At 38.6% G+C, this 72,089-nt stretch overlaps 3 protein-coding genes across 7 annotated transcripts in view; all 3 read right to left on the bottom strand.

The window, feature by feature from the left end:
• The window catches only part of eng (endoglin), a 41,220-nt gene extending 8,492 nt beyond the window's left edge, over window positions 1-32,728 (bottom strand). For 2 of the 4 annotated variants that reach the window (XM_044173269.1, XM_044173272.1), the window contains exons 1-10: window positions 32,587-32,728; window positions 31,349-31,549; window positions 17,352-17,494; window positions 10,436-10,549; window positions 5,343-5,520; window positions 1,839-2,016; window positions 1,637-1,739; window positions 1,296-1,491; window positions 699-847; window positions 122-352 (exon numbers count right to left, since the gene is read on the bottom strand). In XM_044173269.1, coding sequence (XP_044029204.1) covers window positions 122-352; window positions 699-847; window positions 1,296-1,491; window positions 1,637-1,739; window positions 1,839-2,016; window positions 5,343-5,520; window positions 10,436-10,549; window positions 17,352-17,494; window positions 31,349-31,406 — 1,350 coding nt within the window. In that variant the 5' untranslated portion in view covers window positions 31,407-31,549; window positions 32,587-32,728. Of the gene's footprint in view, window positions 1-121; window positions 353-698; window positions 848-1,295; window positions 1,492-1,636; window positions 1,740-1,838; window positions 2,017-5,342; window positions 5,521-10,435; window positions 10,550-17,351; window positions 17,495-31,348; window positions 31,550-31,869; window positions 31,888-32,586 lie in introns of those variants that run through there. The other 2 variants (XM_044173270.1, XM_044173271.1) reach the window with 2 other exon arrangements.
• Window positions 32,729-38,556: 5,828 nt separating this feature from the next.
• On the bottom strand, window positions 38,557-44,605 carry ak1 (adenylate kinase 1). 2 transcript variants are annotated; one of them, XM_044174043.1, is made up of 7 exons: window positions 44,465-44,605; window positions 41,216-41,253; window positions 40,475-40,510; window positions 40,199-40,362; window positions 39,708-39,824; window positions 39,437-39,628; window positions 38,557-39,325 (listed from the first exon to the last, which is right to left on the bottom strand). In XM_044174043.1, exons 2-7 carry the CDS (start codon window positions 41,220-41,222, stop codon window positions 39,260-39,262), a joined length of 582 nt encoding a protein of 193 aa, XP_044029978.1. In that variant the 5' UTR covers window positions 41,223-41,253; window positions 44,465-44,605; the 3' UTR covers window positions 38,557-39,259. The 2 variants fall into 2 exon arrangements, with proteins under 2 accessions (XP_044029978.1, XP_044029976.1); XM_044174041.1 differs by lacking the exons at window positions 41,216-41,253; window positions 44,465-44,605 and adding an exon at window positions 40,646-40,770.
• A 768-nt stretch (window positions 44,606-45,373) lies between these two features.
• On the bottom strand, window positions 45,374-71,374 carry gpsm1b (G protein signaling modulator 1b). The gene is made up of 14 exons (XM_044174040.1): window positions 71,093-71,374; window positions 61,480-61,701; window positions 59,746-59,881; window positions 59,288-59,430; window positions 57,042-57,165; window positions 56,588-56,703; window positions 56,155-56,310; window positions 55,959-56,067; window positions 55,711-55,825; window positions 54,349-54,419; window positions 54,067-54,237; window positions 47,872-48,034; window positions 47,533-47,738; window positions 45,374-47,386 (listed from the first exon to the last, which is right to left on the bottom strand). The coding sequence occupies exons 1-14, from the start codon at window positions 71,152-71,154 to the stop codon at window positions 47,186-47,188; spliced, it is 1,995 nt and encodes a 664-aa protein (XP_044029975.1). The 5' UTR covers window positions 71,155-71,374; the 3' UTR covers window positions 45,374-47,185.
• Window positions 71,375-72,089: the final 715 nt, after the last annotated feature.

Raw genomic sequence — 72,089 nt, 5'->3', positions numbered from 1 at the left:
AGAACGATTGAGCTGTCAAACATATTTAAATTACTTTGCACATTTTAATGTAAGATTTTATTTATGAATAAAAGCACTTTCATTTGACATGGTTTATTTCAAATAACTGATAAACTCCTACCTCACTGTAGCAAAGTTTGACGGCACATTCCAGGTCCCATGTGGTGGATGTCACCTCTTGGACCTGATCTAAGGAAAAGCTGAGTCGGGTGCTGTTGGGACAAGAATTTAAGGAGCAGGCCTCTGGCATGAAGGGCAGCTCTTTCACTACAGGGCATGAGCCTTTGGTGCGCACAAAGCAGCTGATCACCTTGATGGTCAAGACAATGTCCCCAAAAGTGTGCCCTGAAATCTACAGCAAACAGAGAAAAGGTCAAATAAACTTCAACAGAATGGGAAAAGCACAAGAATCTGTCAAATGGGCATCAGCTGAGTATGGCAAGGTATTACATATGCAATGAGTATAAAGCTGTGAGTCTTAATAGTTGTGTTTCAAAAGGAAATACAGTGTCGTACATAAGTGCAATAAAGTGATTTTGGAATGTTCGGGACAGAGACCAATATTATATATTAGCTGCTGGTAAACAACAAACCTTTTTACTGCCATTCTACATAATCCACTGTATATTTAGCTATTTATGAACAGGACTTAAGTAAGGAGACGTGAAGTACAGGTAAGAGGGTGAATGATGTCTTACCTCTGCATAAATTCTCTTGTTACTCTGCACCTTGGTGTTAGGGTCCAGGGGAGAACGGTAGTCTGGGGAGGTGTATAGCTGCATAAACAGAGGCATCTGATGTGGGGCATTAGTTGTGGGATTGACCGCTTCTGGTACTGTTTCTGTAACTGAGAGAGAAATGGCTAAAATTAAAAAAGATCAACAAAAGATGAACCGTATCCACCCATTTCATCACTGTTAATGTACTTTCTTGAATTTCTACTGGACTTAATACAGATAGTTGTCCTTTCCTGTGCACACTATGCTAAAGCTTTTAGGATTTAACAAAAATTATTATATTGAAAACTTAAAAAAACTCAAAAGGGTCATTCAAATTGCATCATACAACATTGTGTATGTTAAATAATATAGTGAATGTGATAATGATAATGATGATGGTGAATATTACTTTTACTATTATTAAAGCAGTCATTTTCCTCCTAATTTCTCATCTCACTGCTGACATTGTGTAACATGAGTTATGTGTGGGCTTTGGCTTTTTGCAGTGCTCCATCTACTCTCTTTGTAGAAAATGCCTGACAGTTGAAAACAAATTTTTACCTTTTATAGTCTTACCTTCAGGGTTGTCTTTTTTTCCAAGAACCAGTAACACCAAAGAGTCCTCTGGTCTGAGTTCAGTATAGCTGGTGAAAGTACTGGCTTTAAAATGATCTAAAGCCTTCCTTTGCACATCTTCCGCATAGTCACTGTTCAGTGTAAACAAAGGGGTGACTCTGTGTGTGATGGTGGGCAGCAGGATGTCATTGTTAGACTGCAGAAAGACAAGACGAGTTCAAATAAATCAGTAATGACTTAGAGACATTTTTGAAGGTATGGGAAAGCTGATTATGTGTAAGAAATTATTTAACACTGTCTATGTGCTATAACTACTGGAGTGTGTATGTGTGTAAGCTTACACCAAAGTGGGTGTGTTGTGGGTTGACAAAGGTCCATGTGGTCCCCTGAGGGCCTCTCAGGAACACACTGATCTTCTTAGTGTCCACACGAAGTGATACATTGCTGCAACATGAAAAATTCCAAAATTACAAGAGAAATTTTGCCAACAAAGATAACAAAACAATACATACGATGCTATGTCTTGTGAATCTCAAGGTTTACCGAATGCTGGCATTCTCTGGGATGTTTATGATATGAAGCTCAGCTTCATCACCGGGGTTCTGTTGCTGTGGGAAGCAAGATTTGAACGAAGCCAAGGGTGCTGCTTCAATCTTCATAAAATGCTTCTCTGATGCATCTTCATTTTTAAGTATGCAGTCATGAGAGTCAGGTTTGGTTCCTGTAAAACCAGAAATATTACTTTTCCATCATTGTTCATTCATTGTTTGCAAAACAGAAATGACATTCCAGTGGAAATTATAAGTAATAAAATTATTTCAGCATGCATAATCCCATATAATAAAGAACTCAACAGCTCCAAAAAATGGACTGCCAGCACTTCTGTTGAAATACTTAATTATGGCTGTGGGTTAGTGGATGCAATAAGCAATAAGCAATTACAATTAAAACCTATTTTTTATATTTATTTAATAGGGTAGTTTTACTGAGACTGATGCTCTGAGAGACTATTTCCATTCAGTGTGGCTGGTAGCAGAACACTGAACACAGTTTACAATGTTTTTCGTGGTAGCCAGCACTGGGGAGCCATAGCCCAGTCTGCAACAGAAGACCAGACTGCTGGGGCGCATTAGCACCTTGCCTTCCCCGCTATGGAAGATCCACTATGCTCAGCTTTTGACCAAGTAATGGTGACGGATGATTTACAGGTGCACCCTGGTACAGTGCTAAAATTGCTGTGCACTATGCTGGAAATGGGGGTTTTCCCACAGCACCTCATATAGTCTCATCAGTATATGAGTGTTTGGAACATACTGAGCACATGGATGTGAAGACAGTAGAAAAGAAGTGGATTATGCTACAGGAGTTTTTTGAGATTTTTTTTTCACTAGAATTTTTTACCATTAGAGTACATTGAGAGTTGAATTCCTCCTTGCACAGAGACAATTACCAGCTTTTAACAACATCCTTCAAGCCTACAGGGGCTAAGTATTTGCTACTAGAATGATTTTGAGTGCAGTATCACTTCAAGCCACTTTTAGTTTCTATGTCCTGACTCCTGACTGGCTTGTAGCTGGGCAACTAGAATTTAAAATCTTCCTTAACGTTGCTTAACACACCTCTTTTGCACTATCAATGGCATGACCTGAATTTCAAGAGACATTGAGACATTCAAGAAATCTGAAGGACATGTACATATTTTCTTCTCAGTCAGCCTTCAACTTGGCAACACACTGTTGTGTAGTCATTGCACAGACTTTTCAAACGCCTACGACAAGGCCTATGCAAGTTCACCTAACACCCCATTACAGACTGAGGGATACAAGAAAATAGTGATGTAATTTGTTCCACTACTTGTGTAATTTTAATGCCCTTGTGGACTATGAATCAGTAAAAACACTAGCTGGAACTGGTGGCTGAAAACACAGCATTCACAATTTAATCAACACATTTAAAATGGGAAAAGAGTACTATCCCAGACGGGAATGTTAACCAGTCCCTACTGTAACACCCTATAGTTGATAGACCTGGAGAAGGACAGACAATCATAAAGAGAGAGATTAAAACTTAATTCATCCAAAATACTGTAAAAGACACTAGATATAAAAGCAGCTGCCACTATTCCAGCATCACCACAGTTTACTTCCATGTCAGAGAACTGCTTTGGCTCAGACCGCCTTAAGGAGGCTTTGTTAGGAAATAATTGTGCTTGCCCTGAGCATCCCACTGCTACTTCTGCTGGCAATAGCAGCCAGTAATATTCTTAATGTCCAGCCTTTGCTCAGCCTTGAAAGCTCATAGTGCTTCTGTGCCTTCATCTTCATCGGTGGCCATTTGTCCACAGCTTCCCTTTCCAAATGTTTTGTCATATGCAATGACGTCCTGTCAACACTGAGAATGTTGAGCTTAGCCACCAGCACTTTACTCTACCCAAGCTAAAGATTTGCACTGACTACTGACTAATGACAAACTTGTCAATATACAGGTTTCAAACGTGCAGCATTATAAGAGGTTTACTGAGCTTTAAAATCAGTTGTAGTGCTGCTTATTTTGGTATATACAGTACAAAACATTTTTTTTGGTTGCAAACTCAAAGCTCCGCATGCTTGGTGCTCCATATATGTTAATGGTAAAATAAATACAACTTTTTCGAGGTAGTTTTGTTTAAGTCTACGCAGATCTACTGGTTATTAAATTCTGTTTTGCTGCTGTTATTGCTCATGCTGTTGTTTAGCTCACTGTTGTATATGATAAAATATTAGTAGGTACACAGAGCATTCCCCTGGAAATCCGTAAGACTTAGAATGAACATATAAAATGCAAATTTAACTTGTCAGTCTCGTAGAAATACATGGTCAGGAGGCATTTTCTAAACAATACAACAAGGCTGGAATGACAGCCCCACACACATGTTAGAGTGATAGTTTTAAGATTTATCAAATTATTTTTTAATAGAGCAGAAGAGCTCTCTTCAAGTGTTTTGAAGGGTTGCTTCCACTTGGAAAAGATAGATAGGATTTTTAGAATTGTATTCAGTATCTTAAGTATACAGAATTCTGACACAGTTGTATAGTAGCCTGTATATTCCCTCATTGGTTTAAGATGCCTTTTGTAGGAGAATGGCCCACACACAAAAGATTCCAAATATTAAAACGGCATGGGTTCTGGTTCTGTATGTAACGCAGCTTTGGGGGAAGATGTTATTGTCACTCTCTCAGTTAACTCTGTACATAGTCATCATCTGATCTGGTTTGAAAACAAAAAATGTTCAAAGCAACATATTTAATTTCTTTTTATTTGGTTGAAAAATCTGTCCATGTTGCACTCAAGTGTAGTTTTGAGGTCCTCTGGCTTGTTTTCCTACAAACTGACATGGGCACATTGGAAATTAATGTGTTGATGACATAGTAATGTCAGTAATAGTTACATAGTAATGAGTAAAAGACTTTCTTTCTATTACAATTAAAATGTAAAAATCAAAAAAGCAGGGTAGAAAATGCAGGCATTGCTTTTTTAATGCAACATGGTCTTCATCACAGCATAGTGTTTTCTCAGTGATTTCATCAGAAAGGCTTTTTATACACACTTAAGATAAGAGGAGGTTAGTAGGCAGAGAGAGAGCTCTGGAAACAACACTGCATCTATCCTTGATTATCGTACTGCAGACTCGCTGCTGAGTTATGTAAGTTGGAGCTGTATGTTGTGCCGACTGTAATTACTTTGCTCTCTCGAGCACCAAAAATATTGTTTTAGACCAAACAAAGATGCAGATTGCATATTCCAGATAAAAACAGACAGTGTCAAGGTTGATAAATCTGAAACACTTTTAAGCAGGCAGAAAGTCCTTTACGGTATTGCGGCAATTTGATGGAATCCTATAATGCTGTCTCACATGCATCCTCATTTCATATGTTGCCATATTACCAGCCCTTGTAATTGACTGTCTCCAAACTGGCAAATACAGCCCACAGGTTAATTAGTAGGAGAAACCCTGTTAGTGTTAAAATTATGTTAAAATATCAGCCAGGTTACACAAATAATTCTCACCTTTTGTTCCTGTCGATGTGATTTTTTTCAGTTTTCGGATTGTAGTGAATGAAGTCACACCCCCAAATTTCTGTCTTGCCCACTTGACCAGCTCCTCATCTTGAGTGGGGAAGTCTTGCTTGTGGACATTGTTGGGATGTTCATTCCCATGTAAGACAATTGTGGAATCATTGTTGATCTAGAAATAGAGGCCAAGTCATGCCAATTAGTTTCATTAAATACTATTTTTAGAAAGAACACAGTCCTAAACGGCATGAGTCTGTTTGTTACCCATTGCTACAATAACAGAACTGATTGAGTCATGTTTATATTTATTTATATTTACCTTCTGTCTGCTCACATTTTACCATATCATCCCTCTCATTCTCCTCTATTACTTTTTCTTACCCTCCACCCAACTTTCCCTCTATTCTCTGAGCAGGGTCCTGTTAAAAAGAAATGTTTATTATGGTTAAGTGTCCACAAGCCTAGTTGCACAACCCTGTTGGAGCCATGGTCTTTCCTTTGCTTCCTGAGTGGGGCCAGGAAATGGGAACTTTTTTAGCTTTGTGCGTCACCACAGTCGGCTGGAATCTGGCTCCATACAAGGTATAAATATATACATCCATCCCATCGACTAGACACGGCTGTTTCCCCGTCTGGGCCAATGGGAAATAATGGAGTTTACATTAAGCTTTGCATGAATAAGAAAGCAGGGGAAAGCGTTGGGAATAGAAGAGTGGAGATTGTCTGCAGTAGACAGTCAGACATATGTAAAAATGCATAACAATTCAAGAAAGAAAACATGTCTTTCAGTTTTATTTTGGGCTTAACCCTCAATGGATTTTTTTCTGTCTGATTCTTTTTGTCCTTCTCTTCTTCAGCGGTCCAAAGACTGAAATAAAAAATAAAGTGCTGTATAAGTACTGCACCCCTTCTTTTTGTAAACATTTATGCCCACTGACACTTGAGAACAGTTCATTTTGCTGAAGGAAATCTTTTCTTCCAAGTGAAATTTTGACCTCAAGTTGAGCTGCATACAGTATGATGGGCCACCGTATTGTATTTCATGTTTCAATGTGCTTTTCATGCTTTGTTTTAATTATTTCATTAATTTATTTTTTAGCTTTAAAATGCACAACACATGGACAATGTGATACATACTTACTGGATTCTGACTCAACAATTATTCAGCTTCTTTATTCTCATCAGTGTTTTCATCATTCATCATAAAGGACCAGTGTGTAGGATTTAGTGGCTTCTAGCAATGAGGTTGCTGATTGCAACCAACTGAATACCCCTTGCCTCACTCTCCCCTTCCAAGCGTGTAGGAGAACCTACGGTGGCTGCGAAACTCACAAAAAATGCGAACCAGTGTTTGGTTTGTCTGTTCTGGACATAGACTGTATAAAAGAAGTGGACGAAGCCTCCAGGTCTGAAAAGTGAAGCCAATGTGGAAGTGCCTTAAACCTGCATTCTTTCTAATGGCCAACAGGGGGCAACTCCAAAAAGAAGTCAGATTGTATGAGAAAATGACCCTACTTCTCACTTGATTTATTACCTCAGTAAACATTTTCCTAATGCGTTTATGGTCTAGTTTAGTCTTAGTTAAGTCTTCTTCAATACAGCATGATTACATGATTGTAAATTATGGTCACATTTAGAGTAAAATAGATGATAAAGCAGGGTATGCTTTAGGGCATGGCTACTTTGTTATTGACAAGTCACTACCACGGCAACCTGTCAATCAGGATAGAGGCGTAGCAATGCGTATCCCTCCCCAGCTCTACCCTCTCTTCCAAATATGGTCACTTCTGGTTCCAAAAAACCAAGATAGCGACAGCCAAAATGCCAAAATTCAAAACGGTAGTCCACAAACCAATGGGTGACATCACGGTGCATGCGTCCACTTCTTTTATGCAGTCTATGGTTCCGGACTACTGTAGAAACATGGCACTCCCTCTGTAGATATAAAGGGCTCATTCTAAGGTAATGAAAACACAACAATTCTTATTTTCAGGTGTTTATACACTAATGAAAACATTCTTATGAATATTATATTCCATTTCTGCAATATTCTGCCAATAGATCCCCTAAATCTTACACACTGATCCTTTAACCACATAGTGCAACTACCATACAGATGGATATTTGGACTAGGCAACAAATGTTTTACATAGCATTTCAGCAAAATTAGAAAATGAAAATTAATGAAATGAAAATTTTGAAAATACAAGAGGGGTGGTGTGCCGAGTTATTTTCTGTAAATCATCCTATTAATGTTTATCAAGTATGAGTATGCTTGTTTAAATAATAAAAATCCCTCTCGTGACCTGTCTAGCATGTGTGACTATGTGTGTGTGTGTGTGTGTGTGTGTGTGTGTGTGTCCTTGCGTCACAAAGCGAGACGAATAAAAATGTTAAAAGTAAGCCTGGGGGAGTCATTGGTCTTTCTACATGAATATTTAATTGAAGCGAGATCAAAAATAGCGTAAAGGGAAACTGCAAAAATAACAAAGGGAAAACGAGTCACGAAAGAAACAGGCAGACAGGGAAGGCCTGAAAAGACGGACGGGAAGCAAGAGGGAAATAACAATAGCATAATTTTAATGATTACAGTGGAATTTAACTCAGATTAGTCTCTGTGAAATCTGTTTGATATTTTGCAGACTCACCCAAAGATGCTTGGAGAGAAAAGTGCATCTACAGGATAGGATTCTTTCCCCTCAGTCTGCCTTGGGATGGATGTATGAGTTTTAGATGCTGGTGATCTATTTAATAGTTACTGCATAATGTGTGAGATGTAGTCAAAAACCTGCTTTCGCAACTAACAAACTGTTAAATGATAAACTGAAAAAGTTATGAAGACTCACAAGAACCACAAAAATTTTGCTGTCCCTGTGTGTTTTTTTTTAACAACCCTGTGTACTCAGGTCAGCTTTTGGAGGCCAACAAGAGCTGTGATTGTGACACTGTGCCAAGCTGTCAGGCTGGTGACGTGCTTTGTCAGACGCAGAACAGATGCTGTTTTTCTTACATTGCAATCTGCAGTAAAACACTATTATCCCCCAGTGATACTGCTCATCCCACGAAAACATCCCGTAGTCACAGGCAATGTTGTCCAGGCTCTTGACAGGACATGATACAGGATGTGGTATCACACTGCTGTCAGCATATCACTAACTGATGACATTCCTGTAAACATTTCATCATAGTGATTGGTCAGCTGTGATTTTTACTTTATAGGTGTTAGCCTGCTCTATATCTGCTAATAATTTACAATACTGCTGACCATTTTTCAAGCATATCGTAGTTTTTAAAACATTTTGCCTTTCTTTTAGTTTCAATTCATGCCAGTATGAAAGTACATTGACATATAGGTTATGAACATAGTAAACATCAATTCCTCTTTACTTGTTTGCCAATATTAAATTATTTTTGTGTGTTAAAGCGGTTAAAAAGAGAAGGTTCTGAAAAGTCTTCCAAGTGATGCATTCATGTGCGGGAGAAAGGCTCTGACATGTGAGAGTCAGCTGCCAAACAGCTTTGCACATATGAACTATTTAATCATAACCTCAAACATGGAAAACAAACAACTAGCTATAACTTAATGATAGAGACTGTGAATTTAGGAGCTTCTTATGTTTTAAAGTGTTCCTAAGACAAAAATCCAAGATTGCACAATGAGAAGTTTGTGGAGAGAAATAAAGCAGATAAAATGTTCACTGCGATTCTTCCTTTCAAGGAAGTTTCAAATCTCAATTCAATCATCATGCTGAAAAGAACACATTAATCAGTGTACAAACGTAAACTTCAACAAAGGAAACTGACACTGAAAACCAAAATCTGCAATATGGAGTATATAGACACAATGTAAAAAAAGAGGACAAATGCTGAAACTGCTTCACTGACCGATATGCTTTGGAAAATGTTCAGCAATAATGTAACCTAATGTATAGATGTAGTTGGGTACTTTAACACCTGGAGATGCTTCATGGTTTAAATATTGGTTTAATCAAAGTTATTATAATTTTCCATGAGGATAAGGTTCCGTATCTACAGAAACTGTTGTTCCATGTCTCAACCACAACTGAAACTAATCAATGTTTTTCATTAAAGAAAGCGGTGTTTCATCAGTAACATATTTAGAATGAATCCAGTTTGAGGCAATGTCATTTATTTGGACACCTCAGTCCTTTTTAATATAATTTCCTGTTTGCAACAGGCTATTTAGTTTGGTGATAAAAGACTGCAATATATTCTAAGAAAACTTTTCTGTTAAAACCAAAATTTAAGGACTCAGTGGTTTGTTTCAGTAACATTTTTGTGTTTGATTCACCTTTTAGGTTCATCACCAATGGCAATTTAAATACCAAAATAGTTTGACTCGCTACTATAACCAAAGTCTGTCAACCGCTGCACTTGGTCCACAAAAAAACATTATTATTCCTCCATTTAATTAGACACTCTAGCAGCTGTGGCCTCCCTACATTTAATCAACAGATATAATCTGAGGACAGTGTATAAAAGTCAGAATCTCCAATTTCATTGGAACATTAATTCTACAGCCGATGCCATCAGCCCCTCTCGTTGCTGGCCACTCTAAAACTTCTCTCACTGATTTTATAGTGTGGATAATAAAAACATAAAAACACAAACTGCCTCGTACAGAGCAGCCACTGGGGGAATAGCTATGGAAAACCAACATGGTTCACTGTCTCTCTTAACAGGCCCAGAGAGCAGCACAGCTGTGGCAGTTTGACTGTATGTTAAACAGCTGGCACTAGACAGCAGTTAAGTACATCTGGAGAAATTTGAAAATTATACAATACTGAAAAAATAACCACTTACACTGGTGTCCCCACAATCTGTTAGTGTTCCATGATTAGTTAGTACTTGTTAAACAATCTATTGTATCAATAGCAAGCTGAGTAATGGAATCATATACAGCCAGAGTAACACATGAGAGAAATTTAGTGGTACGTCGCATGATCAGCATTTTATATTCCCTTCACAAGTGCTCTGCATACATCAACCCATCCTGCACCCAGAAAAATGCTAGGTGTGAGCACAGCCTGAATGTTGACATAGGAAAACAAAGCGACATTACTCACATAAACATTAACGTCTGCGTTGAGTTTGCATAGACAGTAGGCCGTTTCTGACGATGTGAGGATAAGGTTCATTGGCTTGGCGTTGGTCATCTCGAGAGAGAAAATCTTGGAATCCTGAGAGGAAACAAAAGCAAAACATTTGTTACTTGAAAACAGAAATTGGCATATTCCAATTCAGTTACTTATAAAATAATCCCAATGTACTATATTTCCTTTAACTTTAAACTGTACATTTAAATATTTACAGTGTCAGTTTTTTAGCTTCAAATTCAGTACTGCTTAAGCATGTTAATGAGTTAACAACCTCCAATTATGTGTGAAAGCAAAAGAGTTTGGAGTTTATGATTGTGTTGCAGGCAGATAAAATTTGGCAGTGGTGTGAATTTCCAGGTGGAACACTGGGACTGATTGGGAACTAGGGCCAGAACCAAGAAATGGCATAAATATTCACTCACACTATGAAGCCATTCATATGGGTACTACTTTGCTGCCTATAATGAGTTTGGTAAGTGTACCATGCTGAGTTTGTGCTATACAAACAAAGCAGTACAATCAAAAAACAAAAAAGCTTTATGAAATGTTTCAAGTACTTCAAGCAATGCCTCTTGCTCCTATTACATAAATGTTAACTGGGTTATCATACAGCCCAGTGTAGGGATACATTTATCTGTGCAGTCTTGTCAACTGGAAGCACATGACAGGTTCCATTAAAATGTAATATTTTGCTGAGATTCATTCACTTTACTGCCTAAGATTAAAAATATAAAACATTATAACTATGTGATTTAAGCATGTTAGAGTTAACAAAATGAACAGTAATTATGACCTTTTTGCAAAGAATCAAATTCTGCCAATATGCTGACTTCAAGCCAGCATTTGTTTTCTGTGTAAAAGGGGATTTAGCTATTCCCCAAGTTGCAAACCTCCCCATCTGGCACGGAGTGTCATTAACACATTTTGCTCGCAGCACCAAGTTTAAAAATAGTTCCAACTGGAGTTTAATTCTACACAAGTTTGATTCCACCTATCACTGGGGAATATGACAATTATCCTTGTTTTTGCAACTATGAAATGTCAGCACATGCATCTCTCCAAAAAAAGCAGTGGCAGTCATTTGAGGAAGGCTTGTAGACAGACAGGAAGCTGTCTTTGCTGTATTCCTTCGTATTGACACAGACATTAATGACGTGATGCAGCTTGGTTCTATTCTTACATCTATATGCAGGTAGTCATTTACTGTATATAAAACATCATTAACATAATTTAACACATAATGTAATACCTCATTAACCATATTTTCAGCTGAGGGTAACACAATGGTGATGTGATTCACTAATCACCACCACAGTCACTCGATGAATCAGCCTTAATTACCATGCTCCACATGTGTGTAGCGTAAAGCTGGTACCACTGAGTTTTGTGGATATAAGTGTGAGTAAACCTTTTCACTGTCGAATAATAAGTCTGAGTTTAGAGACTGACTTAATTCCAATAAATCCTAGTTCTAATTACTTTTACTTCCATATTAGCCCCAAGATAATTGGGTTTAGAAAAGTGAAAGAGTCATGAAATTAGTTCAATTTTATGACTCAATGCATTAGAAATGGACAACAGCTTTAAAAAAGCTTGGAAATATCTCTCCAGTGTGAGGCTTTTGTGGGAATTTAACATTCATAAATACAAATTTCTGCTTTCATCCATCTGTGATGGCTTTTTACACCAAATAGCCTACTTTATTCTGTTATATAATGTTTATTTGAAGGTAGATAGTTTACAGAGCTGGGCCTGATGGGGAGACAATGAGCATGCTGGGGAAACTGTGTGAATCTCTAATATTAAATTAATTTACTTGCTACCTGATGTTGCCAGAGCATGATCCAAGAGAATTGTGATGAGCTCAGGCCTGAGCTATGGAAATTTTCAGACCCGTACAGAACAAATTAGGTCTAAGGAGACCATCAACAAATTGCCTAGGAGCAAAACTCAGATGCACTGGAAAGAGAGGCTCGCACACCGAGTGCAATGGACAGAGGGATCTGTCATCACACACACACACACACACACACACACACAGACACACACCACATCATCAATGTCCTGTACAGAGTGGGTTTTGCATAATGGTTGCTGCACCTCATAAATGTGTTCAGTCCCTAAAAATTGGGCAAATGGGGCACTGCAATCCCAGGTCAAAACATAGTGACATTTGTTACTGAATGGATCAGGAGTCAGGATCATCTGTGAAAAAGACTGTTGCCTTGCTTTTTGTTATTGTTTTTTTTTATATTTTAACATTTTGATAAGACAGTTGCTTTCCATCTTCAGTGTAGAATTTATTTATTATAGAAAGAATATAGCTTGATTGCCTTGAAGACAGAAGGCACATAAGAGGGACTGAGTTTTTATAACATTAGTCTCCACTTATCACAGACAGAGTCAGAGACTTTGAATTGTAGTAACACACTGTCTTCCCAGAAATACCACTTTGTTTTTACCTGAATCATGTTACACATACATACAGTAAATGAATGAATGGCATTTCCTACGGAGTTCACTGGGCTTCATGCAGAGATTACTCAGTGGTTTTTCTCTTAAATACTCCTTCCTAATGAGCTTTGACAGCATTGTCTCTCTGTCTAGTTTCCCTCCCTTCATCCTTTTGTGACTTTCATTCTTTCATTTTGAACTCTGAATCTTGACTGTTGCTGACCCTGATCACTCACCTTTAGTACTTTTGTTCCTGTGCTTTCAAGATACAATTGTTTTCCTTTTCAGACTTTTCTTTTTTTCTCGAGAGCATTTTTTGAAGGTCCTTTGCTGATGCAGTTTCCAGTTATTCTTTTGACTCTCTCCCTTAACTTGAATTGGCTCCGTTGGTCTAGTCTCGGCCTTGTGCCAAGACCCTGACTACCCAAGCCAGTGTGTGACATCAATGGGCCCTGTACAAGCAGCTCCTCCCTATGAATTCGGTGCAGCCCCTTGATGCTCCCTTTATAATTCTCTGTGCGGTCAAACTGTGAGAGTCAACTGTCTCTGGCAGGTTGTAAATCAGTATGAAAAACAAAAGGGATGGGGAAGAAGGTGATAAGAATTTAAAGGACAAAAAAAGGGGAGGCAAGAGCAAACCTCCCAACTGACTGGACAGTTTGGCAAGACATGAAGAGGTTCCCCTTGCTCTGTGTTTACAAGAAAAATATGTTCTAAACAGACAGTCAAGCACAGATAAGGGGTCTGTGTTTGGAGATCTTATGTCCACTTTCTTCTTTAATTTGATAAAACATCCACTCATGGTCCCATGAGAGAACAGGATATGCTAACTCTGTACAACGTCCATTGCATCACACAGATCCTGAGCCAAATTCCCTTTGTGAACTGCAATGAAATGTGTCAGTTCTTATTCTCCCACACAACATAATGTGTCTGGTTTTCCTCTTCAGGCCTAATAAGATGACTGAGAAAAGCATCTCCTTCTTAATATACTTTAAATCTGTTTTGTCATCAAACAGCCTTTTCTTCTCATTTCCAGTCCATTAAATATGCTGTAAAACTGCAGTCCATTAAAAAAGACTAAAGACTTGGCAAAAGAGTTCAGCAACATTTATGCCAGTAACCCAGTCTTTGAGGCAAAGACAATCATCTGCTTGCACAATGTTAGCACTCTTACAAAACTAGGCTAAGAAAAGAAACCCACCTCTTACAGGCCTGGGCGTCTGTGAGGCTAACCAACTTTATTGCTAAGACACTTATGTTATTGTGTATTTGTGTAATATCAAAACTAAACTTCAATATCCTCAAATGTCAAATTCAAAATAATTAATTCTGAAAGAAAATCACTTGTACTGTATAAATCAGCTTATCTTACTGGTGAAGGTTTCCCTTAAGAGACAAATTATGACAGGATTCTCTATAGCTTTCCAAAAAAAACAACTGAAGGATTTATAAAGGTGATGGATTCAGGCAGGAATTGTATTGCACCATCCTGTGATGGTGCCTTAGATCAACTGCACATAGCACATCTGCTTCCCTCCTCATAATCACTACCAAATGTGAAAGAATGACCAACAGAGCGAAAAATAAAAAGAGCCAATAAATAAACAGCAGTTGCTTAACACAAGTTATGTGAAAGTACTACATAAAGAACTCAGTGAGAACAAACAGAAGAAGCAAACAAACAGAGCACACTGATAAAGAAATGACTAATGTGAGCTGACCGACAATGTTGGACAGTGAAAAATGGAGTCAGGCACAGCAATAACAACATACAGATTAAAAGTTTTCTGGAGTTACTTTCTGTGTGTTATTCCCTAAAGCTAAAGTGTTAAGTGTTACAGTCAAAATGACCCAATACGCTATCTGCAGTTATGGTGTGTGGTGTGTTTGTTTAGCTGAAAAAGGAATTCTTTAAACACACAGCCAAACTTACAGCACTTGGTTGTCATAGGAGCCTGTTTAGTGTAAAAGAAAAAAAAACTGTGGCATGTTGGGAAACCTATCTTTCTGTTACGTCTGGCATCTGTTAAGGGTTAGATAGTTATTTGGCTGATAAAAGTTGGACATGGAGTGTGTGTGTTTATATTTCATAGTGTGGGAAGAATTTTTTTGGGGCTTATTTATTTAAAAGTTAGGGTTAGAGTTTGTACAAGAAAAATATCAACCAAAACAAAGTTAAAAGAGCACAGACTGCACTTCTATAACATTGTCAGACTCACGATGGACAGTGGACATAAAGATTAAAATCAAAATCGATGCAGCAGAACCAGAGATATTATCTTTTTTATTCCACACATTCTTCTTCCTTGTCAAAACCTGACGCTTACAATACCCACAATGCAACTTAACCCGCTGACAGTTCAGGTGTGTTATTCCAGTGCTAATTGTGGTCATTTGAATGGGTCCCAGGGAAATTTGTGTTTTTTGATAAAATTTTAGTGTTAAACGCGTGTTTGGGAATGGCTATCATTAGGATTTTAGCGATACTACTACTCTTATCTATACTCTTATCGGTGCCTTTTGATTACTAAATAATTGCTTTTTAAAAAATATATTCTTTTAAAAAATAATAAATTCATAAAAGGATTAGAATTTAATATTTTAAATATAACTAAATGTTGTTTATAGAGCAGCAACAGCAAAGTCACTATATAGACTCAATAATATTTCACTGAAAATGTCAATAAAATAAATCATATTCCTGACGTAAAAATAATGAGTGAAGTTTAGAAAGAATGAAGAACACAGACATCAGTCAGATCATCAGTCCTTCCTTGCTTTTTACTCGAGAAGGTTTATTGCACTTACTTACAGTAAGAGCGTAGTTGTCGTCAACTCGAGAAATCTCCACTGTCTCTCTGCTGTTCTGACTGTGCTCCGTGTGTGTGTGTATGTGTGTGTATAGGAGCTCCCGATACACAGAGCAGGTGAGAGGCTGCAGCCTGATAATAAATTACACCAAGTGTTTTTGATACAGAGGTTTCTTTAGTTTATTTATATGATTTCATCACGTATTTGTTGTTCACAATGTAGCAATGTCAGGGAAAAAATAGGGTGCATCCCCTGGAGGCGTCGATAGTGAGTTTACTGCGTACTTTCGGATTTTAATGTGTCAGAGACAAAGGAGAAATACCTAGCAACATCACTGCATGCACTTGACGATTTGACAGTGGGACAGCCCTAAGCCCTCGGACGTATCGGGAACCTGCCCATGAGTCCATGAGTGTGGAGATTGGGATTGAGCCCTTGTCACAGTAGGAAAAGCACAGGTTTAACTAATAACATTAACAATGGCTTTGTTCTATTCCAGTGTCGCAGTAAACCATGGCATTGTGACAGTGAGCCAGCATGCACAATACCAGGACCCTGAAACCAAAGCAGATAAATGGAATTGAGCCTCTATTAATTTTATTATTTACACCTACTGTGACATGTCAAAATGTCTCTTGTGAAAATGGCCTTTTCTGTTCTGCCTCTCCCTGTTATGCTGATAATCTGATTATTCTTTTAATCTATTTTAAAGAAATGATAAACTTTTTGGAAACGCACTACTTTGCTTTACCATAGTGTAAAGACAGGAGGGAGGGGCTAACAGCTAGCCTAGCGCCTAGCTCTGTCCAAAAGGAAAAAATACACCTATTAATGCCTCTAAAGCTGACTAATTAACATGTTGTATGTCCTACATTTAAACAGAAATGTAAGGCAGCAATTAGCAGTTTTAGTGGGAGTTGCTGACACTACTTATATTGCTTATATATTCTTCTTCTAAGACTTTGGTAACTTTGTCACCTTGTCTTTATTATAGTTGACCACATTCTACAACTGGGCTCAGGCAATGATTTTAATGGTGTGACATAGTGCAAGCAATCTGACTGTGTAAAAAAAAAAAGAAATTGAATTCAAACTGATTCCCTGATGTTTAACAATGAGAGACATATTCTATTATCTGAAAGGTGTAAAATGCATACATGGTGAGCATGTGTGCAATGCATGGACTTGCACACGGCATCTTAGGTGTGACTGGACTTGACATATTGCACTGTCCACTGAAAAGGATGATTAATTAGCAGATGATAACATACCCATGACAGGCATGGTATTGGATTTAAATGACAAGTAAGCTGATTTGTTAGCTTGACAGATAGCTATAGTGTTGATTGTGCAGCATATTTCACTTTCTACATTCTGTTGCAGTGGAGCTGTCTGGTCTACTCAGAAGGTTTAATTTGCCTGCTGAATTTTACTGCTACTATACATGTTAAGTAAGTAGTAAGTAAAGAATATTTTCTTCCATTATAACATTGCATTTGTACTAGCATATTATCTTACATTGTACTCCCTGTCAAGCAGATATTTCACTTGTTTACATTTACATAATTAGCACTAGTTGCTCAGCATCTCATTTGTATAACCTTGACATGCTCACCGAGCCGCTGAAGTTCAGGTTAAGGATGTGGACCTCTGCCTTGTCCTCTCTGATGAAGCTGGTCCAACAGCCAATTAGCATCCCACTCACAGAGACCCATGGGTTGTCCTCAGCCTCCATTGGATTACATGTCTGACTTGAGGCTGAAAGAAATCAAGTGCAAATGGTTAAGCAGTGTCAGCAGCTTATAATCAAGTTACACTAAATAATCTCTTGCCTCCAACATTAATACGCAAAGTCCTGCATTATCTAGTCTTGTGTGTCAAATGCCAGGTAGTGCGAGACTACAGCTCTATCCACAACAGTTCTGTCATATTTGGACATCAACAGCACATGACTGAAGACCTATTTGTGTGAAAGCCAAAAAGCCATTATTTAATAGATAGATGAACCCAGCAATGTTACAGATTCCTTGTCTGAAAGAGGCTAAATTTGTTATTAGTCATTCTGAAAGCTTTCCCCTGGTCTCAGAGTATGGATGTTAAATGTGTAGGTAGGACTACATTGTTTAAAAACGAATCTGGCGGTTCACGTTTATCAGACATGTCAGGATACTGGGCTGCAGTCATCCATCAAGCCTGCTCACTCTGCTCTCTGCTGTGAGCCTGCTGTTTAACCTAGGGATCCGTGTCTCTGGAGGCTGAATTAATCGAGCCGAGGCTATGCGGTCATGGATGAGGTTGGATAAAAGTGCCTGGTGTTTGACCTGGGCTATGTGTGTGTGTTCTATTGTGTTAGATTTGAGTAAGTATGCGCATGCACATGCTCACTCTAACCTGTCTGAAGTTAGCATGGACAAAATATTATCCAGTGAACTTCCTCCTTCCTCAAGAAGAACAGTGGAGAATACAGTGTAGAGGATCAGATGTCTCTTCCAGCTCAATCAGGGATCTCTTTCCTAGCTGATCTCCCACCTCTTGCTGATTAGAGATAAAAGACTGGGGCATTATGGGAGTCTTGTGGCATTGCAGTCTTGGTGGCAACCACCATGGCTGACATAGTCTCTAATATGGATTTCCTCCTCAGGACAAAGCCTTAAAGCCACCCATCTTCAATATGGAGTGGGTTCTCATGGGATCAGTTTAAACTACTCTGTCCTGTGCCTAACCATTAGATAAGCATATCTACAGTAAGATGAATATAAGCAATATAGCCTACGCCTAAGCATCCACTATGCATGCCTCAATCACTCCCAAAACAGCTGGTGCTGAAGCGAGCAAGTGTGATATCATAACAGAAACAACTACTTTAGTAAGCAAATGCTGCATGACATACCGCTCCACTTACTTTTATGATGTATTTGGTCTGTTTACCCAGCAGGCCACAATCCCTCAGAGAGGAGATGTGGTGTAAAACAAGTGAGTTGAGAAAGAAAGAGGGATAGAGAGGAAAGGGTTAATAGGAAATTGCAACGTTGGAAGGTCAACAGGATGAGCCTTAGTTAGAAAGCGGCATTAATCAAAGACCTTGGTTGAGGCAATGTCATCACTATTGGTGGAGGAGAATGGACAGAGATAGATATAAATTGGGACAGAAAGTGATGAATGCATTGAAAAACAGCCAAAAAAGAGGGATCTAGAACATGTTACGTACTCAGCTCTTTCTCGTTTTGTGTTGTCCCCACAATGAGATTGGGTTGGTATTATGGACTCTTATTCATTTGTTCACTTCATTTATTTGTTCATAACATCTCTGACCCACAATATCACTGATGGAAAAAGAGCCACTGATGAGATATTAATTTAATTTGATCACAGGTATGTCATTTTTAGAATAAGCTTGTCACACCCAATATCTCAGATGCTGCGATTAATTATTTAGAAATTATACATCTTTTGTTTTTGTCCCATGAAAATCTTTTCCCCTTTTCCGCTGCCCTTTAGTTGTATTTTAAGGTCAAGTCAAGGACACATTTGGTACTAATTAGGGGATTGAGGGGGATTGTATCATTCGTGGAACAACCTTTTGTGTGTTTCTTAGTCTGCTCAGCTTTGGACTGCAGCTTTTCTTGCAAATCAAGATGGAGAGCCATCCATGCCCCTTTGCCATCTCTTTTTCCCTCCCCTCACCCTCGAGGTCAAGGCTGGTTTCCTGTTATTCTGGCCCTCTGCGTTAATGTCTGTTGCTCACTATCCACATCCATAAAGTTATTTCTCTCTTTTTCTGCTGTGACAGAGTCAACAGCCCATGACTGTCGCCTGAGAGGTCTTGGTATAAATCATACTGACTGCGTAAGACTGTGTATATATGTGTGTGTGGGTACATGCATGTGTCACTGGTCTCCTTTTTACGAGTCACCATAGGATATGAAGAACATTAATTTTGCCCTCTTGACCCCGGAAATGCCAATGGTCTCGCTAAGCGGTTTGCTGGTAAATGAGGTATAGAAGAACCATTCCATTCCCTGTCCTCTTTATCTACTTATATCAGTCCCCTCCATTTCCCATTCCATGAGAAGACATGTTTATGGATGCTGGTGATTTCCATTTAGATATTAGGTATGAGGGGGAGATGTGAATAGAACACATTAGGGATGACAGAAAATGGGCTCAATTCATGAAAAGTGCATATAATCAGATTTGATCTTAAAGTTTTCTTTAATTCTTTTCAGTAGTTACACATGTTATATTAAATGGGTATCAATGACTTTGTATACCTGAATAGACTACTGCTAATTACCATATTAACAACACTATAAGGCAAAATTACCAGACTTAATAAGCACATTTATTTAACTGGAAACATATTAAACATAGTATAGCAAACTGATCAAATGCTTATAAGACCAACGAGTTTGCAGCCAAAATCGATAATGGCCAATTTGCTGTTAAAGCAGTGAAGCAGCCTTTGGATAAAGCACATTTCTGTGGACTGTGCCAATATCTGGGAGTGATGAACAACTTTTATAGTATGATGCACTTTAAACTGCCCTGAGCAGTTCTATTGGTTGTCTGCAGCACCCTGGAGCCACAAATAACAAGGAGAACAAAAGCTCCCATCTGGTAACTTCACATGTCCAGGGTCTATCTGCCCTTTCTTTCCTAACCTCCAGAGCATTCCAGAAAAAGATAGGAGTCTAGTTCACCAAATCACAGACATCCGTTTTCCGCATGTGTTCAATTGTGCATAGTACCATTAAGACAGCACCACTACTGTGACCATTTTAGGGCATCTCAGGATCAGCTTGACACTAACTACATTCTGTTTACATCAGTCTAGAGGCCAACTTTCAGCTTTAGCTGTAAATAGGCCCGTTCAGCTTAACTTTGCGCTTGATGCAAATATGTTATCATGCTAACATTAGCATCTTAGCAAAGAGTTTTATGGATGTGGAACAAAGCCTCACAAAGTAGAGCTTAGACTGATAAAGTAGAGTCCAGTCTAGAGCTGAGCCTGACAACTTGAGCGTAAGATGTATGTGTGTTGAACATTTTATTATTGTTGTATTTATTATAGTCATCCCCATAGTTTGCTGGACATAGTTATCTAAAAGATTTATAGACTACAGCTACCCTGACCAACAACATCCCAGTAAAGGACTGTCCGTGTGTATCCAAGTGTTATCTTTATTGTTTCCAGATTTAAATTAAAACACTCAGGATTAATTCAGGATGCCAAACCTGAACCTCACAAATTAAGTTTCACTGTCCATAACTATACAGAGTGCACCATAGCTTAAATGAGGCCAGTAGCTGTGTTTGGGCGTTACTGAGACTTTGAAGTGATTTATCATTATTAGGGATTAAAGTAGGCCTACACAGTGCTGACATCCTGTATTTCTCCTTCTTCTGTTGGTTTTTGTCAGAATTGTTTGAACACAAAAGCATTTAGTCCCTGACAGTACGTATCGTGGCATGCTAATGGAGCACATGCACCACCCTACCAGTACGCAAAACTTCTCTAAAAGACTTTAACAATGATGAACACAGATGACTCACTGACTGTCCAATCAAAATTTGCTACCAATGTTAAGTAGCATTTATTAATGCAAAAAGGAACATGTATATTTCAAAGTTGGGTGGACCAAAAGACATTATGTTGTTACGAATGCTCTAGGAAAAAGGTTCCATAATGTGGGCGCCCATAGAGGCATTAGCAAGGCCAAAAAGGCATTGTAGGGTATGTGAGAAGTGCACTCACAGCTCCATCCCACAAGCATTACATTATGCTAAAAGCCCATAATCCAACTTTAGGGTAGCATTCACTACATTGTTACACACTGTGTTAACATTATGGTGATAAGAAAAAATGAATCTGTTTCAACCCATCCTATGGAGCAAAGTGGAATGAGTTTTCTCTTTGTGTGAGTGAAGAGAAAGTGTAGAGCTGCAAGTAGAAAACCTGGAGTGGCTAGGAGTGGAGTGATGACAGAACGCCTTAAGCGAGTAGATGAAATTGTTGTCGATCCACTCATTTACATGAGTTCACCATACAAGCAACTTATATATGAAAAGATAAGACAAAAATAATTGAGTCACGTCATATGTGTGAAAATGGCACACTGTGGCTCCTGACTGTCTATAACTGTAAAAAAGCAGAAGTACCTACATGCAAAAGCACAGTTCATTTTTCATTTACTGTATATCTGACTCACTAGATTATCACTTCTTCTTTCTTGTTTTGAACATATTCTGAACTGTCTCATTGGTCAACAGAAATAAAAATGACCTTAACTAAATTTAAAAATGACAGAACTCTGGTAATATGGGGTAATAATCAAAAGGACAACTAGAAACCTGCCAACAAGAACTCAGTTCTTGGAAACATTGGTTCAATAAGACTCTTAGAAAAATCTAGTACTAAGTACTAAGAAATTAGATTTGATGGATTCAGATAAATGTTTTCTCAAACTAACAGATTTTTGCTGAGGTTATGTTTTCCATATTTACAGTGTTTTTCTTCTATACAGCATATGTGCAAATTTTGGATTTGGTGTAAATGGTGGACGAGGTTTGTTGTTAGTGCTACTGCCAGTGGTGTTTATGTTAGCTACCTACTTCTGCCAGTAAATTAAAGATCTCAAGCTGCCTTCCTTTCTGTAACACTGTTGCCTCACTGAGCATCCGTGCTGTGCCGACGTTGCAGAGTACTGACAGGCAGTAGCGAGCTCTTGAATTTTAAATTTCTATCACACCTTAACTAAATGTTGATTTAGATTCAAGGGATTGAGTACCTGCGGCCCAATAACCAGCTGCCTTTTCACTCACCTCAGGCAAGCAAGCAAGCAGGCTTGATTTCATGCCATGTCTTTCATGCCTTCCCTCATTCTAAGTCACTGTGGAAAAGAGCATCAGCTACTTGCCTAGAGTTTAGATGCAAAATGAAGAACTTAGAACTTGAAGCTACAGTGTATGGCTGCATTTAAAAGAAAGAGGGGGAAAACACAGAAGGGGAAACCCTGACAGCAGACAACGTCAAGACCAACTGTCTCCCTTGGTCCCTCGGGGTAGAGTAAACTGTTTGTGTCCAGGGTCGGGCGACGGAGTCATGATGGGGAAGGGGGAGGGAGGGGTCAGCGGCCCTATCAGAGTTAGTCGGAGAGGGAAAGGGGAGCTTCAAGGCTGGCTCAAGCTTCTTTCTCGACTCCACATACACACACACACATACACACACCTATTGTCCCGGAGTTTCCGCAACTGCAGATTGAGGCCTGACCATCCACAGGAAGGTAAACAAGCTCTTATCAGTGCTCTGCAGGGGCTTGCACTGTCCCCTGGCCTCTAACCCCTGCATACTACACATTACACACTCCATACACAACACACAAGCCCCCTGACCATCTCACCTCCCACTCCTGAAGTCCTGAAATTTTATCAAAAAAAATTGCTGATTAGTCTTGTCAGTTTAATGGCTTAAGACTTTTCATGTGTGTGCCTGTGTGCCAAGTCCTGCGTCCAGTGTTTGCTGGAGAGGAACTGAGGATGTGATAGCGGGTCTGGAGACAGCCTGTCTTCACACTAGCTCTGTTTACACCTCTGGGAGCCATTCGTCTGTCGTCTCATCGTTGTCAGAAGCCAGCGGAACAACAAGTCCAACAGTGGCGTATGGAAGGTCTATGGCTCACTTCTTCCGTTGTTCACTCACTCTGCTGCTAGTAATTAGCCATTCCATATTCTTTGATGCAAATAAATTTGATCACATGGATTGTGGTCCTTTGTAAGCAAGCAGCAGTTGCAAGCATGAAAAATGTACCATCATTTTTACGTTGATGCTCATATATACTCTGAGGTGATCTGTTATAGTCCAGACACTGTCAGTTACTGGGTATCGTACGTCTTTTCCATTCACTTATGTGGTTGGTTTTTCCCCCAATACACTGAAAGAGCACTAGCAAAACACAATTAATCATCTGAGTGTTAATTGATGGATAGACAGACTAATTTAGCAAGTTTCATGCTAACTGCAAGCAACCAAAACAGATTGAAGTGTTAGAGATTCATTGCATGGTGGTTGCTCCCAATCATTCAGGATTAATGTAGCTTTGCACAACATATGCTTCGTGGAGAACCAACAGAGATTAGCTCGTTTTTCTTGACTGATTTTTGCCAGTAAATATTAATGTTTTCCGATATGAGGGCGGCATACTAATGAAGGCTCTGTTGTTTTTTTAACATATTTAAAGTGAGTGAAGTCAAAGGTACATGCCATGATCCAAGTGTAAACGAAACAGTTGACAAACCACCAAAATGCAATATACAGGATCAGAGAAGCTATCACTCCCAAATCGACTGACTGCTCTTCTAACACTTCCACGCCAGACAACAACCAAATATTGTTTTCTGATGCTATTAAAGTTTGTTGACATCAGTAAAAGAAGCCTATTTTCTATTATTATCAGTTGAGAAACACAAAAATTAAATTTTTTCTTTGTAGTTCAAAGACTACAATTGTATGTGTAAAGATACCTTTAAATTTATATGGTCACAAAAAAACTTAATGGGCCTCTAAGAACATAAAGGCTTCAAGTTTATGATTTCATTTTCTCTATTTAACTAATGGAAGTGTCTGGACTAGGGAGAGTTGTTTGACAAGTGCAACTTTATTCCCTCCAGCGTCTGTGAAAAGATTATTAAGTATCCCGAGTTTGACTGTTGGATTTGTTGTAGTTACAGTATATGAGCAGATTAAAATAATCTGTCAGATGTCTCGAGGCATTTTCTTTGAGTCACATATTCTGCTTTCTGACATATCACAGAAATACGAGCAAATGAAAAATCCTGTGTCCAAATCCAGTGAGGATTCTCTCATCACATCAAACATACACACATACTGCACACACACACACACACACACACAGTCAGACATTAGAGAGAGATTTCAGCTCTCGAAATACAGATTGACCAGTGTGGCACCTGAATCAACAGGAAAACTACCCACCCAATGCTTGAATCAAGAGGTTTTGCTATTATACAAACACTCAACTGCACATTGTACAGCATGAACCACTTTAGAAATCAAGGTATGTCTATGCAGAAAGATAGTATGTTCTCTTACGGAAAAATGTCTTTAGTACAAAAAAATTTCATTAACATTCTCTAAAATGTTATTTTAGGGTTTGTTGGAATTTCCATTAGGTTAAGAGCAAAGGCTCTTCATTCCTGCAAAAATATGACATGAGGCATTTTAGAACATTTTAGCTGAGAACATTTTGTTCATAGCTATTCTGCCAGGGACAGATTAAGGGGCTGATTCTGCCCTGTATAATAGTACCCTCATTAATTAAAGTCACAAGTGAAAAACATTTTTGTGAAATGAAGACATATCATGTAAAATACTTTCTTGTTTTGCCAGAGATCGGAAGCCCTCCCAGAAGTTTCTTTAACCCAACTCTGAGCACCTTTGACTTAAAGTCATAGGTGAGTCAGCTGACCCACCAAGAGTTTTCCCTGCAAATTCTGTCCTGAGATACAGGTACATTTCCTGCATTTGTGTAGACCCCAGAGTTGATCATGGACAGACAGACTTAGAGATAAGAGTACATAATGCCATGCCTTATCTGAGCAGACAGCAGGCATGTTGACATGAGCAGAAGTGGTCGCCATGCTGACGAGGCGTTTATCTTGCCCACTACTAATGAGCCATTCAGTGCTCATGCAACTGCATAATGAAAAGTATTGGGCCGGTGAGCGCAAGACCTTGTACTCATACAGTGATGATATTCAGGAGAAATTCAGACAAGATACAACAAAGAGTCATAATCTGAAATCTATAATGATCTATAATGATGAACATTATAGATTAGTAAACTCTTCTTACACTCTAAACTCTTTCTGTACTTACAGTTTAGAATCAGCCTTGACTATTAAAGCAATACTGGAGTGCCATTTAGAATAAGAGGGACCCAGTTATGTAACATGGAGGTGAAGATCAGACACTACACAGTATAAAAGGTTGTCAGATTTTCACCCAAAAATATATTTTTTTCTTTTAGTTTTCTGCATGAGGACACTGTTTACCACAATTTACAGAAACAGGGTCCTTTCATGGCAAGGACAGCATAAAATATGTTTCCAGTAATAGAAAGTGAAAAGAAAAATGGGGAGATAACACAAAAGAGTGTGCTGCAGATTAGCCAGAGTCCTTCTGAGTAAAAAATAATAATAATAATACTGAAACTAGAGATTGCAGGATTATTATTTTTTATCTGATTTTCACCTGTTTTTAATTATTCAAAACAAATACTGATAAATTCCTGGATTTATTTTCAAATTTAAAACAGAAAGTGAATGTCAAACACTGAAACAAATGCCCCTTAGCATCATATATCATGCATATTGCCAGTCAAATCTGAAAACAGACTTACATTACATGCCATTCAATTGTAATTGTTTTCTTTTAGGATCCCACAAATATCATTATTTATATGCCACATTGCATCTAGAACCATCTTGATAAAAGTGTTAGCTAGTGAAAATCATTTGGGAACAAACAGAAGAGAGGAACATAGCGTTAGTGAGGCTCTCTCACACTGCATTCTGTATTCAAACAGAGGAAAAGCAAGGCAGTCAGAAATGGATTGTTATTTGGGAGGGGCATAACATTAGAGGAGATTGAAATCGGTCTGAGGCAGCGACAAGTGGTCGCGTCTCCCTGCCACCCAGTCTGACTGCAGGCAGAGCTGGCTCACTACAGTGAAACAGGGGAAGTGGACTGTTTTGACTCTCAACGCCATTTTTAACATGACGTTTTTTTCTTTTTTTTGGCTTTTGGCTTATTCTACTACAGCATGCCTTCCGAGAAACCTTTGTCATCTCTTTCCATTTTGTTTTATTTTTAAATTCCTGACACACACTTTCTGTCAACTAACACATTTGTTTGTTAGTTTAGACTATTTTTCTTTCTCTTTTGTCTAATTACTTAGTCTTTTATTTTCTATTTATTTTTTATTTTCTAACTTGTCTTTATCTCTGTCTTGTCCTTTTCCCTATCTTTCTGTTATTTTAATTCCCTATTTACTTCTCTTTTCCCACGTCTTTATTGTGAACCACTTATCCACTTGACAGTCACATAAATTTGACGCCCCACTCCCTTACTGTCTCCATGAATCAGTCTTTATGAATTCTGTTATCTCGCTCTGTCTGTCTGTCTGTCTCTGCTTTCTTCGCCGTCTTTAAGATTCATTTTCAGACAGCCCTCCCTCCCTCTCCAGTGGCTCGCTAATCACCTTTGTGCTTTTCCTTCAGCCCGTGGAGGGAGACTCTGGGGTAGGCAGAAATGCAGCAGGAGGTCTGGCAGTTAAAATCATAATGCCTGGCTCCCACTGGGAGAGTTGTTGCAGCAGGGGGCATATTCAACACTACTTCCATGCCAGGAAATGCCAGGCACACAGTGGATAAAATCACAAAATACAAAGACTTCAGTCAGACGCATAGATAATTGTTAATGTGTCCAACTGCTACAGTCAGCTTAAGTGGTAGCGGTTTATGCTTGCCATTATAAAGTGGTCTAGAAATAAACATTTGAAAATCTGCTCTTATGGTGGAGCTTCCATGTAATAAGCAGCTAAGCAGACAGAATCTGAGAACTTCCATTTATTGAAGTCCTTTAAAGGCCCATCAGCCTAGCAATGCTGCTGAAAAGTACATACTAAAATTCCAGGATTTAAAATGGGACACTCCACTGACTTTACACATGAAGACCAGTTTACTCATCATGGGCAGTACTAATTAGCCTGTGAAAACAGTTGTATAATGTCTTCTGTGTCTCTGGAGGAGCTTTGTTAAGTGTGACAAAATAACCCTGATGATGTAATCACAGTTATCTCAGCTTGGACTACAAATGTAAAACATGGGCATTTACCAGGCAGAGAAGGTCTGATAAAAGACACTGTTGAGTTGCATTGTGGGAAACATAGGCACTTCTGGAGCTTGAACCACCACTGGCCTCTGCTGCTCATTATTTTTTAATCTGTCCCCAAACTTCATGGATGAGGAATAATAAATCTCTGCAGTAACCCTTTCAGAGATATGTAAAAATGTATTTAGAAGTAAATTATGCAGGCCTGCATGATGTTATCACATCCATAAGGAAAAGCGCCAAATTAAATAAATTCATTAAATGCCTTTAAACAACATAATTGCCAGAAAGTGTTGCAACTGCCTAATACCAGTTCACTTATAGACTGAAATAAACAAGATTAACAACAACAAGAGTAAAGTCCAAACAAAGAAATGAAAACAGGCACTACAGTTAGAAGCCTGGGCGAAAAGAGGGAGAATGAATTCCACTATTGCAAAGGCATCCCCGTCTGTATGATCATGGCACAAACAAATGCCCCCAGTTAAATGACTAAAGGGATTTAGACGAATTGTTGCACCACAGGCGCTCAGAGATAAACCTGTAGGCTGGACCATGTAAGGCCTTCAAAACAAACAGCAAACTTTTTAACACAATTAACCTCACAGGGAAGCAGTGTAGTGAAACGAAGACCAGTTGTCTGTTTTATTGGGGCCTGACATAAGCCTGTCCAGAGATGGATGAGCTGTAAACAAGAAAGAGGTCTGACTGATCCAAACATTTTATTTACTCAAGGTTACACAATTTTAATACTCAAGGTGTAAGGTGAAAGCAAGGATGATCTTTTCTTTGAAAGAGGTTTGAAAGAGATAAGCAGGGGATGGTTTTATAAATATTCCAGTGCTGATGAAAACAGCATCTCACGACATAATTTATCTGTGCTCGTCAAATTTCAGGATCAAATTAAGAGTTCTTTTGCCTGTGGTTTTAGATAGGCAGACAGAAAGTGAGTGTTGGAACTTAAGACTTAACCTAATCCAGCATTTTCCATCAACTATAGAGTCTTTAAATTTTGCAAGATTGGTCAGATTGTTTGGGCAATAGGTTGTCTAGGGCTGCAACAGTACTGATATTTCCATCCATTGGTATTAGAACAACTTAACAATGTTCCCCAGTGGGAACATTTAAAATTACGCAAAAAGTCTATAGCCATGGAAGTATTATATTACTGACAAACTATTGCCCAGTAATGTGATAGTGTTGGAACTGCACAACACAAATTCCTCCATTAATCGGCCAGTCATCATACTGCATCTGTTCAAAAATGTATAAATGCATGACAACAGAACACAAGCTAGGGGGGTGCTCTAAGGAAGAATTCAGTTTCCAGTTTCAGGATATGAAGTGCATAAGTAAGTATATGAGTCTCAGATTTAGACTTGGCAAGGTTATGTAGTATCGATCATGTATATATTATGTATCTGTGATATCTATACAGTAGATCTGGGTAAGGAGTTTTTTGGTTACTTTAACTGTGAGCATAAAAGCTGCTGTACATTCAGACCATGCTTCAGACATCACAAAAGGACTTAATAAGCCTGATTTCAAGGAGCTGGCAGAGGGTCAAACGTAAAAAGTTTCAATTTTTGATTTACTTTTACTTTTTCTGTGTTTACTTCAGCTTTTGAGGAACTTTCACATCGTGTCTGCTCCCACAGTGACTTGTGGTTGGCGAGGATACTATTAAACAAACAGACCTCAAATCACAGTGAATATATGGGTGCTGTTTTATTTCACAGCACCTTATTCAGTCTGGGAATGTGCAAATTTGATTTTGCATACTGTTGGCCTCAGTGTGTCACACCTGATGTTTGTGCTTCATTGGTTCAACAACAGCACAGGAGACAATGTCAGAGAAAATGACAAATTAATTTGACAATATTGGACTATATAATGACGAATAAACAATGCCTGAGATAGAGGAACTCATACATGTCACACTAATGTTTTGATTAATGCTTCAACGTTCAGTACACAGGGTCAGAGTACCCTCCTATCTGAGAACAGTGTCACAGGTCCCTTTTGGTGTTCTCCTAAAACCACTGTAGCAGATGCAAAAATAAGAGAAAGAGAAAAAGAAAATACTTGGAACCTCTTTCAAGAAAAAATGAAAAAATCATAGCAAATTCAGGACTATGTGTCACAGATGCAATTAAGGCTGAGCTCCTTACAGACTCCACCAGCAGACAGTGAGACTGATCCCCTGCGGTGGAAGCTACATGAGGTCAACGCTCTGCAAGTCTGCCAGTTGGCCAAAAGATACCTCTGTATCCCTGCCACCAGCACCCCTGCTGAGAGGGTGTTTAGCACTTGTGGCAATATTGTGATTTGTCATACAGTAGGTCAGCAATGTAGCCAGATTCAGCAAACAGGCTTGTTTTTCTGGCACATAATCTTAAAAGTGATATATGCTTGCCAGGGCCATTTTGCCTTATTTAAAAAAAAGTTGGAAATGCCAGTATATTTTTCTGATGTATATTTATAAACACAGAGTAAAGAAAAGGTTATTTGGCTCTGACGTGTTTGTTTCACCTTCAAGTGCAGCATTGAAAAATGAATGCGGAAAAACCTTATTTTGCTGACAGTTCATGTTAAAACTGTATTACATAACAGCATTATGATTTCACTTATGGCATTTAGAGTCTGAGGGAAATTGTACTTTAGATATACATTCAGCTATTAAAAACATAGATAGTGGGTGCAGTTCTTCTAAAACTATAAATTAAAGTATAACCACCAGATTCATAGGGTTCATCTCTAAAAGATTTAAAACTATATCTTCTACCTGGAATAATGCACTTTTAATATATATATTTATAAAATCAGATCAGTAACAAAAATGGAATAATAAACTATTTATGACTGTCTTATTAATTGAAAAGTATGTGGCCATGTGGCCACCCCAAATGCCAGATTGCTGCAGGGAAGAGAGACCCAAACACCCTGAAGCAGCAGTGCAGAGCACTGGTAAGAGTGTGAGGCTGTATTATGGCCTGAGGGCAGAGGGAGGGTTTCAGATCCCTTTGCCACCTTGTATGGATTACAGGTTTGAATTTGATATGGGCAGCCACAGGCAGCCAGTGGAGGAAGTGTTAGAGGGGGCGACAGCGGAGGATCACATAAAATAGATGAGCACCCCACATGTTTTCTCGTTTCTTGTGCGTGGACTGTCTTTCAATAAAATATTCTTTATCACTAAAACCTAAAAAACTACTTCCCAAGATGACTCAGTGGTTTAATCCTAATACCATTTGGAGTTTTGAATGTTTTAAACTTAGCTCTTGTGTTATCATATTTATCTCCCTACTCTATTAAAATATTTTATAGTATATAATCTCTGAGTTGTTGTAAGGATAAACCATCATTCCAGCAAAATACTTCACAACAACTATTATGCACATAACGTCTCTCTACAGACTGGTCATTTAGCGTGCAAGCAAAAAAAACACCAGAGCAAATGATACTCTTTTATGTCTTAAGAATGATCTCAGAACACAGGACATGACAAGATTAATACAGTATCTGCCTTTGAACTTTAGGTTGACAGAAATATGGTTGGAGGCTCAAAATCCACTAAATCCAGTGGCCTGTGGTCGGTTGTCTAAGGTTATACCCTTTTCAATAAATGCATGTTTTAGCACGAAATCCAGTAACAAAAGGTCTAAATGCTGAAAATACTGAATATCAGCTGGTAGACTTACCAGAGGCTGCAACAGCGATGCACAGAAGCAGGGCAAACCGCGCCACGTGATCCTCCATCTCTGAAGTTTAAGTCTGGGGTGTTGGTAGAAGCTGAGTCTGGGTCTCAGGGGTGTGAAGATACGCAGGCAGTGGTTGAAGTGTCTTTGTCAAGTGGCAGAGCAGCAATGACTGTGGCAGCGGAAGAGCAGACAATTCTAGTCCTTAAAGGTCAAAAAATGGTTAACGGTTAAAAATATGATTGTTGATAAGGATGTGACCAACTGCCATACTCAAGCATGTCACCCTCATACTCAGCCTACAATGTTAAAACAACTATTGTGTGCAAGTCTATCTCCTGTTATCCCAGATTATTATCTGATGCTGATTAATATGGTCATAAATATTAACATGAATATCAAAAGTGCAGTTTACGCCTTATAAGATATTTATTTAAAAGCTAGTTCCATGCAACAAAGAAATTGTGAGCACAAAGGGCATTGGTTACTCATCGCTGACAGTGAGGAAAATGTTGCTTAAGTGCCTTAAATTCCTTCAGTGGGATGGCAGGATTTTCCTCCTGAGACAATCCCACAATATTTCTGCCCGTCTTCCTGGCGCACAATGAGGGTCTGAACCCAAGGGTTATCTGGTGGTCACTAACTTCTGGCCGACTGTTTCAGGAAGCACTACGGCATCGCTTTCTTTAAATAATACCACAATGCCGAGATCAGATAAGAAGGAGACTGCTCTTGTTATAAGATTCATATAGAGGGAAAGGAAGAGCCTGTGTAAACTGTTTATGCACTTCCAAAGGAAAACTAAAAGTCACTGGACGTCTTCCTGTAAGAGGAAAATGTCTTTAACTAGCAATATAACACCTAAAAGCGTACTTTAGAAATAAATTAAATAGGCTTACTTGGTGAAACAAGCAACTGAGTCCACTAATAAACATTAGCCTAATAAACTAATGATAATGGAATTAATGAGGCGAAAAAATATGAAGAATAATGATGGTCCCTTACATACAACTACCCACATTCTGGCCACAACTCCTTGTATTCACAATTCTAATATTTAGCACTTGCTACGGTTATTTAACCTTAGCGTCGGCTAACGTTAGTCAATTCAAAACAGACATAAAACGGACTGGTGGAGGATTAAGGAAAGAGTATGGCCAAATGAATGCCCTCTAATAAAACAGACCACACATCAACGAGACATGAAAGTGAAAACAAAGTTTTGAATCACAAAAACTTACTTTTTAGGAGGGTGGCTTGCTTGAATAATGTAGGCTTTATAGTCCACGGGAGAGGATATGGCTGCATTCAGCAATGTAACGATGTCAGGACTTTTCTAACTTTTTCTGCTGCCTGGGCGGTGCAGGCACTTTTGTACCCCTCCCACCGGCCTTTATTTATTTATTTATTTATTTATTTATTTATTTATTTTTGGTCTTTTCCAAGTAAGTGTCTTATCTGGTCAACACAGAGTCTATGTGTGTTGTCTACTGTGTCGTTGTTCACTCTATATCATGGTATTTGTCATGGTATTGGATTTCCCAAGAACCCACCTTTAAACAAATATAAATGAATGAATGTCAATCAGTGAGCTTTAGAGGTGCTGGTAGGGGATTTTTTTTAACCTCTGGACAGAGCCAAGCTAGTGTTTCCCCACTTCTTCCAGTCTTTATACTAAACTAAGCTGAGCATCTCACGACTGGACTTGTTAGCATGCATATTTAAGGGACAAAACATGAAAGTGGTATCGATCTTTCATCTACCTTTCCCAAAATGTCAAACTATTCCTTTAAACTGACAAAGCATGTTGTCCCACAGTGGACAACAAAAAATAGTTCTATATTATAGACTGTTCAAACCTTATCTGATGTAGGACATGGTTAGATTAAAAAAAGGAGAAAAACATGTCATACATTTAATATTAAGGTTCAAATTGACAGAATAATGATAATGACGGATGAAAATAATCATTTCTCTTGCGTTCCCTGAATACATTCTCATGTGGCAAATTGTAGTTGTACTTTCGAAAGTGGACTAACATTAGGATTTTTAGACAAAGGGTGGAAAAAGTAACCAAGGTTTTACCACACAGGAGATGAATTTTGTGGAAATGAGTCATAACAGTTTAATTTGGCAGAACAGAACATCAGTCACCTAATATTCTGGCATTGTTGTCACAAATGTCTTTTTAGATTCATTTTAATTATAGGCTCAGTTTGATGGAATTTTACAAGTAAAGTACAGTACTGTTGTAGTTTTGCTACAGTTAACACACACAAAAAAACATTCAAAACATAAGATGTTCTCACAAATACATATATATTTCACAGACCTGTTAAAGTTAGATATTTTTTAACTTAAATTCCACACAATATTTCCACAGGTATGTGGAATATGTGTATGTAGTCCATACAGTGAAGGGTGAGCTCAATTTTAGCAGAAAACTTCGAGGGAAATACCATCTATTTTGTTTGCTTTTGTTGTGTTCCTTTCTGCTCTGCTTCTGTATCGTTATTATTTGTTGTGTGTGATTTAAATGTGTCATTTTCTAAGTGTGTGTGATAGTTAATCAAGTCCAAGCTGTCCTGAGCTGATACCATGGTTACATGATGCATCACTGTGAAAGAAACATGCTTGATTTTTTTTTAAAATATCATTTTGTGACATGAACTTTATTTGTTTAATGTTTTCTGTCCCCACGCAAATCTGCAATTTCTCAAATGTCTCTGAATTTGTTCTTTGGAAACAACACAACTATTTAAACCATCCATCCATCCATTTTCTACCGCTTGGTCCCCGTTAGGGGGTCGCGGGTGACTGGAGCCTATCCCAGTGACTTCGGGCCTTAGGCAGGGCACACCCTGGACAGTGGCCAACTCGTCGCAGGGCGAACACAGACACAGACAAGGACAGACAACCATTCACTCACACATTCATTCAATACGGGCAATTTAGAGTTATCAATTAACCTACACATGCATGTCTTTGGACGGTGGGAGGAAGCCGGAGAACCCGGAGAGAACCCACGGTAACACGGGGAGGACATGCAGACTCCACCCAGAGAGATTGTGTGATGTTGGTCCGGTCCGGGAATCGAACCCACGAACCCACGATCTCCTTATTGGGAGGCAGGAGCTGTAGCCGCTCTGCCACCGTGCACCCCTCCTATTTAAACCACTTTGTTACAAATTTATCAATTGTAAGATTACCAAGGCTGTGTTTGAAATCACTATAATTATAACTATAAATTGACCTTTTTTTAATTTGAGTGCCAGTGATGATTCGAAATGACAATGACTCATAAGAAGTGTGTTGATTTATTGCTCACTATGGAGTATACTAAGTGTCTATCACATTGGGAGTGGTGAAAGAGTGAACGAGGGAGTGATTTCAGACAGATCTAACAAATGGTGAAGGTGAACAAATGCAACAGGAGAATGAATGAGAAGTCAATAGAACTTTTTCACAGCAGAAAGTTTGACCGTCATAGCAGGAAGAGCACAGGTGAAACAATTTGATTAACAATAGATCAGTTCCATCAAGTGTCCCAGCAAGCCATGCCAGTGAGCCAGCATGCACAATACCAGAACCCTGAAACCGGCTCAACTAAATGGAATGCAGTATTTTTTTAATGTTATCAATCACGCCTGCGCTTTTCCTGCTATGACATGCCAAAATGTTTTCCTTGAAACAGCTCTATCAAGCTCAGTCTGTACATACCCACACAGTCCTGAAAGGAGGTCGAATCCACCAAAATAAGTGAAAACACCTGTGTGGGTGTACTGTGGGTGTGTGGGCTGACCATTGAAGTTCAGTGCCACACACAATTACAAAGGAAATTTGTGTATTTACTGTGAACTCACTGGATGTTTCTAGTGGTATGTGTTGTGAACTGTACAAAACACCACTAACAACTCACTAGGAGCACTGGGAGATTTAGAAATTAGAATTAGAATTTAAAAAATTGTTTCATATCATAATTTGTACCTGTATATTCAAAAATATGTTTTGGTCTTTATTATAGGTTAATTAGTTTATAGTAATGAACCCTAAAAATGAGAAAAAGAAAAAGCTTCTCTTGGAGGAACAGCATAATCTTTGGCTGCAGCACCACTAGTACTTTGTGAGGAAACATAGGCTGGATCAAAGAGTAGACACAACATCCTTTCTGTACTGAGCAGACTCAGAGGAGACATCATTCCGTCAAATCAACTCTTCACACAAAGTCTATTGGCACTTGGCAGAGCAGAGGAGTAGCAGAACAGAAAAAACAGAAATATAGACTAGACTTAATGCTACAAAAGCATTTAGAATATTTACAAAACTTCTGTAGCAAACAAAATTTCTTAAACAGCAAGTCTGTTGATCTCTCTCTGTTTCCCTCTCTCTCTGTTTTGGCTCCGTGTGTGTCATGTGTTGTACTTATTAACAGCAACACTGGTACACAACAGGAGAGCAGAAACAAGCTCTATCCTCTTCCATTCGCTCTTGAGTGATAAAAGTCAGTCAAGCTATTTTCAGTTAAATTTGTTCCTAATCCTGATATTTAAATTGTAAATGAAATTAAAAAGGTGAAAGGAGAGTTTGAAGCGAAGCACATCTCCTTTCCCATATATGGAATTTGTTATTCAGGAACATAGTGTACCTGCACATCACAGGAACATGTGCAGTTGCAGGACATAAATTGTTTTTTACAGATTTAGTTGCGATAAGTGACAAATATTGTAAATACACGTCTTCAAGATAACAGTGGGCCTGCAAAGTAATGTGAAACGTTGTGTGTGATGGCTCTGATGTGAACTCTTTATTGGCATTATCAATCAGGACAGGTGTGATCTGACAAACATAAATATATCTTAGTTTCTTAAATTTTAGAATGTCTCCACCCACTGTAAATTAAACATTACTGACCCACTTCAGTTAAACAGTAAACTGCTTAATTTAAATCTTAGCTAATAATTCACATGCACAATATACATTATATATAAAACAATATATATGCCTCAATAATTGTGCCTCAATGTGCACTTGAAGTGTAGACACTAAACAGGCCTAATCTAGTTAATCCATGATTGCAGATCACAAGTGCTTAATGACTAATTAGACTAACTGACATGTTAGAGTGCAAAAATCTCACAGTGCATTAACAACAGTCGTATATAGAGCCTTGTTTTCTGAGACTAGTTGATATTCTGCTCACTGACTCAATGAACTCGCCTTGACCTCATTCCTGCAGGCAGCACGAACAAAGAAATGGGATACTACACTAAGTAGAGACAATTTTACTCTACTTGTACTCTATGTTACTTAAATGATTGCAATCCTCTAGCAGTTGACATGACTAGGATTTAGTTGCTGAGGCATATGTCACTGTTGGCATTCATATAAGGTACTCCATCACATCTGAGGCTGGCCAAAAGACACTTCTACAGTAGCACTCTCGTTCAATGGCTTTCCTTTTTATTGCCTACCCTCCCCCAACTCTCCACCCCCACCCATGAATAGTGTTTCAATAACAGGAAACAATCGGCCATCGTCTTTCATCACAGGTTGACGTTGGTTCCCGCACGGTGCCACTGGGTCTCTGTGGTGCCAGCCAGCCAGTCCGCCACAGAACATAGCAGAGGAGAGAGAGAGAATAAAGTGTATGCGCCAGCTTACTCGTTTCCTTATAGTCCTCCAAGGGGGGATCTGACGCATGGCCTTGCTGTGGTAATAGCCGAGACTGATACTATATCTACAGAAGCCTGTCAGCCTTACAAAGTCATTGTATGTACATCTACAATCCCATAAGGCAGCTAATTGACAGGGCCTTCATTACAGGGAAAGACATCCCATTTGCAAAATCATATCTCACATTTGAATGTAATTTTTTCTGGAAGTGCAGTTAGGATTCAGTTAAATGAGTGGTCCTAGATAATTTTACATTGGAGCCACAAAGCCACATAATTGTCTGTGACAGTCTAAAAGAAGGGTTATTTTCTCAGAAAGCAAGCCATGTTTAAATCTGTGAATGTCCCCATATCACCCTTGGATGGATAACTGACTGGTAGCCCACACAAGTTTTAGGAGATACTGCATTAAGACTACCAGCCTCTCTTTAGAATTCATGAGCTACTCATTTAGTAATCTGACAGCAGAACCAAAAGTATCATGTATGCATGATACTTTGCATGCAATGCAAAAGTTCATGCATTGATCATCTACTATTACTGCCTTTTTTGGAGGTCTTTCCATTGCTACTTTTTAGATGACTAGATGTGGTGAGGTTCAAGATGACAATTTTATACCTAGTTGAAAATGGTGTAGCCCAGTGCTGTCTGCCAGACTACCACAGGAGGTCAGAAATGTTCCAATGCTACACATGGGGGCTTTAAGTAAATTGTCACTTGTCTTAAATGCTAAAATGTTCTGTACTTGGCAGTTCAAGGGGTCATCTACAAACTTAATTCATAATAGGCTACCTATAAATAGGTTGTGATCACTGAACTGCAGGACTGTCGGTAAGTCCACACACAGTGACACATCAGCTCGGTTTCCTCCCTGCCCCACATTCACAGACATGTGTCTCTTTCTTTCTCTCTGCTGTACGTGATAAATACCGCTGTCACCTCCTTTTTTCCCCCTTTGTTTTGTACCTTTATGAGGTAAGAGCAACATTCCTAGCATTCAAGCAGCATCCTCAATGACTTTATGAAAGTGCTTACAGACGCCTTTTCTTGATTGACTTTCCGATGGACACATCCTGTTCCCCCTCAGAAGCCGCTTTCCTCTTCCTCATCCCTACCGCACAGAGTCATGATCAGAGCTCTCCTTGGAGGGTAGTCCGGATACCTGTTGCAATGTTTGCTTGGCCAGCTGGATGTTTGTGTGTGTGCGGGGAAGGTGAGAGGTAAAGGAAGACCTGTTGGTGATCACGGGCTCAAAGGAAAAGTTTTAATAACAGTAGTGAACTATGGCTGTAGCAGCGTGTCCTGTATCCTGTTGTGTCTACATGCTCCAGCACCTTGACTATGTTTTCTGAATAGAAAAACGTTTCCTTTTTCAACTTTGTAGCATTGTCAAAGTCCCTTGTTCATGTGTGTGTATGTGGTTGTCCAAGATTACTCACAATGTCGGTCTGCGTACAATTGAATAGTGGTAATATACTGTAGATTGCATGTCATTGGAAATTGCATCTTTTAAATATTCAAACACAGTCACCTCAGTCACCAGTTTTTCCTCATACTTTAATTTTCTTTTTTTACATATACCACTTTATAGACACCCATACACCATGTGTATATCTTGATGGAAAAACTAGATTGTTTCTGTGCTTCAAATATAGTTGTAAATGTATGACGTCCATGGTGGTTGAAAAAAGTAATTTAAAAGTTCTGTCAATGTACATGTATGCAGCGTTTCACCAGTTCACAGTGGGTGATCTCTGCCATTGTTCAATGGCACAATCATAACAGAGTCTATTATTTTCCCACAAACTCTGGACTCCTTATGGCAGGGTTAAAAAGGGGGAAAAGATTGTGTAAAGTGCAGGTTTGCCCCAGAGTGAGCATGGTACCTTAAAGGTTAGGAGATGGTTGACACTTCCTGTATAAAATACCTTTTGAGATGTCACTTGGATACATCCACATACATGTTCAGCACAGAATGGAAGCAAGACTTGTGTAAATAAACAAATAGATTTCCAGATGCTGCTTTAAGCAGATTCACTGTGAGCTTAAAACTGTAGATCCCTATTGCTGGAGTAGGAGTAGAGTTAAGGCATCTTTGATCCTTAATGTCCTTCAGTTTTTAAACCAAGATGAGTGGGAAGGGTATTATTTCTGTTGTTGTTCACATTTTGTCCTTATGAAAATGATACTGAGAAAATAAAAAATAAAACAACAACCAGACACAACTCATCTAGTTGTTTTACTACAGTGCATCAATAGCCTTGGAGACTTGGTTGAAGACCTCATCCACTGGCAGCTCAGAGTCAACCTAGGCAAAGCAAGATGACACCATGTGTAAGAATATATGTTGGATTTTACACACGATTTACATTTACTTATTCAGTTTTCAAAAAAGAAATTTCATAGCAGTCATACGCACCTTCCTGACAATGCCACGGCTCTCATAAAAGGCAATGACTGGCTCAGTTGCTTTGTAATACAAGTCCAGGCGCTTCTTGATGGTCTCCTCATTATCATCAGAACGGCCGCTGGTCTCACCACGCTTCAAAAGCCTCTTGACCATGGTCTCTCCTTTTGCATCAACGTACAGCAGCAGGCAAGGTTTGCCGATCTGGGATCAAAGACAGTTTGAGGGGGTTTTTTTTGGTGCGGGGATGAATTATAGACCAACAACTCGTGCCCTCTCCTACCTTCTTCTCAAACTCCTCGCCCTGCTTCACCTCACGAGGGTAGCCATCAATAAGGAAGCCCTTGGAGACATCAGCCTTGGCAATCATGGCATCCTTAATCATGTCTAAGACTGTGTCCTGAAAGCAGACCCAAGACATTATGATCAACCTTCACAATGATATGGCACTTCTGGTAGAAAATACACTCAGTTGCCAGTTTATTATACTGACAGGTGTTTCTATTATTTTTTCTTCCCCATTAATATCAATGAGGGTTGCCTAAATAATGAAAACACCTCTCTGATGCACTACAGTTCAACAGCACCACAAGCTATATAATAACTTCATGAAGGTATGATTAATTGCAGGACTGCTGTATTAGACTACATTTGTTTGGTATTGCACAAGTATATAAAGATAGTGATCCTTGCTTATTAGTACAAGTTGCAAAAGATAAAAAGAATACGTTTTTTGAAAATGATTCAATTAATTTATAGGTCCCACTCTCTTACCAGGGGCACAAGCTCTCCCTTCTGCATGATGGCCTGGAGCTGCTTGCCCCTCTCAGAGCCAGAAGCCACCTCAGCACGGAGCAGATCCCCAGATGACAGGTGAGTGTAGCCATACTTTGCAACTACCTTCTCACACTGGGTGCCCTTTCCAGAGCCAGGCCCACCTGAAAAAACAAAGACAGAAAGCATCAGTATAGCATGTGGGGGAAATAGCTGTTAGTGGTTAAATGTGTTGTGTGGTGCAAAATGAGACAAAATCCAACTGAGTGTACTCACCCACAACAAAGATGATCTTGGCATCTTTAATTTTGTCTGAAATGAGCATGTACAAAGAGGTTATACATATAAGTCCATACATGTGACATGGCAAAGCTTTCTTGTAACCCAAAAAATAAACAGATAAACAAAAACAGTTAAGGTCACTAGTAAAAGATTTTTGTAACAAACCATCTTGACAAAGGCATTTAGTGGAATCAGCAGTACACGTATTTCCCATTTTTTTGTTGTAATTGGTCCACTAGGCTGTTTTGACTGCGCTTGCTTTGGTCTAGGTTTGTGCTATTACTCAAACAGTGTTACCGTGGCAACTGTTGTCAACTAATAATATTCTGTAGCCATGTGTAACTGTTCACAGGGAACTACAGGAAAAGTCTCAGTTACAAATCTAACAAATGAGGGAAAAATGAAAAGACAACACAAAAACTGGACTTGTTCTTAACTGTATTGTATGGTAATGCATGCAACTATATCATATGATAGTTCTATTATTATACATTGTTGCATTATTAATGCCATATCATAACAATCTATTTTTTAATAAAAATGGAATGTCATATCTAAGTGCAAACGTAAAATGTAAGACCTCCACTGTATTCTCATAAATTACCAGAAGAGGGCAGTAGAGTCTAAGAAAACACAATAAATCTTCCTCTGCCTTATTTTAACTCCATGGGATTAATAATGAAAATAGAAATGAACATTTTTCACATCATTAATATTACATGATATATTATTTACCTGCCATTGTTTTGCGTTAGATGAGTGTTTTCCTTTAACTAAAAAAAAGAAAGGGACACAGAAAAGTAAATAAGTTCACCACAGCAGATATTTTGACAAAGGCAGAAAGTCTAATAGAATTTGAGTAGGTTACACTTTATTTAGGGAGTCCATTGTTGTATGGTAAACTGATATTCTATATTTTGTGAAAAGTGAAAAGTGTTACATTACATGGCTTCATTTTGAGGGAGGTTGATGTCACACAGTCAGAAAAGACAAGTGACACTTGTTGATCATGTTTTTATCATTTGATAGTTTACCAAACATTAACTTTGGACTCCAAATAAATTGCTTCCTATTGTAAATCCCAAAAGATAGCCCCAACAGTTACTTATTTATATTGTTGAAGCAGCATAATCAAGGTCATACAATTATTTCTCCAAAAGCATTTCCTTTAAGTGATACATAACTGTTTTATCTATTCAGAGAATCAATATTGCTGTATTTAAAACATTCTTTATTTTATATATATTTTCTATATCAACTCTTATGTTAAAGTGATATTCACCTTCCAATACAATTATACATTCTCCAGTTTTGCCTATTGTATTTGCTTGTCAACCGGTTACTTACATCACACACACGTGCACACTGTGAACATCAAGTAACCTGAGAAATTGCTGGTCTAAGTTTTGTGAACCCAGATTTGTGACAAAGGGCAAAGGGCTGATTTCTTAGGTTACGTGGTGAGGCCCAAACTTGGGTTTAAGTGTCTTGGCATGATCACCAGGGAGAAAAGAACATACTGTAGCTTACTTACTACTTGTATTATTACATTGTATTAGTATACCGTATTATTATCAACCGGTAAACCCACTTTGTACTTTACACTTGTTTTAATTTTATACTTATATCCACTTGGTACTTTAATTTATCTGACCTGTATTATAGTGTATTATATTTTTTTGCTTAGTACTTCTCTTCCTGTGTGCACTGACGTGATAGGGAGCTGCTGTAACAAGAGAGTTTCCCCTCGGGGATCAATAAAGTATTTCTGATTCTGATTCTGTACACAAAACATCAGAATTACAAATATCTTTATAGGTACAGTAATGAATATTAGGAGTATAATCATGGAATTTTAATTTACACAGACAATAAAAAACAAAGAATAAGAGAACAGGATGAGATACATATGCGATATATTTCAATCTGTCTCTCTGTGAGGACTTATTTTCGAAGACTTGATGGATAATCCTATACTCTATGTATTTTTCTTAGCCCTACTTTACAAGAGATATGAATAGGGGTAGTGACATTAGATTAGATTTAAATACTTGAATTTGACCTTGTGACAATGTGGTTTGCTCACTGGCACATGCCTGCTATTCAAACAAATCTGTCACTATAGTGCCAGATTGATAAATAAGCTTTAAGGAATGTAGGGTATTAGAGCAGAGAGAAAAAAAAATAATAATTATACTATACTGTACATGGTCCGAATGAAAGATTTTTATATTTCTAGAACTAAAGTGTGTTTCCTGGTTCACCATAAAAATATACTTAAGCAGAGCATACACCAAAGCTGCAAATGCCACCAGCTTGTTCACTGATTTTCACATGCAACACTCCTCAGTACTGGTGGGGCTGCTTCTCAGGTGTCCAGTTTTATGTCAGTGGCCATTCACCCTGTGGTCTGTGTAAATGTCACTTGGAGGCTGGCATCTGAGTCAGCACAGAGCCTGTTTGGGAATCCCTCTCTGGCCTATTATGGTGCCATCGTCTGGGTCCCCTGCTTCGTTGTCATGCCAGACGTGTTCTGGTTCTAATACGGTGCAAACAACATTACATGGCTCTCGGTGTGGCATTTGCACTCAATACTGCATGAAATTAAAGAACAGAAACATGCTATGCAGTGAAGTATTACATGGCTTTGCTGCAGTGTGATTGAGCTTATACATTTCCCAACAGAGGCTGTATCAGTACTGGAGATGTGGCAAGTTGTTTGAACAGGACTTTATCATATGTGGACAAATATTGAACTGGGATTGGATCCATGTTGTTTCCCTTAAAATGCATGAATTTCTTACAACTACATCAATAATGTAATACCATGCAACTGAGTGCACGGTTAATGCAGAATGTAAGAAGAGTACTTTAGAGAACCTGATATTCGGAGACACATTTCAACATGTGCGTTTTGTAATTCTATCCTTGAATTGAAACGTAGAGATACTGAACTCATAGCAACCCCCACCCCAATGTTAGTCCATCTCGCCTGTCCCGCCCTCATGTCTTATTACTGTTTTTTAACATTCAGCCCTGCTAAAAAAAGATTCAGTCAGTCTGCAGCTGTTAAGGGATAGCATGTCAACCATTCTCAAAGAGCACATGGGGATGAAGTTTTCACTGACTGCCACTAGAAGCAACAGGAGTGAAAACAAAGTCCTGAGCACATGATCTATTAGTGCATTCTCTCTGTGTTCTGCTGGTTACTAAGGCACTCTGCAAATTAATTGAGCGTACTGTCCCTTTAAGGGAGAACAGGGGATCCTTTGACGTCAGTGCAGTGGGAGATATTCCATGATGTTTGTGAAAGGATGGAGCGAGATCATTTCAGTGTTAGCTGTGGCTGTTGTGGAATATGTTTGTGTTCCAAATTGCGAGCTTTGGTTCACTTTAATGTGCACCATCTACTCACAAGAATCAATAGCACTCAGCCCCTAATCTGTTGTTAATGACCATTACGGGGGCTAGAAGCATGGCAGTGGAATTTAAAGGCAACTTGTATGAAAATGCCCTTTAACAGGTGTAGGTGGAGGACAATGTCAACATGTTATTAGAGTGAAGGCAAACCATCTGCAATGAAATGGCAGAGCAAATGTCTAGAGGACAAAATAAGAATCAGTGATGGCCAGTACATATTTTTTAGCAAAACAATTATGACATCCAATGAGTGCCATCACTGTGAATGACACGCACAAGCTACATGCCTTTGCACAATGCAGAAATGCCTGATCTTATGACAGTGTCAACCATTTTAAACAGTGTGATTAACCAAAGTGTCTCGAGAAACTAGATGACAGTTTATCATTACAGTCTCTGTTATTCTCACTCTCCATCCCATCAAACAGCCCTGCCCACTCTGCCTGCCCACACTCTTTCTCTGTGACATGTCTCTATTCGTCAGTCCCCCTGACAAAGTTAGACCCAGTGCCTGTCATTTCATGCTTGCTTTTCCTCTATAGAGCCTTTGTCCTCTGTACTGACCTCTCTTTCGTGCTGTGGCTCTAGATCCCAGTGCAAGGGGCTGCTGTCCCTGGATCCCCGTGTGTGTGTGTCTGCACAGTTCCTGCTGCACGGCAGCCCTCCCTCCCCCATGCTATGCCTTTTTATAGCTCAGCTGAGCCTGCTCAGCCTGCATTGCATTCTGGGTAAGAGGGAGGAAGAACAGACAAGGAGAGTGAGGGGGGGAGAGCAAGGATGATGGACAGGAGGAGGCAGGGGTGAAATTAAGAGGCAGAGAGAGAGGAGGGGAGGGCTGTGGCAGAATGCACGACGGCTGCACATGATGTCGTCGCTGCAGCCTTCATTTAAAATTTTAAAAATGTTGTGCTTCACTTATTTTTTTTCGGGTCCAGCAGAATATTGGAAGCTGGAAATATTATGTCATGACATGGGTGTAGGTGTCATAATCATACTATTAGAAGTGTTTGTCATTATTGACAGTGATAAAACTGAAATTGAACAATTTATTATTATTATTATTATTATTATTATTATTATTATTATGAGAGAATTGAGATATGTACCTTTAAGGTGTTTGTCAGTTAAAAGCTGAATTATTATCTTTGTGTTTAAAATTATTTACATTCCTACTGAATCTTGGTTATGCAACCAAACTAGAAGTTAACTAAGAAGTTTGGTCAGCTCTTTGTGCTTTGTTCCACCAAAGATTAGAGCTTGGGAAATCCCATTCATGGACTGTGTTGTTCCTCAACAAATCTAGGACTAATTTTCCAATGTACTGAATGTGATGATATTTCTGTGCTATAGAGGTCAGTGTTCCTCATGTAATTTCCCTAAGCTTAGAAAGAGGAATTGATGTGTGCACTTTACAAAAGCTACCCTTTTCATTATTTAGCCAAAGCTAAATTAAAAGAGACCTCCCCAAAAAAAAACATCTGAAACATTTTATTAAAAGCATGAGGGGGACATATTCATGTCCTCAAATGGAACATAAATACAAAATATATTTATATGTACAAATTATGGCAGAGACAAATAGAAGCGTACCAGGTACATTCTAAAAATTATAATTCACAAAAAAAGAATATGAAAATATTAACTTTCGCTCCCAATGTGTTGTTAATCAAAGATAGATGAATCAAACAGAACCACTATGAACTTGGTACATGACCCATCCTGGTTCAGAATATCTCTAAAGTTCATAAGCTTTGAGGTACAAAAATGAGGTATGCACTACTTCTGAATAAAAAGCAAGCCCATAGGTGAGGTCAAATACTTTTTGTACAGTACCATTATACAGATGCTCTGTACAGCAAAATGTTTCAAACTCTAAGCCAATTCAAGTTTCCTTTCTGCGGTTTGTACCTCTCTTGCTGATTTTAGAACTTTCATAGCAATAAATGGATAGAAATGTACACTGAGCTCTACCTGATTTTGATGATACACTGAATGAAATGATACTAGATGAAATAATTTGCAAATTCTCCCCATTTATGGTGCAAGTTGGCAAAACTTTGTTGCTGAAACCAGAGAAAAGTTCTCATATAATATTCGAGAGGAGGGAATGCCTTTTATCCCCAATAGAGTGCACTCTGTATTTCACAAAGGTAATACAAAGTTTTGACCACAGGGAGGCAGCACACACAACCTAGAATTAGTGCATCAATATCGTTCATGGTATTAGAGTCTTCAAAATATGACATATCTGCTTCTATTTCTATGTTAAATAATAATAATAATAATGGCAGTAAGCAGTATTGTGTTATCAGATGTTGTGGGCAGCAGATAGGATTACTTTAAAAGCTAAGCAGAAACATTAATTGGGGTTTGAATTATCACGCAACTCTAATTTTGAATCTATAAAATAAGCAACTATTTCATATCATTTGCCCAGTAACCTCAGTTACTGCATACTGTGTGAAGAGATGCATTTTTATAAATGCATAAATGCACATAAATAACATTTATGGTGAAAATCACTTTTTGGTCAATTTAAATGAATCATATTACTTTGATAACCACACTTCATTTTTTCTGACTTAGACAATCAGTGGAAACTTTAAACTAACCAAAGCAGTTTGTTTAGCACTGGACAGCCTTCCCTAATACTGTTACTGCACAAATAACACCAGTTTTCCATGAGCAATGGGAACAACAAAAATTGATTGATAAAAGCAGCATTGATCAGTATATTTTGTCAAAAATTCTTGTTTCATAAAGACAATTGGTATATACATTATCAATCATGTCTTTATAAAACTAGTTCAAATCTATAATTTTTCTGATGTTTTCATCAACTTTCTATCATTAAATCTTTTCCACGACTCATGCTTTAGGTCTCCACATTAATAGTCCACATTACACTGTATGCCCATCATGTGCTTCTACAAAACGCATCGGACACCAGGGAACACAATCTTGAGTTTGAAAAAAAATGCTGATTAAGGCATTAGATTGAGAACATATTTCATGTTATCATGTTACCCCAAACTTTTCTTCTTCCCCACACCACCAAGCTTAAATTCTGCTTGTTTTGCTGTTATATTTACACACATATAGAGCATAATGCATTGAGCAACATTTGACAGGGCACAACCTATTGCACATGGAATTTGTCTTGTAATTAAAAAGCTTGTTAGTTCACCCTTCAGTGCTGTCTTTAAAATGTTGGCTCATCCTTCTTTCATTTCTTCCGCTTTTATTTTCTTTGACATGAAGTTGTGCAGCGTTATTCACCAAGTCCTAGCTGGAAAAACCACCAGGTGGCTCTGGATCAGGGGACGGAGGGCTGTCCTGGTCGTCTGCAGGCAGCTGGACCCGCTGCTCGTCCATACGCTTGGCCTGCACCCTCTGGATTAGACTGAAGAAGTCCTCATCAGGCACTGTGGGGGCGTGGGGGCCTGCTTCTGGTGGGGAGCACCGCTGATCATCAATCCTAGAAGACTACAGTCAGAAAGATGAATACATTTAGAGTGTAGAGGCAAATGTGACATTATTATCTGGGCAACATATTCTATTCCCTATACAACAGTCTCCAGTATATACGACTCATAATTAAGAATCTAATCATATGTGAACTGTGGCCATACCTGGCACTTGATAAGCATGTTGAAGAAGTCATCGCTGGGTTCTTGATGATCTCCCTCACCCACCAGGTGTCCCAGATTGTTATGGGTGATCCTCAGGCCTGGAAGGTTACCAACATTAACCCGCTGGTCATCAAGACGGCGGCTCTGAGAGCTAGCAATCAAATCAAACAGCTCCTCAGTCTGGGGGGAAGTGGTAATTGCAGGATCTAGGAGAAAGAGAGAAGAGCCTAATGAGTGCGAATGTATTTGATGCTCTCAGGTTTTTAAAAATGGAGTTCCGATGTCCTTTAAATAGACGATAAAGGACTAACAGGTATGTGAATACTGTTCTCAACCAACCTATCATCTCGTTCAGGGATGGCACGGAGTTTGCAGCACCTTCTCTGTTGTCTCCGTTCTGTGGCTCATCAAGATGGCAGCGCTGGTCATCCATGCGGCTGCTCTGGAACTTGCTAAGGAGGTCAAAGAAGCAGTCTTCATCTGAGGGGTCACGGCCCAGCTTCTGCAAGAAAAATTGTAAGTTAGTAAAACACCCTTGTTATTGTTCAGCACAAATTGACGAAGACTGACAAGCTTATCTCTTGAAATCCTGTCATTTGTTTACTTACTTTTACTGGTATCAAGATTTCCTTACATCTTTAGGTGATCAAATATTCACCACTAATAATATAGATATTATCGGAGAAATTCTGCCCCATTTCCAAGCTAGTCTCTGTTCCACATGCCTCCATTCCTCAATGCATTTTCTCATAGAGGCTTTCAGTTCACCGCTGTTTCTGAAAAGCTGAGACATGATACTGAGGCCAGCCCAGCACAACAGAAGTGTTTCAAGTTCACAAAAGAGAATGTGGTTCACTACGTTTTTACTGGACTCCCTGATTATGTTGAACTGTTCCTACATCCAAGAAACATGATGTGCAGATAAAATAATTAAACTCGATGCCTGGATGAGTTGCATGAGGATGAGGATTTTCAAGATGGCCAGCTTGTGGAAGAGAAAAATAATCTGATTAACTCACGAGGGATGGCCTTCCTGGTGAGACTACCTTGGCCTAGATACTGAGGGTGGTTCAATATCATAAAATGTCATGTAAAAATAAACAATCCATTTGTATTTAAGTAAAATGGCCCACATAGGGGCACCCTGTAAAATCATATGGAAATATCAACAGATATAGGAAGTATATATATATATATATATATATATATATATATATATATATATATATATTGGAAGTTTATACAAGTTTATCAGTTATAACTTGAATATGATATATTATATCATATAATATATGTAGTGTAATTTTGTACTTTTGTCATATTTTTTTGTTTATTTAGTTTCTTGACCTAATAAGGCAAAAGTGACAAGTTATTTTAAAAAGTTTTTATTGGTTTAAACTTCAACGAGCAGTGGAACTGTTAAACACCAACGGTCCTTGGTTTCAGCCTCAGTTGGCAGAGTTGGAAATGAGCATATAGTTCTAATCAATGATCAGTTGATCAATGACTCAACCACTGATTGACTAAATGCTATTTATGTGTTAAATCCTCACTGCTAGTCAGCCTCTGACAGTGCTACTTCCACTGTTTGTTTTGAGAGGTTCTCTCTCACATCATACTGAATGATGCTCCCTCTCCAGTGTCACAACCTAGCTAATGTATTGTATAAGCTTTACAACTGAAGTGGATAATATATGCATGAAAAATATTTTAGCTCCAAATACACTGAGCCAACAAAGCAGATGTGGAATTTATTATGTTTGACCAGTGCTACTGAAATGTTCTGGCAATCAAACTGCAATGTTATGGTTCTGAATGAGAACTCATCTACTGGACAGGAGCAATAAAATGAACTGAACACAATAATGCTGAGCCAAAATAATAATTAAGCTGCTGGCCCACTGAGAAATTATCTGAGAACGTATACAACTGCCAACAAACTAATACAACTATCAGATAAAAGTAAAAACAATATAATAAAAAAACAAGCTTTCAGCTGTATCTTTAAACAAAATAATAAACTAAAAGTATGTCCTCCATCTTATTCTCCAAATATCTGGATAACCCTGCAGAGTAAAAACTGGAACCTACTTAAATCTGGAACATGAACTGTTGCAAAGAGACCTGTTCTGACTCGGTAAACCTAGCCAGATAAATAATTAAAACTGTCTCTTGGATCACCTTTTTCCTTAAATCTCAATATTAATTAATTTAACTAGTTAAAATAGTTACCTATGTTGAAATTGCTAGAAAAGGGAATATTTTTTAAGCATTAATAACTTCTATAATATACAAAATTAAATAGACATATGATAAATAAAATTCAAAAAGAATTCGTTCAAAATTATTGAAAGACAAACAAAAAATTATACAACACTATACAGATCAGTTCACAGCGAAATATCATAAATATAGCAGCATATTGTTTTGAAATGAACAATGTGTCTCACAAATTGAGCTAAACATTAATTAACTAAACTAACGATTAGGACTCATTTTAACAAGACATCTCAGACTAAAAATTAACAATCACTGCATTGCAAAAGCAGTTTGTGATGCCTAAACATCAACAAGATGTCCCGAAGCAAGTTAATGGGAGACGAGGTAAACGTAAGCATCACAGATCGAAAACAGTCTGATAGTGTCCTCACTGTAAAAGCTTTTTGACTGTACTTCAACTGGGGCGGCAGTAGCTCAGTCCGTAGGGACTTGGCTTGGGAACCAAAAGGTTCAAATCCACAGACCACAGTATGGAGTGTGTTCACCTCCTGGGTACTGCAGAGTTGAAAAGTAGTCAAAAATCTAAAAGCAAAATAAAGTTAATAACCTCCATGTTGTTATTCAAGCTGTACAACATAAATGAAACATCTTACCAGCAGCAATTCTTCTTTGTCCTCTATCTATCCCTCTCTCTCTCTCTCATTTCTCTCAAGCTCTCTTTACCTCTCGCTCTGTCCACACGCCTGGCTCACACCTCCTTCTCCCCTATTTTCACCCACCACTTCACATCACTCTCTCTCTCTCTCTCTCTTTGCTCCCCTGCTGTACTAGACTCCCTCTAATTTCCTCTCCTCTTGTATCCCTCTATTCCAGCCTTCTTTGAATCTCTACCATCCACTCCCACCTCCTCTCTGTCTTCCTCTCTCTCTCTCTTTCTCTCTCTGCGGCTGTCCTGCAGGCCATTTTTGTCCTGTTCACCCACTGTGGGAAAACAACTCATTATGGGAAGCAGGGGGGTTTGACCCTGTGGGGAGGGTAGCAGTTCTGTGATCAAGGTCACATTATCAGCAGAGAGGGATAGCTGGGAGTGGGGGGTGGGGATGGGGGGTACAGTCATGAGTAAATTTCATGCCAACAGTGGCAGCCAGCAAATGACAAGAACCACCAATGTCAGCACTCAGTTCTTCAAAAACGCACATGACAAAGCTCTATAATATACCATTCATAATTTCTAACATGCACATAAAAACATCTCCCATGTGACTGTTATTTATTTGCTCTTTCCACACTAATCAGCTGTGACTTATAGCTGTTTCTTGGCCCCATGGTCTCTGTGTGGATCTCCTCACTTCCCTCTCTGTATTGTCCAATTAATCAAGTAGGCCAAAGGAACAGAACAAGAGAGAAAGGAACACGTGATGAAAAAAGGGAGAAAGAGAGTGAGAGAAGCAGGGAAATGAAAGCGTGAAAGAGAGAAGAATAAAAGGCAAAGGCAGTTCTTCCTAGATTACATCACCATTGTGCTTTCTAACTTCATATGTTCTACACACACATACATACACACACACACACACACACATATTAATTACAGATGAAGAACAAAGGAACATTTTAAACCAAATTAAACCTACAACGCAATCATCAATTGACCGTCTGCTAACCCGCTCGCTCCCCGAACAGCATGTCTAATCGTAGATTTTTCCTTATCATACTAAAAATACTAGGATTAACTAGCTCTACGCTGCAATACAAAAACAATGCTGTGTCTTTATTTCCATGTATTCTATGTGAATCATCAACTGGTGAGAATGCCGACTTTTTGCCTGGGATGTACAGCTTTAGCCTCAGTTTTTAGCATACATTTTTTTGCATATTTTTTAGCACATTATGTATGTAGCCATGCATATTTAAGACCCTTTTAAAGGGTTCTTATTTTTAAAACGAGTCAGCTGGAGAAATTAAAAAGCCAGCGGGAGATGGCATTTTCACCCAATTTGTGGAGCTAACGTTAGTTTAATCAGCTAGCTAGCTACAGCTGATAAAATCTGCTAGCAACAGTTGTCATTTTAGCAGACAAAATCGACTGTCGCCGTCTAGAAATGAGAAGCTTGCTTTTGTCTACCTCTGTTGGATATCGATATCAGGAATCCATTGTTTCAAAAAGTAATAAGAATTTTGAGTGATATATCTGCCACTGTTATCATTGTAAACTGCATATGTATCGTGGGGGAATGGAAAGCTTTTCAGGGGTAGCAACAGTAACTAAGTGGGACGTAGCTTAGCTAACAGTCAATTGCAAACCACTGTACCTAAAGCTAAAAAACAATCAACCAACCAATCATAATCTTGGAACAATGAACCTCTGTCACCTCTGTAGAATACAGCCTTATATGTCTTATCCGCAAGCATGACTACAAGTGTGTCAGATAACAGTACAAACATTTATAATAAGTTAACTAACATTGTAAAATTTGTATAGTGTGTATTCTGCTAACGAAGACTCTGTGATATGACAAAAGCTCCGGACAAGGTGATTAAGTAGTAGATTGTTTTATCAAGTGCTGTTTCCAAGGTCGACAATGAACTGTCAAGTTCAACTTTTAAACCAACATGAATAAGAGGTCGGTGGAAAGTTTGGAGATCTACAGTTCCATTACAACAGAGCTTACTCCATCTGCTGATGAAGACCATGTGATACGGTCGAAAGCTACGAAACATGTGAGTTAGTGGACTTTAAGTTGAGAATGTTTTGTCAACTATATACTGTATGTCATTACAGCCCCAGGACAGTTCAGTCTATACTCATAGACATGCATCAGTCAATCTATAAAATCAAAGAACTAACCTAAAGCAGATTGAATTTAAGAGGTTTTTAGGTTGTTGCACCCATGATTTCAACTGGTTCATAAGAAATAACATTGCTAGAATGTGAACTTCATTCTGATAACTAACTAATCATTTGATGGTTGGTGCACTATTTATTTTGTAACTGCCACTGACAATACATCCTAATGACAACACAAAGTAGCTTTCTCTCGGATTTCTAGCTTTAGGAAAGAGTTCACGACACACCACATGGCTTTAAAAGACTGGCAGATTTGAAAAAGGGTATGCTTCAATGTCAACGGAATTACCAACATTTAGCTCTGGATGCTTTTTCTAGTCCCTTGTGATGAACAATCATCATGCAACCCAGTAATTTTCACTTTTTTCTAGCACGTCAGCTTGCTGATTACAACAATTAGCGTTGTCACAGAAACAAGGCATGATTAGGTGCTGTGGGGACACAGAATTTTAGGGATACAACAGCTGCAAAACGACATTCATTAAGAATCTAGTTCACAGCAAATGGAGCACTGCTGGCATTTAATGAGAAGACACCTCTACACTGTATCTGACTTCTTACATCATACTGTATATCCTCATGGGTAATTAAGGGAAATGTTCCCAATTTAATCTCTCTAATTTATCTCATTTTCTCTTTAAAAGCAGAAGCCCTGAAGACATTTTGGACAGGGGATGAACAGACAAGAATGGAAAACGTAGTTAAGTGAATTCAGCAGTTAGCATTTCAGGTCCCCTTGATGCTATGACACCCATATTTTTTCAGGTGGGCTCTCAGTGATGGAATTAAAAGGTGGGCATATCTTAGATATACGCCGAATGTGACTGATATTACACATTTTGGTGGGCAGCTTAAACCTCTGAGCACCTGAAATAAAATTTTGAGCTTCAGCAGGATTTTTTTTTTCTGTTGTAAGCAAAAGATTAAGAGGAAAATACCTATATTTAATTCTTTATCCTTAGGCTTTTTAATGACTAATGCTGCAATAACAAAGTCTCAAAACTGAGGAGTATTTGAATTTTGATACTTTACTGGAAACTGGACACTGTGTTATGAGTGCATCAATGTGTGGTGTCAGAGAATGCAAAACTTACATTTCATAATCACAGTTTCAGCTATTATACATAAATTCCAAATGATTAAACAATATGGGAAAACATTTTCAGAACAGGCTAATATGCAACACTACAGGGGACTGAAGTGTCAAATATTATAAGGCTGAATCGATCGACATTTTGGGAAATACGCTTTCCTGTTGAGTTAGATGAGAAGATTGATACCACTCTCATATCTGTATGGTAAATATGAAGCTACCGCCACCAGCTGGTTAGCTTAGCATAAAAACTGGGAGCAGGGGGAAACAGCAAGCCTGGCTCTGTCCAGAGGTAAGCTTATACCAGGCAACACATAAGGAACATAATTGGGTCAGAGTAAGGAGCAAATAAGAAAATAAAGCTACAGCTACTCACAGGCACTGGAGGTGGGACTTGCACAGTGATATCATCAGTGTCTACAGGGGAGTCCAACCACGGCCTTTCATCTGATGACTGACTGTCAGGATAGCCTTTTCTTTTACCTGGCTGCGACAGCTGACTCTTGGATCTCCTGGGTATACTTTCCAAGTCTTGGTTCTCACCATTCTGCAGCAAAAGAACATATTGTTGGGGTGGAATTGATAACTCTTTGTGGAGAGGTGTGTGGGCATATTTCTCTCTGGAGTGTCGCAGTGAAATGTGAGAAAGAGAAATCACCTTATCCAAAGAGTACTTCCACAGTTCTACACTGTCCATGCTGTTTCTCTTGGTGAATTTGGGTCTTGCGCCTACAGAAAAAAAATACATAAGTAAATAAACATTACTACACAACTTATTACATATCATTAAAACAAATATCTCACAACTGTAGAATCTCTCAAACAGTTTAGTCTAAAATCAAATCAAGCATGCAAGGCGCTCTTTGTCTTTTCCCTGCAGCAGCCTTTTATGTCAGCATTGGTCCCATGATGTTCGGTGTGGATATGAGGTTTAGGCAGACAACCGAGCAAACAATCTGAATAAGAGTCTGTTTGCCAGCTCTGCACCAGAGAGGGAAATGCAGGACATGGGTGTGAGTTTCTGCCCGGAGGAGGGTTCATGAAAGCAAATACACAAACGGCAGGGTGACTGTACAGATAAAGATTGCACAGTTTCTCCACGCTTCATTTTATACGTTACAAATGCTCCCAATAATGAGAGTTGAGGGGAATCTATAATAATAATCAATTTTAATATTTGAAGATAGTGTTAAAAAACATACTTTGCTTTAGAAACAATCCATCTTCCTGAGACTGGGGGTAAAGACAAGAATCTTACCCCAAAAATGTACACACCCTTTGCTTTCTCTCACATTTAGCCTCAGTTTAGACATAGCACAGACACTGTCGGTCTGTTATGTCTGTCTCACCCTAACTTAATTTTACATTTTAATGGCCACCTTGTGTACACATACAGTATTCCAGCTAGCTTACTTAAGCCCACACATTATTTTTGTCAAACATTGAAGTTAAAAGAGCAAAATCTAAAAACAATTTAAAAATAGATTTTAAAGTCTGTTATCTGTAGTTTAAAGGTGATGTATAAAAGCACATGTACTAAACCCCTCGGTCAAGTTTCTACCTGAATAGATTTAATAGATATTTATTTTAATTTTAAAAAACTCTACAAAGATCCCAACTCTGTCACATTTAGACTCATATGTGTAAATTAAAGTGACATTATCTGATCAACTATAATTAGTGGGAACAGTGACAATGTAATGTTTTAATGACATAGTAATATATATATATATTAATTATACACACACACACACACACTTTTGTTTAAGTAACAGTTCAACATTTTGAGAAATACACTTATTTGCTTTCTTGCTGAGAGTTAGATGAGGAGATCAATAGCAGCTAAAAATGAAGCTACAGCTAGTTAGCTTAACTTAGCATAAAGACTGGAAACAGGGGGAAACAGCTAGAATGGCGCTGTTTGAAGGCAACAAAATCTGCCTCCCAGCACCTCTATAGTAGTAGTATATAATTGACCATTCTATATTATATAAAAAAGGTAAAAAGAACGAAGCGTCACCTTGCATCTCAAACTCTGAGCTGGAGGGTGAAAGGTCGCTCTCATTGACCCCCAGAGCCTCCATCAGCTGCTCCACATTCATTCTGGCTGTCAGTTCCCCATTTCTGTCTCCAATCTGAGGAGGAAATGAAGAGGCAGAGACAAAGAGACAAACAGAGCCAGACGAGTCAAAATAGGTTGAATGCAAGAAGCCTTAACTTTCCCAAAAGGTACATTCTTTGAGAATGACTGTGTTTGTAATGTCTCACTTCTTTAGAGATGTCCAGGTGCTTTCGGGCATAGTGGAGAGCTTGTTTGTGGTTCCCTAAAGACACGTATGCATTTCCCAGACTCCAGCAGGCACGGCCCTCACCGACTCTAATGACACATGAACATGCAGTCAAATGTTAAAAAAAAACAATTCCTTTGTGTGTATGCATTAGATATAATTCTTGCTCATTCTACCTATCAGTAAGCTCCTGGGCTATGTACAGGTGTTTCAGGTGGTAGTCTATGGCCCTCTCATACTGCTGCAAAAGAGTGTAGGTGTTTCCAAGGCTGTAACAGGCCTGAGCCTCCATCACCTGGTCCCTCAGCTGCCTAGACAGCTGCAAAGTTTTCCTATAGAAAAAGAAACAGAGGGATAAACCAAGTAAAGGAAACATTGAAGATGTAGAGAGTAACAAAGGGAGAAAGAAAGAGGTGAGTGATTGATGGAATAAGAGTTTGGGAGGAGAAAAGAAAAGGAAAAAATAGTCTTTTAAGAGTTCTTGTGTCATGCATCAGAATCGGGGGTTTTTTCATATTCAATTTGTACTTCAGTCACATTTTCACTTTTGCAGAAATTGGTTCACTTCACTTTACCTCCACTAGATGTCAGACTCCCCTCTTTCCTCACCTGTAGTACTCCGTGGCTGTGTTGAACTGGCCCAGGAATATCAGGGCATTGCCAAGGTTACTGTAGGCTCGCCGTTCTGCCGCTTTGTCCCCAAATTCTTTGGCTATGGATAATCGCTGTGAATGACAGAGCAGAAAGGTCAATCAAAGATGTGTTTAGGTTTATGTTCAGAGTATTTTTAAGACCTTAAATAAGGCGACACGACAACAAAACTGCAGTGTCTCTTAATTTGCATTTCCACTCCCATGAAGTGCATTCCAGTGCAATATCATGGCGAGCCACAAAGTTACTGAATAGCTGCAAGGTGAATGACCTTGTATCAGAAGTAAAGTCAGGCTGTTGCTCTGGCGACGCAAGGTCACTGTTCTGTCCTGGCACAACAACAAGGCCGGTAACTCTTACCTATGCACTAGTAGTATTAATATGATGCCGGTAAGTATTTTGAATTTCTTACCTGACGGTGGAACTTGATAGCTTCGACAAAGTTTCCCAGTAGATAGTGGGTGTTGCCCAGGTTCCCATAGGCCCTCCCCTGAGCAGCTCGATCTCCAAGTTCTTTGACCAAACACAAGTTCATCCTACAGAAATAAGTACACACCAATTTAGTAGTAGTATGTAAATTATGTTAAAGTAAATTGTTAGTATATATGTTAACAAATGTATTAATTAAATTTTTTCCATCCAGTAATCCACTGACATTAGACAACAGCTAAATATAAGTGTGTAATATATTTCTAATTATTGGTGTAAAACAATACTATATGTTTATTATGATTAGTTATGAAACACACAAGCTTACTGTATTTTTTTTGCATATGATAATTGAGGCTTTAAAATGTACCTTGTATTCATGTATGAATCATCTCTTTCACCTTTGAGAGTTTCACAATTTGATGTTAATTGCTCCATTGTTTAAAAATTGCCTTTAATAGGGCCTAGATAATTGCCCTGTGAGATGAGCTATTATTATGGGTTTATTATGTTTTTTTTTTATCCAGGCAACACCAAATGTGCATGCTCTCGTAGAAAAGGTTTCAGTCGTAGTCATCTGGACACTGTTTTCAAAATCAAGACGTTTCGGCTCCCATCCGGAAGTCATTCTCAATTGTGAAAAAATGAAATGAAAATTTTTTTCACAATTGAGAATGACTTCCAGATGGGAGCCGAAACGTCTTGATTCTGAAAACAGTGTCCAGATGACTACGATTGAAACCTTTTCTACGATAGAACACTCCTGGACGAATGACGGACTACACCGTCTTAAATGTGTATGCTATTCAGCACCAACCTGCTTCACATTCCTGGAACTACAAACATTTCCACCAGTGAGTTGCCTTTTTCTAGTAACATAGCCACTTTTTCTGCACTTTGCTTTAATTTAAAATGTATTACATCTTATCACTGATCTACACATAAACCACAAAAATAAAGTGTAATATATTTGTTGCTCTTATTTCCTGATATATAATTTATTCAGTAAGGTTTTCCCTTCTTTGTAGAGGTACTCCAAATTGACACTGCATTTCCTTTAAATGTCATTAAGAGTCAACCTGAGACCAATTCAAAGCCCATGATTTTGAAAGAAATGTAGTATATCTAGACAAACTTGAATGTCAGAGCGAAAACTCTTCTATGAAGAAGTTCAAAGAACTGTACACAGAATTCAGATAATGGCGTGGAGATAAAATATATGTATAATATTTGAGAGTGAACACATTCTTTACAAAAGGCTGTTGTCCAACCAAACTGAGCAACCCAAGGACAAATCGGACAAAACTGCAGCGCTCTTTAGCTGTCAGGGAAGATCTTGTCAAAAGAACAGCAGTCAGTGTAGTATTTCACATGAGGCAGATTGGCCTGAAGGAACTGCTTTATACAGAGAGGCAAACATGAGCCTGGATTTTGCCAGAAGGCATGTGAAACACGGAGAGCATAGAGTAAATTATTCTGTGATCTAATTAAAATAAACTGAAATATTGGACAACAATGGAAAGTAACATTCTGTTGAAAACAGACACAATTTATCATCAATTCTCACAGTGTCCCCGTTGTAAAGTATGACAGTAGCAGCATTATGTGAGGTTGCTTTTAAGCATCAGGGACTGAGGGGACTGTGAGAATAAATGGAATAATTAATAGTGGCAAATTCAAGTAAATGTTATTCTATATAAGAGTGAGCAAGACACAGCCAAATCAAGTCTGGACTGCTTCTTGACAAAAACCGTGAAATTGTGAACAGACAAGACTGAAATATCAGTGAAAATCTGTGTATTGTCTTTATTAGGTTAGCCTTTTTTCCTCCCACAGATGCTCTCCATCCACGTTAATTAAATTTACCAGTAATCCAAATTAAATCTGCATGTAAAAATAACAAAAAAACACAAATCCAGATGTTCCACGCAGGCACAGATGTATTCAAGAATAGCCGAAGGGGTAAAAAACTGTAAGAGGTGAGTCAAGTAGTCAAGTAGTGACACATGCCAATTTATATGAGATTTCTGTATGTAATTTTGGAAAAGCAAAATATTCTGAATGTATCAATATTGAGGAGTTTTCTGCATTAAATCCATTTTGACACCACAAAATGCAGTTTAACTCATTTGTCTAGGCTACCACTGTGATCTAGATTTTCTGTTGTATACATCTTTTATTAGAACAGATCTAATAAAAGTAATGCGTTCATTACTCAACAATACATACTCATAGAAGCCAGTAGCCCTTTGCAGTGTGTCTCTGACATCAGGAGGCAGGTCCCCTGGTTCCTGGGTGCAGCCCCATAACTGCTGTTTACCCTTCGCATGAAACACATTCCCTACATTATACAGTGCTCTGGCCTCTCCAACCTACAACCAGACAATAAAGAGACACACAAAAGAAAGGTTAAAAAAAAAGAGTGAAAAGGATGCAGAAAGATATTGCTGCAGATATCAAGATACAGTATGTGTGTAGATCTATTACAGATTACAAGACTTTTTTTATTCTAAAAATGTCTTCTTTTTTTATAAAAATAGAGTATATACATGTAAAATGTCTCAAATATTAAATAAAGATTCTGTAGGACAGGTTTCATGTGGTCAAAGGAGCAAATAAACAATACCAGCAGCAAACTTCTGAATGTATTGTAGCTTTTTGAAGACTTTTAAGGAGATGCTTGTTACCTTGTCGCCCTGCTCTTGAGAAATATCCAGATGTCTTTGACAGCACACAACAGCCTCATCAAAGCGCCCCAACACTTTTAATGTGTTACCAAGGTTGCCACTGGCTTTTCCTTCTCCAATTCTGTCTCCTATTGTTCTGAGAAAGTAAGGAAACACATTTTTGGTGTTCAGTGGTGGGAGCAAATGTTAATGTCATTTAAATGATAGGTATTAAGGTACTGTAGCAAGATTTAATTGGGAGATGATATATAGTACATTTTTAATTGGTTGCTTATTTCCTAGGACCAGGTCCCAGTGGCCCCGGTGAGACCGTAATGCAACAAGGTAAATCTCTCCAGGGTCTCTGATCACTTCACTGTTGAAGTACCAGCTGCACTCACTGCAGGGGACCGGATTACTCATGCAAGCTGAATATCCAGCTGGTAGTTGTCAACTATTACTATATGAAAGTCCCCTCACTTTGTCATGGAATTTTCATTGTCTAACTCAGTGTCAACGCAATAAAATCCCTGATGCTCTTTATGCATCTAATAAGTAAAGTAAATAAAATCTGTCAGGAATGATAACTTGAATCCTTCTCTTTTTCAAATAGCAGAATCATTAGCATATCATTCTATAGATAGATAGATAGATAGATAGATAGATAGATAGATAGATAGATAGATAGCATATTGCATACATTAGCTGAGTGTAGTGATATGAATAACTATTACCCAGCTTCAAGGCTTTCTTTATTAATGATTAAACCATTATCAGAACACAACTAGGAGGATTTCTTTTTCACTGAATTGCAGTCAGGCTTCAGAGGTGGCCACAGTAGAATTTCTGTGTTTTAATTTGTTATAAATTACATTGTTTCATCTGCTTCAGTCACTGATGTATCAAAAACATTTCAAACAAAATTAACCATATCAGACAAAAGCATAGTGAATTTGGTAGTAAACCAAGTTGCTTGCCCATCAATTAAAGAAGGAACAAGCAGAAAGGGTTATTAAAGAAATTCACCTCAAAGACAATAACATAACACATATCACCCAAAAGAGCTTAACCTGGCTTTATATGAATTTTATAATAATCTCTACAAATCTCACATTAACTATTCACAGGATGAACTGGATTACTACCTTCAAAGCATCAGTCTACCTAAATTATCCGAATTAGACCAACAACATCTTAACTCACCATTTACTAAAGCAGAAGTTCTGGCTACAGTTAATCTAATGCCTACAAATAAAAGCCCAGGGCCAGATGGCTTAAGAAAAAATAAATACCTTTTAAAAAAAATCCTTAGTTTATCTTAATTCCATTTTCCTGTCCATAAGTTCCCTTATTATGAAGATGATACTGTACTTTATTTTAGTGCCTGTTAAGTGCTTTAAGCCACCAACAAACAACAAAAAGTATGCATTCAGTGCCCACAAACAACACTTTTTGTATGGGTTTCATTTGGTTTTGAATGCAGGGATAAATATATACAAGCTTTTCTCCAAATACAGTTGAATACTGTTGATTGTGTAAAAACTGAGCCAAATTTCCCACCATCTAATATCTGATTGGATGAAAATACCTCATTCAAATTCAAATTAACATAATGGTTAGTAAATTGTGTAACTCACTCTCTCCTATAATAAAAGAAAGTTTATTCCAGCACCAATTCTCACAAAACTGAACAGCTCAAAACAACAACTTTTACTATGCAGTAGGTAGCAGCTATTAAAAATTTAAAATGCTCACCTGGCTAAAGTAAGGTCATGTTTGTGGTATTCCAGGGCTTTGCCATACTCCTTGAGGTAGAAGTAGGCATTGCCCAGCTGGCTGTAGATGGCACTGAGGGTCTTCAAGTCTTCTGTGCCGACCTGCACGGCTGCCTCAAAAAATGCTGTTCCCCCTTTAAAGTCCCCAGCCTTGCACAGCCGCTCTCCTTCCAAGGCCAACTCCAAGCAGGAGGCCTCCATCCTAAATGGTGCACACACAGGTTCACACACACACACACACACACACACACACACACACACACAGGAAAAGACAGAAAACAGTACTGAGCACTATCAGAGATAGAACAATGTATAGTAATATGGACACTTACAATTACAGTGGCAGTGCAACATCAGTGAGGAACAAATTGCCAGTATCACCATGACAACAAGGTCTGTAGCCATATCTGTGGACTGTTGCCTTAGCAACTGAGTCTAAGGCTCAAGATGAGCACCTTGAAAAGGTGTTGCAGTTTCCGCTCATTAATGCTCATAGCAGCCTGTTTTTTAAGAGTCTGATTTATAGACATACAGTTATCTTGTATTTTTGGTTGGCTATGTCAAGCTGATAAAGCTGCTTGCCGTTCCACTTTTGGAGTGTATGAGGTCAAAATGAACCTTGTATTTTGTGTATAATAATGCTTACTATGAAAAAATAGTAAGAGTAATTCATTAGCTGATATTGTTCATAGCCCATGTGAACATGGGGAAATCAGCAAATCAATAATGTGTCATTCCTGTGTCAACACATGATGAGCTCCCCTACATTGCTAAGCTGAAATATAATAGAAACAACATGTTCCAGAAATAACTATCAAAAGCTAAGTCAAGAGGAGCCTTCCTATCACTTCTACAATGCATTGGTTACCATGGTAACTGCTGGATCAATGACACTGACTCGGGAAATGTAAAAATCAATTTTGTGTCTATTGACAATTTCACTGTCGTTAAGGGGACATTTCAATCAAATTTGACGTAATAATAAATCTTACGGCTATAAGCTGCTATGTACAGAATACATAGATATGCTATTTTTGAGATGTTTGTTCAAAATAAATCAGAAACCAGGTGTTAAGTGAGGGGACATTTAAGAGACAAAATAATCATGTATCAAAATATTGATGTATCAAGTCATAAGTGTGTGTGTGGGGTCATAAAAAATTTAAGTGTACTACCACAGGGTCTTTTAAAATTAATTTTGCACACACAAAGCTCAGTCACAACAAGCACAACAAGGCCTTGTCAGTGAGTTGTATACAGAAAGTACAAACCCAAGATTCATTGTATAATCCAGGATAAACTAAAGACCAGCCAATTCGGTTGCAGTTATAAATTCCAGATAAGGTATTAGAATGTAGAGTTAAGCAGATGATCCTTGAATCTAATCTGTTTTACAAATGGCACCATTCAAAAGTATAGCAAAGATATGTGTACCCCATATTTAGTTTCACCTGCAGGTTCAGTAGAAAACTCTAAGTGCTGTTCATTTGTTTCATGGGTGCATTCAAGAAACACATGACCCACCTCTTTACACTCCTTCTCTCGCAGAAAGTATATTCTGTATTTACACCGGTCAGGGCCGCATCTTATGTATTTATTCTTTTAAGCTATTGTATCTGTTACCCTTTTCTTGTAGATGCAAATGTCTCCTCTGTCTTCCCACTTGCCAAAAACTTGACTGTAATTTCAATGGTGGGCTTTTCTCAATGCCTAAAAGGATTTATTGTAACAGGTAATTACATTAATTTACATTACCAATGTGATCTTCTGGTCAAATTTTCTCAACTTGTCCTGATCTAGAATCAGTGTGTTCACCAAGGTAATTTGGATTACAAAACCTTGCTTGCCAAGCAACAAAATGATCACAGAACTGGTCCTTTTCAGTGTTCTAGCAGTACCTGTGTTTTTGCTTGGTTCGTGTTTTATCCACATACACCTGTAGCTCCAAGTGTAAAGGTCTTAGCATAGCTTGGGGTCGGGGTCCGTGGTGGACCAGTCTACACATAGCTCTCTCAGCTCCAGTCAGAGGGCAGGGCTCAGATGCCATGAGGGCAAAGGTTAGAAAGACTATGTAAAAAAAAAAAAAAAAAAATCGAAATGAGCAACTCTTTACAAAGAGATTGCAGTTTATTCAAGCAGTGCACTTATAACTGATACTGCAGTGCTTTAGTGATATCAGCTAACTGAGATGAAATTTCCAGTTTCCAAGTCCATATTGTCCATGGAATTACGCCATAAGAATCCACAATGTCAGCAATGTTTCAGCAAACCTGGACACAATCCAACTGAAGTCCCAGACCAGCCAAGAGTCACATCTGCTTTTCAAGCCCTCAAGAACGTTCCAAAACTGAATGGTGAACCCTCTACTCCCATAGCCAAGCCAGTCAGGAGGGAATTGTGGAAAATCCCATGAAAGAGCAGTTGCAGTTACTATTGTATTTCCTAGCAAAAACATGTTGTTTTATAAGTCTACAGAGGGCATGTTTCACTAATCCAACTGAATTTAATCAAGAAGTTGAGAAGTCCGTTGCCGTTATGTCATTCAGTTCTTACTATCCCCAACAGAAATGTGTCCTCTCTTTTGATCCTCTTCAACCTGTCCTCAGCTGTGACAGCGAGATCCATTATTCTGCCTTGCCATTGCAAGTCACGCTTTAAATGAGGGAGGGTGTAATGTAGGGAACATTTTGGGTGAGAGCAGGGGGACAGGCAGTGACGACAAAGCGAGTGCAATACTTCTAAGCATGACCAGTGCCCCAATGAGAGACAGAATGGAAGGATGAGAGAGAGAGAGAGAGAGAGAGAGAGAGAGAGAGAATCGCTAATCCAGGGACCTGTACCTCCTTGGTAGAGACCACACAGTGCACTGATTGGCCCACACTAATCCAACTGTCTGCTGACACTGGCAGAAACATTATTAGGTCACCAGCCAAGACAAATAAGACTGTGAGTAAAGAGGAGGTAAGGGACCTATAAATGTGCATACATCTTCAATTATTTTCACTAAAACTTAGGGTTGGGCGATATGACGGTATACCGTGCGATGGTAGAAATGTGTCCACCGGAAGAGATTTGACAATACCGTTTCCACCGAGGGAGCTATCTCTTAGTGTCTCTATTATGTATTCGGGGCAGGCTACTAAAAATAAACAAATGCGGGGAGCCCCAGTAGCTCACCTGGTAGAACACACACCCCATGGCTGAGTCCTTATCACAGCGGCCAGGGTTCACTACATGTCATCCCCTCTCTCTCTCCCACATTTCCTGTCTCTCTTCAGGTTGTTCCTATCAAATACAGGCAAAATGCCCAAGAAAATAATCTTTAAAAAAAAACAACAAATGTATGGATGAGTAATTTAGGTTCATGTTTGTCTGTTATTCTTGGTAAAAATCTTTAAATGTTGTATTTTGATTCTAACTCCTTACACAAAAAATAATGTAGGAACTACTACAAGACTTACATAATGTTTAAATTGCATGCAGATTCTTCATTGAGTAAACTGGTTACTGGGTTGATTAAGTTGAGTTCAGCAGGGGGGATCCCCAACTTCTAAAGTAAATATACTATGATCTGTATTAAATGATGGCTCTCACACCTTCCACTGTTCTTTATTTCCACACAACAAATAGCAATGTTGTATGTGGAAAATCCACTCAAAATTGGTAAGCATAATGGCATGTCCTCACAGAAAGCGTTTCAGTCGCGTTTTTCAGTCGTCCATCTCACACCCGTCTGACAGAACAGACACGCTCTTGTTTTAATCAATCCAGCTGTCTACACAGTATTGGAAGTGTATTTTTTCGCTGCCAAAACGCGGGTGACCTACACTCAATACTGTGCCTGAATGCTTCCTGCGTAGACAAACACGGAGCACTGAAGCTGCTGCTGCTTCTCTGCTAACGTACTGCTCATGCTATGCCTCCTGTGTAGAAGCGATGTAAGGCCATGGAAACATCATACATGTATTGACAAGCTTGCCACATGGGTAGCTACTAACAGTAACAATGGCTCTGTTCCATTTAGGTATGTCAGTAAGTCATGACAGCATGCACGATACCCAGGTACTTCCACTGAAATACCTAAATGGAATGCAGCCACTAATAACTGTATTAATTACCTGTGCAGGAAAAAGGTGTATTGAACTATGGTGGTGTACCATTATCAAACATCAAAATCTAGATATACTAACAACATATTTGTGAAAAAAACATCTTAATTACAAGGTTTACTAATTCAATGAGATTACCACAATATCAGAATAAATTGAGTATTGTATTCCTCTTAGGAGAACCCACAATTTTGCCTGCTTTTAGACATATCCTTCTGTCAGTTAGCTTTGTTGACCTTCTTCTCCAAAACAGATGCTGATAGTGCAGGCTGAGATCATACCAAGAGAGAAGCATGTCCTCGTTGATCTGAGGGAAAAAAACATTTGACCTTGGGAGTGACTCACCATGGCAGTGTCCATTAGACAGTGTTTTTTTCCCTTGTTGCTTATATCATAAACGCGATATGGGTGGGAAAAATCCTCTATCCCGGGTATATGTAATTTTATATTGTGTTATCAATCGCCTGTATATTGTGATGTAGTAATTATGTTATTATTGTGTCTGTCTGAAAAATCAGTTGAGAAACTGTTGATGAATGTCATAACCAGACAGAAGTGTCTGTTGTTGGCTAATCCTGGAAATTTAATACCTTACATCACATTGATGCAAAAATCATAAAAAAATTTCAACATTGCCTTAAAGCTGTCCTGGCCATTGAATTGCAACATAGCCTACAATGGCCTACTACAGCCAGAGATATTAAAGGGATAGATATCATGACAGACTGTATGGCAAAATCTCTGATGCTAGACAAATTTATATCATCTAACAGCATTTATTGTCATATTGACCAAACCCATAACTCTCTCAGTCTTCACTATATTATCAGTCTGGTTTAGACCGCAAGGCTTTGTGTGACAACCTAACAAATACAAACATTAAAAATATATGAAGGTCATAAAACTACTACTACTAGAGTAACTGAATTGTAACAAGTGTCCGTTTTTTAGGGCAAGAATAAACATTAGGCCATGTGAACCATTCAGTCTCCTCATTCAAAATGTGATCTGAAGTGACCAAACTGTCTTCTTTGCTCATAAATTAATCTTGCTGTTGTTGGAGCAACATATCCAAGCCCCAGGGCGAAAGTACTCCAAACATCTTTTAGCTGGGCTGGCAATAACAGACGAAAGTCATCACTGTGGAAAGTGGATGGAACTGATTACAACTGTAGATAACAGTCCTTTAAATGTGCAAGGTAATCTCCTTGGCATTAAACAAGATGGACTTAAAATAGCAACAACTCATTCTGCAACAGTGGGGGAAACCCACCACCTCTGAATTCCTTCAGTGGGGAAAAAGCTAAGAAACGTTGATAGTTCCAGTAACCAGATCTGAGCAAGTCATGAAAGCAGGGCCCACAAAGTTGTAGATTGTGCCAAGGCTATTCTTCAGTGCAAACAGGAAAGTGGCACTAATAGCAGTAGCCAGATGGATGAAAGGTACAAGGTCAATGCAGTTACAAAAGATCACAGAGGGAATTTATAATTTATAAATGACTAATCACATCCACGATGTAGAAGACACCAAATGTAGTTAACCAATCAGCTGTAAAGACCTTCATCTTGCACCAGTGGTCTGGCACTGAGCAAGACTGAATTGTTTCTGATGGTGCACACAGAAGAAGAAACCTAGCATCTGTCCAATCAAAGGTGGATGGCTTTGAAAGGACATCAGTGCACTGTCTTCATGGGAGCATGATAGTGATAAGGAGTAAAGTTGAAGCAGGTAACTACAGAGATGCTGAATGATGCCGTTACAGAGGAAAGACAAACATGAGGAGGAAGACATAAGGATACTGAGTCCAGCTGCAGATGGTGCAGGGGCCTCTGGAAACCACAAACAAATTATAAAACCCTGAATTGTAAAACAGACTGTGGAAAAAGGGTGTAGCCTTTAAGAACACATGGCGACATAGTTAAATATCTTAAGCTGTGCAGTTGTAAAGTTAGAGGCCACAATATATCATCACTCATCTTGATCAAAGTCAGTAAACTAAAAGTACTGCATGAGAGCAAGCTTGAGGGCTAACTGACAGATAGAAGGATAAAAGAAAAAGAGACCAAGAGTGAGAAAAGACATTTATAGACAAATAAACAAGACAAAGACAAAAAATGATTATTCTCCATGAGAGAATTTTCACAAAGTGACTTTCATTCTTGCCTTCTTTGTGGTTGGCGTAAGAATGGATCTGTGCAGTCCAGTCTGCCATTCTCTCCTCTGATTACCACTCTAATTGGTCTGTTTGGGAGACACTCATCCCATAATAGCCTGCCTGTGGTCTAAGAGAGACAGTCTCCTTCTGCTGTTACCATGGCAGCATAGAGCACATGTAACATATTGGACAAGTTTCAGGGAGTAAGTTAAGGAGGTAGAAGTGAGAAGTTTTTGTGTAAGCTGAACTGTGCCATGTCTAAGGTTTGTTCTTTCTGGGGAAAGCAGCATAATTTGAACAGTGAACCTTTGTCATATAATGAATCACAATTTATTCATTGTTGATATAAAAATATGTGAAGATCGTGTTCTTCTGCCATAGAAAGGTTATACTGCAAAATATAACTGGAATAAAAAAGAGGGAGACAAACTGAAGGCTAGGGTTAGGTTTGGGAAAGTTTAGTTTAGGCAATAGTACAGTAGCAGATACCCATTTGGTTGAACATATGAACTGAAAACCACAGTATCATGATTCAGTTTTTCAGAATGACTAGTGAAATAAAACCTCTGTGAAAAATTTATACTGTCAAATGAAGTCTAGTGAAATAGAAGCTTGCTCAGATTTAGGACGGGACTTCAGTGCATTATTAGAGCAGTTTAACCGAATCGAACCACAGTGACGAGGTTAGGTTAGCTTGACTAGGATAGGGCCTGGCAGAACATTGTCAAAAACCACAACCTATTCATGACATTCTGTCCATAAAAATGTACTGCACCGTACCTGCACAGGTCATGTGCATTTCAAGCAGCTAAATTATTGAATGGCACACTATCTCAATCTGACTGTGTAAAGGCCTTGACAAATATTCAATAATGTATTGTTTTATTGCATCTAATGTATTCGCTTCACAAAATACATACTGTATATACAAAAACTAAATACCCCAGATTATTGTCAGATATATTTAGGGGAGCAGAATAACCCATAAAAGATATATAAAATCATAATAATAAAGTTTTGAATATTAATTCATGTTCAGATATAACCTGAACATGAGATCTGACCCAATTAAATCCTGATGATCTATTTTAATTGAAATTTATTTCTTCATAAAACGTAGCATAATTTTCTTTCACATTTTTTTCCTTGAGCTCTTCCTTTATTCACAGATCCTTATTCCATATTCGGGGTTCTACACTACTGTCCCCATTATTCTTGGCTTAGCTGAGAAACTCTGTGCTCAGAGTAGTAATCCAGCCATAATTACAGAGTGCCATGGCTAGTTGTCAGGGAAACCAAAGAGAAACTCTCTAGGAATGTTTTTTCCTCTTGCAGTGCATGTCTCTTTCAGTAAGAGCAGAGCTGTCTCCTTTTTTCGTCTGATTCTCTTGTAAAACTGCATTTTGGATTTTCTGTGATTCAGTTTCTCTTAACCCTGTTGTCTGTGGCAATTTAATGGGGCAGTGTCATTAAATAAGGTCTTAGAAAACATTGAGAGAAAATAATACAGCATAACATTTAGGTAATAATAATTGTAAAATTCGTAGGGTTTTGTGATTTCCACAAGTGGTTAAGTGGAGGTTCATTGCAGCATTTGGCTTAAAAATGTGTAGAAGTTTAAGCTTTGAAATACTTCTTTCACAGTTGCTTCTATCCATAGTCCAACATTGTTTTCATTTTGACAATATCTAATCAATTAATGTCTGGAACCAAAGTCCTAACAAAACAAAAGCATTTTACAGGAACTGTTTGTTGATAAAGACTCCACAGATAATACCCTTTTGTGTGTGTTTCCTTTGAAGCTACAGACAAAATAGCACACGCACACACACACAAATATCCACAACCCTCATTGTAGAAAGGTCATGTATTGACTTTATCTGTTTGTAAAATAGTAGACCTAGCCATATGACCATAACCAGAACTGTAAGTCACTCTATGTATTTAACTTGTGTCCCTGTGTGTGTGTATGTTTGTGTGTGTGTGTGTGTGTGTGTATGGGTCTGACAATTGGGGACAAAAGTTGTGTCCCCAATTGGGAAAAACTGATTTTTGGGTCAGTGGTTAAGGTTAGGGGTTAGGCAAGTAGTGGTTATGGTTATGGTTAGGGTAAGTCTCAAGAAAATGAATGTAAGTCTATGTAATGTCCCCAAAAGTGACCTAAGTAAACTCGTCATTCTCACAAGTTTTACAAAAAACTAATCAATCACTTAAGATATGACATGACACAAGAGCAAACAAACAACAAATAAAACTGTCCCATGGACCACTCAGTGTAACTGTCAAAATACATGAGTACAGCTGAAACGATTAGTCGATTAATCAGTTAGTCGGTAAGCAGAACTTTTTTTTTTTTTTTTTTTACAATCAATTTAACTGTTTAGGTCATTTTTCAAGCAAAACCGCCAAATGCTATGATAGTTAACTGAATATCTTTGGGTTTTGGACTCATGGTCTGATAAAACAATTAATTTGAATACATCATAATGGGAATTTTTCACTGTTTTCTGACAGTTAATAGGTGAAATTATCGGTGATCAATAGTTAATAATAGTTGCAGCCCTTGTAATAAGTAGTACAAAAATATAGTACTAAGGTTCATCAGTTGTTAAAACTGAATAACCACAGTGTGAGATATTGCATAACTATTCATATTTCTTAATTGGAGCATTGAAAGACAGTTAAAAGTTAAAACTGTTTTATGGCATGGAAATACATGGTAGTGAGGCAAGGAAAGACAGAAAGTTTGCAAATGAGTGAGGCACTGGTTATCACATATACACTAAGTATGCAAATATGGGATTTAAACTGGTAACATTTTGACAGCTACTGCTACACAAATCTATCTTCCCACACAATGGGTATGTGCATGTTTCATCCATGTGATCTGCTGACCCTGTACATATGGTGTGATTCTGCACCCACCTGGCACGTTTAAACCAAAGCCATGTGTACTGTCACCTGGACACAGGCAGTCCTTGCTACAGTATATTCTTCCTACGTCCACATCTTATGAGGCTCCTCTCAGTCTGTACATTCCAGCCACAGCAGCTCAATGACCCGAGCCAGGAATGAGGCTTGGAACTGGGCTCTGGCTGCAACTGTGGCTGGGTCTTTAGCTTTAAATCAGTGAAAGCAAGCTGGTCAAGTTCCGCCTGCCCGGCTACTCCTTAGTAAGGAAACCCCTGAGTTGGCAGCCTCTATTATTCTCTATTATTATTCTTTCTGCCCCTTCAGCCGCTCCCTCCCGACTCTACTTTCTCTTTATCCTGACAGACATTCAAGGAGAGTCTGTCCCCCCGCCCCAATGTACCCCCTAGAGTCCTACCTTGAGTGCAGCCTCTTGCTGGCCAAATCCTGGTCCACACCGTTAGCAGCCGCCTGAGCCATACAACCGCTGCTAATCTGCCTGTCTCCTAGCTTGCTTCCTCCCGCTATGAGGCCCCTTCACTATTATTTCCTCCAGAGGCAGCCACCCTTTTCTTCTTCCTTGAGCCGTTCCGCTTCTCTGTCACTCCCTCCCCCTTTTTTCTCTCGTTCTTCGCCACTGCCTCTTTTTCTCCCTCCCCTCTTTTCTGATACACCACAGCAATGGCAGCTGCTGAGGAAGTGAGGTATTGTGCAAATAAACCATTAAAAACACACAGCCCCTCCCCGAAATGACGTCACGGGTGGGGGAGTTGCTTATGCTTGAGAGCAGAGCATTGATCACGCTGTCTGTGTTTCACATGTGAACACACATTTCATGCATACTCAAACAATGTATTTTTTATTTTCTCAGTGTTTTATTGTTGTTGTCTTTTCTACATAAAATGTTTGATGTTTTTGTCTGTCTTTAAAGAGTCATTTACAAAGACTTTCACTGTTACTTACCTCTGACAGCACCACAGTGTGGTTGGGTGTGGCCAGAGGTGTGCTTTGTTTCACCTGGACACACACTCAGCAGTGATGTCATGGGGTACTGGAGTACACCTGGGCATCACTGCAGCAAGGTGAGAAGTTTCAGGGAGTGTTAATTACTCTTCAAGGGTTTTTACAGCCAGTCATGCAGTGTATGTAGTAACATTAAAATACTCCCAGCCTCCTTGTATATACTTTTGCTTTTACTTAAAGTTTGAAGTTTAATAATTCTATATAGTAACCCTGCTTCAGGGCCTAAGTTAAGATTTTAGAAATAATGAGAGAAATTTGGATTTTTCATATTTTAAGTTAACTTTAGTTTAACATTATTGTCTGTAAATTCTATATCCCAACATGAAGATCTAAATGCTGCTCCAAGGCCTCCTCCACACTACTATTAAATTCTGGTGGGAAATACTGACTTT

This window comes from Siniperca chuatsi, linkage group LG18 (assembly GCF_020085105.1).
Source record: "Siniperca chuatsi isolate FFG_IHB_CAS linkage group LG18, ASM2008510v1, whole genome shotgun sequence".
In the NCBI taxonomy this organism is placed as follows: domain Eukaryota; kingdom Metazoa; phylum Chordata; class Actinopteri; order Centrarchiformes; family Sinipercidae; genus Siniperca; species Siniperca chuatsi.
Note: the sequence above shows the minus strand (reverse complement) of the source record. Positions and strands in the feature narration are given on the sequence as shown.

Excerpts from the sequence above, each read along its gene's own strand:
- ak1 (XM_044174041.1), bottom strand. The coding sequence starts at position 40,694 with ATGGGAAATACGTGTACTGCTGATTCCACTAAATGCCTTTGTCAAGAT. Across the intron at positions 39,825-40,198 it reads AGGGAGAGCTTGTGCCCCTG|GACACAGTCTTAGACATGAT; the intron begins GTAAGAGAGTGG and ends GTCTGCTTTCAG. Across the intron at positions 39,326-39,436 it reads GCCGTGGCATTGTCAGGAAG|GTTGACTCTGAGCTGCCAGT; the intron begins GTGCGTATGACT and ends TGCTTTGCCTAG.
- gpsm1b (XM_044174040.1), bottom strand. The coding sequence starts at position 71,154 with ATGGCTCAGGCGGCTGCTAACGGTGTGGACCAGGATTTGGCCAGCAAG. Across the intron at positions 61,702-71,092 it reads AGCAAGAGGCTGCACTCAAG|GATGGAGGCCTCCTGCTTGG; the intron begins GTAGGACTCTAG and ends TGCACCATTTAG. Across the intron at positions 59,431-59,745 it reads CTCAAGAGCAGGGCGACAAG|GTTGGAGAGGCCAGAGCACT; the intron begins GTAACAAGCATC and ends GTCTGGTTGTAG.